Source organism: Podarcis vaucheri (genome assembly GCF_965113315.1).
Source record: "Podarcis vaucheri genome assembly, chromosome: 13".
In the NCBI taxonomy this organism is placed as follows: domain Eukaryota; kingdom Metazoa; phylum Chordata; class Lepidosauria; order Squamata; family Lacertidae; genus Podarcis; species Podarcis vaucheri.
The window spans coordinates 9,757,974-9,828,622 of record NC_138751.1 but is presented as its reverse complement, the minus strand read 5'-3'; the positions used below and the strand labels follow the sequence as shown (position 1 = coordinate 9,828,622).

At 44.0% G+C, this 70,649-nt stretch overlaps 6 protein-coding genes across 6 annotated transcripts; all 6 read right to left on the bottom strand.

Moving 5' to 3' along the window:
* Positions 1-14,645: 14,645 nt before the first annotated feature.
* LOC309517562 (olfactory receptor 6X1-like) lies at positions 14,646-17,461 on the bottom strand (the record flags this gene model as incomplete). The annotated part of the gene is made up of 2 exons (XM_082196779.1): positions 14,646-15,598; positions 17,389-17,461. 2 exons carry the CDS (start codon positions 17,459-17,461, stop codon positions 14,646-14,648), a joined length of 1,026 nt encoding a protein of 341 aa, XP_082052905.1.
* Positions 17,462-22,358: 4,897 nt separating this feature from the next.
* LOC309516898 (olfactory receptor 6X1-like) lies at positions 22,359-23,276 on the bottom strand (the record flags this gene model as incomplete). Its single annotated transcript, XM_082195856.1, has 1 exon — positions 22,359-23,276. One exon carries the CDS (start codon positions 23,274-23,276, stop codon positions 22,359-22,361), a length of 918 nt encoding a protein of 305 aa, XP_082051982.1.
* A 9,596-nt stretch (positions 23,277-32,872) lies between these two features.
* LOC309516886 (olfactory receptor 6X1-like) lies at positions 32,873-33,933 on the bottom strand (the record flags this gene model as incomplete). The annotated part of the gene is made up of 1 exon (XM_082195842.1): positions 32,873-33,933. One exon carries the CDS (start codon positions 33,931-33,933, stop codon positions 32,992-32,994), a length of 942 nt encoding a protein of 313 aa, XP_082051968.1. The 3' UTR covers positions 32,873-32,991.
* A 10,675-nt stretch (positions 33,934-44,608) lies between these two features.
* Positions 44,609-45,803, bottom strand: LOC309516885 (olfactory receptor 6X1-like). The gene has a single exon (XM_082195841.1). The coding sequence runs from the start codon at positions 45,743-45,745 to the stop codon at positions 44,801-44,803; it is 945 nt and encodes a 314-aa protein (XP_082051967.1). The 5' UTR covers positions 45,746-45,803; the 3' UTR covers positions 44,609-44,800.
* A 15,745-nt stretch (positions 45,804-61,548) lies between these two features.
* Positions 61,549-62,505, bottom strand: LOC309517561 (olfactory receptor 6X1-like; the record flags this gene model as incomplete). Its single annotated transcript, XM_082196778.1, has 1 exon — positions 61,549-62,505. The coding sequence occupies one exon, from the start codon at positions 62,503-62,505 to the stop codon at positions 61,549-61,551; it is 957 nt and encodes a 318-aa protein (XP_082052904.1).
* Positions 62,506-66,622: 4,117 nt separating this feature from the next.
* On the bottom strand, positions 66,623-67,567 carry LOC309517560 (olfactory receptor 6X1-like; the record flags this gene model as incomplete). The annotated part of the gene is made up of 1 exon (XM_082196777.1): positions 66,623-67,567. The coding sequence occupies one exon, from the start codon at positions 67,565-67,567 to the stop codon at positions 66,623-66,625; it is 945 nt and encodes a 314-aa protein (XP_082052903.1).
* Positions 67,568-70,649: the final 3,082 nt, after the last annotated feature.

Here is a 70,649-nt window from a genome sequence, read left to right as displayed (position 1 = left end):
GGGCCGTGCTGCAGATGGGCGTGGTGGGGCCGAGGAGGGGTGCCTTCGCCCTCGGAGCCCGACGCCCGGGAAGGCCCGCCGAGAGCGGGAGGCAGCGGAGGCGCAGGTGGCGCGGCGAAAAGGAGGAAGGCGGAGGGGAAGGCAGGCCAGCGGCCTTGCTCCGCCGGAGGCGCCCCGACGCCGTGTTTCCCTCATGAGGAGACGGGCAAGGAGGTCGCTGAGCAGCCGCCGCCGCCTCGCCTGGGCCAAAGGGATGGCGCACTGCCTGCGAGGTGAGTCGCCGCCCGGCCGGGCCCTTCTGTCGCCCTTCCCGGCTCGCATCTCTCCTTATTACTTTTATGTTACTCGCGAAGACAGATGCAAGTAATCCGTTCAGCTCCTCTGCAATCTCCTTTTCCACCTTTAGCACACCTTTGATTCCCTTGTTGGCCAAAGGCTCTACCATAGACATGTCCAAAGTCCATTTCGGGGGCCTAATCCGGCCCCTTCAGCAGTTTATGGGGTAAAATCCTCAAAAAACCCCTCAACAACTTCAACCCTAAAAAAACAAAAAAGCTCAACAATTTCAATCCTAAAAAAAGCGCAACAACTTTGGTTGGCCCTCACAGCCCTTCACTTCATCAAATCTGGCCCTCCTTGAAAAAAGTTTGGGCACCCCTGATCTAGATGCTATACTCCTATTGATGCATCCCAGAATTGCATTGGCTTTTTTAGCTGCCGCGTCACACTGTTGGCTCATGTCAAGTTTGTGGTCAACCAAGACTCCTAGATCCTTTTCACATGTACTGCTCTCAAGCCAGGTGTCCCCCATCTTGTATTTGTGCCTCTCATTTTTTTGCCCAAGTGCAATACCTTACATTTTTCCCTGTTAAAATTCATCTTGTTTGTTTTGGCCCAGTTCTCTAATTTGTCAAGGTCATTTTGAAGTGTGATCCTGTCCTCTGGGGTGTTAGCCACCCCTCCCAGTTTGGTGTCATCTGCAAATTTGATCAGGATGCCCTTGAGTCCATCATCCAAGTCGTTGATAAAGATGTTGAATAAGACCGGGCCCAAGACAGAACCCTGTGGCACCCCACTAGTCACTCTTCTCCAGGATGAAGAGGAACCATTGATGAGCACCCTTTGGGTTCGGTCAGTCAGCCAGTTACAAATCCACTGAGTGGTAGCATAGTCAAGACCACATTTTACCAGCTTCTTTACAAGAATATCATGGGGCACCTTGTCAAATGCCTTGCTGAAATCAAGGTAGGCTACATCCACTGCATTCCCTTCATCTACCAGGCTTGTAATTCTGTCAAAAAACGAGATCAGGTTAGTCTGACATGACTTATTTTTCAGAAATCCATGCTGACTATTGGTGATCACAGCATTCCTTTCTAGGTGCTCACAAACTGTTTGCTTAATGATCTGCTCCAGAATCTTCCCTGGTATTGATGTCAGACTGACTGGGCGGTAATTATTTGGGTCCTCTCTTTTCCCCTTTTTGAAAATAGGGACAACATTTGCCCTCCTCCAGTCTGCCGGGACTTCGCCTGTTCTCCAGGAATTCTCAAAGATGACTGCCAGTGGTTCTGAGATCACATCTGCCAGTTCTTTTAATACTCTTGGATGCAGTTCATCTGGCCCTGGAGACTTGAATACATCTAAACTAGCCAAATATTCTTGTACTATCTCCTTAGTTATTCTGGGCTGTTTCCTTTGCTGAATCATTTGCTCCAAATTCTTCAGGTCGGGCATTGTTTTCTTTATCAGAGAAGACTGAGGCAAAGAAGGCATTGAGGAGTTCAGCCCTTTCTGTGTCCCCTGTTTGCATTTCACCATCTTCTCCTCTGAGTGACCCCACTGTTTCTTTGTTCTTCCTTTTGCTACGAACATACCCATAAAAGCCTTTTTTGTTGCTATTAACCTCTCTAGCAAGCCTGAGTTCATTCTGTGCTTTAGCTTTTCTGACTTTGTGTCTACACGTGCTGGCTATTTGTTTGAATTCCTCTTTGGTGGTTTCCCCCCTTTTCCATTTTTTGTACACATCCTTTTTTAATCTTAATTCAGTTAAAAGTTCTTTAGATAGCCACCCTGGCTTCTTTAGGCACCTTCCATGTTTCCGTCTCATTGGTATTGCCTGACATTGTGCTTTTACTATCTCCCTCTTAACAAACTCCCAGCCATCATGAACTCCCTTTCCTTTTAGTATTGCTGTCCATGGGATCTCACCCAGCACTTCCCTAAGTTTTATGAAGTCGGCTTTCTTAAAGTCAAGAAATTGAGTCCTAGTATGCTTGGCTGCTCCTTTCCGCTGTATAGTAAACTTCAGAAGAGCATGATCACTCGCGCCTAATGATCCTTCCACTTCTACCCCACTAACCAGATCAACAACATTGGTTAGGACCAGATCTAAAATGGCTGTTCCTCTTGTTGCTTCTCCCACTTTCTGGACAATGAAGTTGTCTGCAAGGCCAGTGAGGAATCTGTTTGACCTTATGCTCTTGGCTGAGTTTGACGTCCAACAAATATCCGGGTAATTGAAGTCCCCCATTACTACTATCTCCCTTCCTTTTGCATGCTTGGCCATCTGTTCCAGGAAGGCATCATCTATGTCCTCCGTTTGGCTTGGGGATCTATAGTAAACTCCCACAATGAGGTCTCTGTTATTCTTCTCCCCCTTAATTTTGACCCAAATGCTCTCACTTTGGCTTTGAGGTTCTAAATCTTGGATCTCTTCACAGGTATACACATCCCTGACATATAACGCCACTCCTCCTCCTTTCTTGTCTGGTCTGTTTCTCTGAAATAGATTGTATCCCCCCATTATTACATTCCAATCGTGGGACTTATCCCACCAGGTTTCAGTGATGCCTATTATGTCATATTTAGTTTGCTGTACCAAGAGCTCAAGCTCATCTTGTTTATTTCCCATGCTTTGCGCATTAGTGTACAGACATTGAAGTCCATTAATCATTCCCCCGTGTCTCTTATTTAAGGATTTTTTCCTCCCACCACTAGGTCCGCGTGCTGTTTGCTCCATTTGGTCTATGACATCTGGATGATCATCTTCATTAATTGATAAACTCCTACCTTCAGGAGCACTGTCTCCCTCCCCCACATTAGTCAGTTTAAAGCCCTCCTGATGAGGTTTCTGAGAAGAGTCCTACTGGCTCAAACCCAAAACCCACCTAGTCAAGGGTTCTGTTCTCACAATGGCCATTCAGATGTGACCAGGAAACAGAGCAAAATGATCTTCCTTTGTAACTAAGGCAGCAACCCTATGCACAAGAAGCTGGCATAAAGGTACACCAGATCCAAATCCTGTTCACAGTGGGGTTATAGCCACTTTCCTCTTAAGGCCGGCAAAGGAAAAACAAGCATTTAAAATAGTGTTCTATGCCAAGTTGCCAAGTCATGTGGCTGAGTTGAACTGGCTTAAGGTTCAGCCTAACTCCCCACCACCAAAAAAAAATAATATTCTGATACTACCATGCCCCTGGAAAGCTGGTGTATCTTCAACAAGGTATCCTTTTGTATCTTCAGCTGAACTAGGGTTGGGGACTTAATGCTGTCTGAGCCAAGATGAACAAAGAACCAGCCATCTGAGTGGGAGATCTGCTGCATCCAATGAATCTTGCCATAGGATTGCACTTTAAGGAGCCATAAAAACAGTCCACAAGGAAGGGTTTTTCCATTGGCTCAGGGATTTTGCAGAGCTGCCCTGCTTTCCCAACGGTACACAGCATTGTCCCCCTCTCTCTACACACACACACACCAGTGGCTGATGGAATGTGCAATATGGTTGTGATGATGTACAGGTGAAAACCAAAGTTATCAGGAGAGAACCCAGTACTGTAACTGCAGTTGACATGAAGCTCAAGGAAAGTAGTGTCTTTACAGGCTAGATTCAGCACTACGATGATATCACAGAAGTAGTGGTCAATTACATTTGGACCACAGAATGGGAGTTGAGAAAGGATCATTATTGATGGAAGAACAGATGGAAGAGCTCCAAGCCAAGCTGGAACTACAAGCTGGAATGTCAACCAAGCACTCATGACGATGGATTAACTCAATATGGCTCCCGGCTTCTAGAGTGAGATGAGCGCACAACCCTAGAGTCTGTCAAGACTGGCCCGTATGGGCAGAGGTACATTTAACACCCTAGAAAAGAAACTGGTTACCAGCTGCTGTTAGTGGAAGAATATGTGTAGCTGTACAGAGATGATGTCAGGGAATAAATGAAGGAGCACTTTTGAAATGCAAACTAGCTTTGTTTCCTCTGGAATATATAAAAACACATTGATGATGATGCCTAGTATACCCAGGGCAAATAGATGACACAAGGCTGCTGAACCCAAGGCAAGGATTACTCTGGTGTGATGAAGTTCTTTAGTTGCATTTGCTCTGCCCTGTGGCTTTTCTTGGCTGGTGAGTAGCAGTGGCAAAACCTTTGTTAAACCTTTGTTCTCTAATTGCCATTATTCCCATTATCTCATACCTGTATGTCAATGTTCAGGGTTTTATTTCACCATTTCCTATGCTGTGCTTCATTTGTAGAATCTTCTGGATCTGTCACTTTGACACAACCCAGATCAGTAATGGCATCCCCTGGGGGCTCCGTAATGCTGGACTGTGTAGTATCTGGATACAATATTGATGATCACCACATGTATTGGTTCCATCAACCCCCTGGGAAAGGCCTCGTCATCATAGCAGGCTTCCGAACTGGATATACTGCAGACATTGCCAATGAATTTAAAGGACGTGTGACACCTTCCACCAGTGGTTCAACAGCAAAGCTAGCGATGAGTGCCCTGACCATTTCAGATGCTTGTGTCTACTATTGTGCCAGATCAGCCACACTAATGTAGGTCAGGCTTGTCATTGTACAATATCCTCTAGAGGAGCCCAAACATATTGCTCAGTGCATCTTTTTGATTGGTTTCCATTCCTTGTTTCAATGAGCAAAGATTTAAGAGAAAGCAGTTTTACTTATTCCTATGGGAGTCAGAAAGAGGAAGTTTGTTAGTCTAACTATTTAGCTGATACATATGTTTCCTGCCATCCTAATATATAAAAAGAAGCAAAACAAAAACAAAAACCAACCAACACCACTCAGGCTGTTTTACAATAACGTACCACAGCGCATACCATCGCAATTCAATATAACAATATAAAAGAACTGAGTGGTGGTGACAGAAGATGGGGTCAGCACTTAAAAATCATAAATCATTTTCAAAACGAGTCAACATACAACAACCATGGTTCTCAAATAGATCCACAACCGAAGTGATAGATATCCTTGGTGGGGGGGCATTTTTTGTGATTTTGGGAATGTAGCCTTTCTTGAGGCTCTGGAAAATAATCAGCTGCCCTTACCCACCCCTGAACAAGGAAAACACAGAGTTTAAACTAAATCTAAACAAAACATTGTCTGCCTCATGAAATTAAAGTTTGCCAGAAGGTCCTCATCAACCGGGAAGGTCGTCACCAGTGCTAGCTCTACTCACAGCAGACCTGTTGAAATGAATGGATCCTCTTCTTCTTCTTCCTCTGCACCTTACCTCCATCCTTGGATATACACCTCTTCAGGTTCTCTGCAGCGTTCTCTGCTGTCTGCTCTCACATAAGCCCTGCTGTTAGTTTTAGACCATCTATCCACCACATAAATTGTTGTCCCCTGGGCCTTTTAAAATTATTACTTCCTTAGCCACATTTACTATCCTAACTATTCTGATTCTTTTACAAAAATAAAAATAAAAATCCACATATTATAATGTTGCCTGAGAACTGTCTTTATCCCCCTGCTCTACAGCTTTTAGCCTCTTGGAGTAGTTTAATGTATACTATATAGCAATTGCTGTATAATTGTCCATTGGAGCAGTTAACCCCCTGGGAAGATAGGAGCTGATATGCCAACCATCCCTCCCTTGAACTTTCCATGCACAATGTCCCTGTACATTGGTTGCCTCCATGTACCCGTGAATTTTATCCACAGGCATTCAAGACTGGTTGGGCTGATAATGGACTAGGAAGCCATCATGTCAAACCATTCAACCAAGAATATTTGGAACAGGAGAATTTGGAACAAGCAGGCCACAGGAGGAAACAAACTCCATGGTGCCAGTGCCTGCCGATCTGTACAACAAAAATGATTGTAGGCATATATTTACTACTTCCCTTTAGAGCTGGGCTGAGCAGCTAATTCCACCCTATTTCAGTCTCACTGGCACACAATTGCAGCTCTGTTCTCTTCCATTCTGTTCTGTTGCATCCTGTTGGATCCTGTTCCATTGTGTGCATTTTGTACGCATTTTGTGCACTTCCAATGTAAAATACACAGTTTTCAATGCATTCACCAGTAAAATAAACATGTGCGGGGAGGAAGTACTTCCGTCTGTACTTTTTGTGCATCTGGTGAAATGTTGAACCCAACTAGGAGTTTCATTCTGATCCTCAAACTATTTGGGGGAGCGACAGGTTGCTGTGCAGTGAAAGGCAGACCAACTCTTGCCCCATCTCTACTTTTCTTTTCCAAGTAGACATATAAGCTTTGCAGTGTCTTTCATTACCTCCTTCACCTTCTCATTTCAGAGTGCATATATGAATGGATTAAATAAAGGAGTCACCACAGTATGAAGAATAGCCACAGTTTTGTAAAGACCTGATGTCAGGGAACTGACATCGGAGCTAGAAGAGGAGGGAAGGCTCTCAAATGATGCTGGAGAAGGGCCCAGCAGGGAGAGAGGCAGCTCCGCAGATGGGGAAGCAAATCAGCGCAACACCAGGGATATAGAGGGGCTGATGGGGGAATCAACGAGAGGGCTCCAGGACTCTTCACTGGACACCAGCGGGGAGAGCACGGGTCCTCCGCTACCCATGCCCACCCTGCGCAGAAGACTTCCGCGCAGAGAGAGTAGGAGGAGACTGGGTGTCAAACAACTTTTATGTTGGAAAAGATTTAAGAAACGCCCACTAACGGATTCTGCTAGCGACTGAGGCAGCCACGAAGTGAAGCGCTGCCCAGACTGAAAGGTTTAGCAAGGCAACAAAGCCTGGAGAGGCGGCAACTTACGCATGAGCAACCCATACACATTACACTCCGGCAGCAACTACATGAAAATGGAGCATCCATAGAAGACAGACACCAATGTGATGTGAGCCGTACAGGTGGAAAAAGCCTTCTGCCTTCCAGTGGCGGATGGGATGCGCACTATGGTGGTGGTGATGCACAGGTAGGACACCGAAGTTAACAGCAGTGGACTCAACACTACCATGGCAGTTGACACATAGCTCAGCCACTCAAGTGCAGTTGTGTCCCTATAAGCTAACCTCAACACTGGGATATCACAGAAGCAGTGGTCAATGACTTTTGGACCACAGAATGGGAGCTGGAAGAAGACAATAGTTGATGAAAGAACAGACAGAAAGGTTCCAGCCAAGTCCCAACAGCAAGCTGGAATGTGAACCACTCATGATGATGGGATAACACAATGGGTTGATCGAAGGCCATCACAGCCACTAGAATGTATTCACAAGTTCCCAACAAGAAATAGAAGTACATTTGGATCATGCAGCCCATGAAGGAGATTACTTTAGTATCTGTGATCATGTTCATCAGCATTTTTGGGACAATGGCAGAGGTGAAGCAGACTCCTGAGAAGGAGAGGTTACAAAGGAGCCAGTACATGGGGGTGTGAAGACGGTAATCTTTCCACACTGGGAATATGATCATGAAGTTCCCAACTAATATTAATGTATAGGTCACCACCATGGTCAGGAACACAAGAACCTTCACTTTCTGGGTGCCAAGAAAACCCACTAAGAAGAATTATTTCACCACAGTGTGATTTTCACATCTCATGGCTTCTTCTGTTTTAAAATGTTTGCAGGAATACAGAAAGTTTCATGAGTTTGAGGCAGATGGAAATCAGGAGCAAAATGAGGACAATTCAACCCATTGTAAAGGTGAAGGACCTCTGGATAGTTAAGTCCAGTCAAATTCGACTATGTGTGAGGCTCTCATCTCCACTTTCAGGATGAGGGAGCTGGCATTTGTCCACAGATAGCTTTCTGGGTCATGGGGCCAGCATGACTAAACTGCTTCTGGAGCAACAGGACACTGTGATGAGTGCCAGAGTGCACAGAAACACCATTTGCCTTCCTGCCACAGAGCTACTCATTTATCTACTTGTGATGGTGTGCTTTCAAACCGCTAGGCTGGCAGGAGCTGGGACAAAGCAACGGGAGCTCACCCCATCACATGGATTCGAACTGATGACCTTGTGATCGACAAGCCCAAGAGGTTCGGTGGTTTAGTTCACAGTGCCACTCCCATCCCCATAGTGATAGTGCATGGCTATATAAAATTACAATGTTCCTTTGGATGAATATGAATATGTAATAGCAAGCCGGTCAGAGATGGAAGAAATCCTTCTCCTTTCTGTTTTAAATATTTACAGATTTCTTATATCTTTCTTGTTTTGCAAATTATTATAACATGATCCAATCCGTTGAAATCATTTGTGCATCCTAATCATCATAACTGGGGATAGCTAAGTATATTGCTTGATATTTCCTATGAAATGATGCAATGGGTAATGTATAATGGAAAGCAAAGGCTGTAGGCAGAACAGTTTGGCTCCTCCCCCCACCCCCAAAGAGCACCCCAGGAGCGTGGGGCAACAGCGATTTGGCTCCAGGGACCACACATTTGCTCCATAAGACGCACAGACATTTCCCCTTACTTTTTAGGAGGGAAAAAGAATGTCCTATGGAGCGAAAAATACGGTATGTTAAGATAACTTAATTGGAAAAGCTTGCAAATAAATAGATAGGCTTAGGATTTAAATATGTAAGGGTAAGATTTAAGATGTTTAAAGTCATACTAGAAAAAATGAAAGCTGTTAAGTGACCATGTTAATTTTTGAGAAAATCAATTTTGGAAAACTCTTAAAATGAGATATAATGAATGTCAACCAAGGAGATTTGAGGAAGTCACTTAATAATGTTGCCAAGACTTAAACAGGATGTTTGTTTGTGCGTCTGTTTTGAATTAGTGAAAACATTTTTTTTTGAAAAAAAAGAAGAAATAAGGAATTGGTGGTAGAGAGCCCATCAGAAGCCCCCAAGAACCTTGAAGAAAAGGTAGGATACAAATGTGGTAGAACCCAAAGGTCATATGGCTACCTATAATTTTTAAATGTGATGCACAGCTTTATGGATATGTAATATTTGCACAGTCATTTCAAGCAAGGCCAACTCCAACTTTATTTTCTTAATATAAATTTCATAGGAACCTGGCTACTGATTAGGCCAAAGCCCTTCTAGTCCAGCATTCAGCTCTCACAGTGACCATCCCAGATGGCCTTGGGAAGCCCACAAGAAATACACGAGCTCAGTAGCAGCAGCTGTGACTCAGTGGCATTTTGCCTCCGACACTGCAGGTAGTACACAGCCGTTATGACTAGTGGTCATCAGTAGACCTGTCCTCCAAAGGTAGCTCTCTGCCATCACGTACCTTAAGAAATATCCCCCAACAATATTTGAAACTTGAGTGGCGATGGATGAAAGGATTCCTCCATGAAAAGGGTTTGTTGTTAATTGCTATGGAGGAGCGCAGGAGAACTGTCTCAATGAAAAGAACTCGGAGATAATGATAATAAATGCCTTCACCTGGAGTCCAGTTCTTTTGTCTATCACATTAGAATGTCTCTTATTAAAACTATCCTCTGCAATCCCATTTTGCTGAAACTCAAGCTGAGCCAAAAGTTGCCAGTGGAAAATGTAAATGTACAGTACTAACGAGTGGTTGTTTTTCTCACGGGAGGTGCAGTAAACTCGGAAATTCCATGATAATTGTTGTTGATTATGCAAATTCTTCAAAGTATGCAAATGGAAGAATACATCAAGCAATAACTGGAACAAATCAATAAGAAGCATGCAGTGATACAGGCCCAACAGAGACAAGTCTCTGTGGCATCCCTTAAACTGTGGAACTCCCTCCCTACAAATAGTTGTCTTGCACCTTTATTATACAATTTTTGTCATATGAACCCCAGGGTACTCAATATGTACTTCTGTTATCCTGGCATTTTTTTTTTTAAAAAAAGTTTTTATTAAAGATTTTCTTGAGTTAAAAAAGTATGTACAACGTCTGTTTTCTGGTCCTAAAGCCTGTTTACAGATCAATTATATCCAAAGTGAGACTTTAATGGTTTATACAGTATAAGATTGGGGGAGGGGAGAGAAATGGTGAGAGAGAGAAAGGGGGAATAGAATGGGGGAGAAGGGGATAGAAAAGTTTAATTTTTTTACCAGAAAGAGGGAGACCCTCGGCCACGCCAGACCTTGGTAGGCGAGGCCATGCCCCGCCCCCCGAGCCAGCCAATCGCGAGTGTGGGGAGGGGCGTGAAGCCCGCAACCCCACCTGCTCTCTAGCTCGGAAGTGGCTTTCTTTTACAAGACATGGCAAGGGAATGGCATCCACAATATAAAAAAATACTGCTCCATAATCCCACAAGCTCCTCTCTCTATCATTAATAACAGAAAACTTATTCTGCCCTGGAGGCCTGAGTCTCTCAATAGTGGTAGAGTTGGGTAATATGGTGTCCTGGTGTGAGGCCAAAATTTGGCGCCCCACGCACAGTCCTTGCACTAACTCCCACCTCTTTCCCAAAGCTGGAAAAGTGCTAAGGTTTGGGAAGGAGGCTAGAGGGCTCTAAGACCTTGTCATAGCCTCACACCTGCTTTCCATAGCCTAATGCCTCTCTTCCCTGGTTCTGGGATGGTGCCCCCTTGATTCCAGTGTGCACCTCTTGGACAGCCCTAAATTTCTGCATACCCCCAGAAAAAAAGCACTGTCAATTGCTATAAATGTATTAGGGGGAAAACAGCTTAAATTATATTTTTATCTACAGTGGTACCTCTGGCTGCGAACAAAATCCATTTTGGAGGTCCGTTCATAACCGGAAACCACTCTTAACATGAAGCACACTTTCGCTAATGGCACCTCCTGCTGCGATTTCCGCTCGGAACCCTGGGCAAAGTTCGCAACCAGGAACAGCTCTTAACCCGGAGCGTGTGCTATCAGAGGCGTTTGCAACCAGAGGTACCACTCTATCATTCATCTATCTATTTATCATCTATATCTATCTATCTATCTATCTATCTATCTATCTATCTATCTATCTATCTATCTATCATCTATCTATATCTATCTATCTATCATCTATCTATCTATCTATCTATCTATCTATCTATCTATCTATCTATCTATCATCTATCATCTATCATCTATCTATCACCTATCTATCATCTATCTATCTCTCTGTCTGTCTATCATCTATCTATCTATCTATCTATCTATCTATCTATCTATCATCTATCTATCATCTATCTATCTATCTATCTATCTATCTATCTATCTATCCATCCATCCATCCTATATCACTCATTATGTCCATGGCTTTAGGTGCATTGCCCTACATGTTGCAGACTTTAACATGAAAACTGAACAGAAAATAATCAGGAAGAACTTTCTGATGGTGAGAGCTGTTCAACAGTGGAACAGACTACATCAGCAGGTGATGAGCTCCCCTTCACTGGAGTTTTTTAAGCAGAGGTTGGATGGCCGTCTGTCAGGGATACTTTAGCTGAGGTTCCTGCATTGCAGGGCATTGGACTAGTCCTTTCCAAATCTAAGATTCTATGATTCTATATGGGTCTACGATTCTACAACTGTACCCATCTTTTCATTGCAATATAGGAAGTACTCTCACATACCTTCTTAGTAGTATTCCACGTGTTCCAGAAACAGCATTGGCTGTGAAAGACCCAAAAGTTCTGGTGCATTTGATTTTGTAAGCTTTTTTTTAATTTTCTTCCTTGGAACGTGCTCACACCCTAAGGCTTTCAAAATAAGGAAAAGCCTTTGGAGACTTCAGAGATATCCCATGCCGATTAAGCGGCTAATTACTATCAAGGCACCTTTTCCGAAGAACAAGATTAAACTATTCAACAACATTAATTGATTCACTTGTACACATTTTAGCAGCATTTTAACATTAAGACTATTTTCATATTTTAATTTATTTTTAATTATTTTAACCCTTTTATCAATATTCTTCCACTATCTCTTCATTGTTTGACTTAAACAATTTGGCAAAAATCCAACAGTCAACTTTTCTATATTTGAATATAAAGTGCATTTTTGAATATCTCTCTTACATTCATAAACATAAAATATCATTTTTGTAAAAAAAAGAACCCATCAAAAATAATAAAATAAGAGAAAAGAGACAAAACAACAACAGCAACAAATGACTTCCTGAATGAGATAGGTTTGTGATAACTCTCTCTTCATATTGATGAAATTACAGTTCACTCATAACCCATGTTAGGATTTGTTGCAGTCAGCCAAGTAAGCTAAAAAAGAAAGATGGTCCTCACACAAGAAAACAAATTCAGTATTGTTCTACTGTGTATGAAATAGGGAATAATATTGATGTTCGTGTATTGTCACAATTCCCTTGGCATTAAACCCAAAGACTTGTAGCTGAACATCTAATAATTTATATATAAAAAATATTTTTGACACAGAGCCCAGATGTCTTGGGAATATGCCTAGAAGAGGGAAATGAGAAAAAGCTGGAGGTGAAGAAGAAGAAAAAGTAGATATTCTTTCAATACTGGACAAGATCAGAACATGGTATATTGATATTTATTTATGTCGGAAATCAAGCCTTTAACGGGAGTAACTGGCAACACTCCCAGGCACCCGGCTTGGTCTCCTTTTGACCTCCCTGGCTGCATTCCCAGCAAGATCCAGGATAGGTCACAATAGGCAATTCTTCTCAATGTGAGAAGAACACACCCCCTCCCTCCTGAACTCCTGTTTTATTGGGTTGGATCCTGGAAAAAGGTTTTAGATGCACCAGTATGGTTGCATGGCTTATTACAAGTAGTATTAGTGTTAGTATTAGCCCAGGGTAGCAAACAAGAAAACATGTAATTAAAGAAATGCTAAATATCAAAAGCCATTAAAACTTAATTCAAATTTATCTGAATATTCAGCCCCCTCAAGCTGTCAGACATAAAGTTTAAAAGGAAGAACATCCTAAATCTGCCACATGTTCCATATAATGCATCTCAGTTAATATAATGACAACAATTAATGTGGGTCACCCACAAAACAGGAGAGAATACTCACATCCCTTTTGTACTTAGCATTTCTTCTTCTTTAAGAATCTTTCAGATGTCCAAGGCAAAGAAAACTTGTGTAAGACCTCAGAAGAAGAACCCATCAAGTGATTCGCAATGTTTTAAGTAACTGATCAAGCAATATAGTTATTAAAGCTGATTCTATGTTTTACTTAACCCAGGGGATTATAATGTTACAAGATAAAGCACAATTAGCTACTGCTTCACTGGGTTGGTTTTTTTAATAATAATTAAAACACCAAGTGAGTGTAAGTTCCAACCCAGGTCAATGTGTAGGTTTTCCAGGGTTGCACACAGTGTAATCAGGAGCAGACATGCAGTATATAAAAAGGAAATGGTTCCATTCAGTTTTATGAATGACAAACGCCCTCATGGCTAGCAAAAAGGCTCACAACCAATGTTGTGAAGACTGCCAAAGAAATTCAACACTCCCAGGCACCCAGCTTGGTCTCCTTTTGACCTCCCTGGCTGCATTCCCAGCAAGATCCAGACTAGGTCACGATAGGCGATTCTTCTCAATGTGAGAAGAACACCCCCCTCCCTCCTGCACTCTCGACAGGGAAAAGGAGATAGACAGAAATATATTTACATGCTTTTATTTCTGTCTTTGAAGCATAACAGAAAACATGACTGCTCTCTTCAAGCTCCAGCAGTTGAGTGACAAACACCACCTGTACTTCCTGTACAAGAGCAAGAGGAAGAGCTCATATTACACTTTGAGCTAATTCCGGTGCATTGCCCTGTGAGCTGACTGTCCCTCTGTTTCCCACGGACAGTCACAACATTCCCATCATGTTTACTTTTCAAGTTAGCAGTTCACAGCTGCATTGCTTCTATATCGTAACAATTTATTTATTCATTCATTCTTGCTATAAATCATTCACTATGATTTTATATATGCTGGAAGCTACCCAGAATGGCTGGGGCAACCCAGTCAGATGGACAGGCTACAAATTATTATTATTATTAGTAGTAGTAGTAGTAAGTCAGCAGGCTTCCTTCTTTCATTTGTCATGGCCAGCACAAAGATTATTTCAAGATTGTTAGGAGATTCAAATTAGTGAGTTTGATCCTTCACTTTAATACAAAAAGTTGCTGGAAAAGTCATGTAATAGTTTAACTCTGCACCCTGCACCCTATTCAGTCCATGAAATTCATTAAATCCCAGAAGAATAAACTTGGTGATGATTGTAGCATTTCCTATCTCCCTTTGTCCTGAAATAATAGCAAAATGTATGAAAACATCATAATTTGGTACATGAAAAAGGGCCAGCTTATCCTGGAAGCAAGATATAGTGTTATATTTGTGAGAACCATAAGGCAGTGGCAAGACTAACTGGGTTCCACTTCTTTATCTTAATTCCCTTTACTGGGCAGTGGAGCAGAACTCAGACATTGAGGGCATGAGGTCCATCTCCACAAAAGTATTCTGGGAATTGCTATAACACAATTTTCCTTCTCACAGATTTCCTTAGGGCTGCTTTGAAGTCTTTGTTCCGGATTGTGTAGATGAAAGGGTTCAACATGGGAATGAGACTTGTGCGCACAAGAGATACCACTTTGTTGACTTGGGTGTCACCTTGGGTTGTAGGTCTCAGGTACATAAACATATCTGCTGTGTAGAAGATGATAACAACAGTTAGATGAGAGGCACATGTGAAGAACGCCTTGGATCGGCCTGTGGCAGAAGACATCTGAATGATGGTGACTATGATGTATGTATAAGAAATTAATGAGATACCCAAGGAACCCCACATGAAAATAGCACCATAAATGAGACCTATCAGCTCCATCAAAGTTGTATCAGCACAGGCCAATTTCAAAACAGGCCCAACATCACAGAAATAATGATCAATTACATTTTGTCCACAATATGGGAAAGTCCACACTACAGCTGATTGAGGGAAAATGATAACAAATCCACTAACCCAAGCCAACAAAGTCAGGAAGAGGCAGAGGTTGTTGGTCATAATGGTTTTATAGAGCAAAGGTTTGCAAATGGCTACATAGCGGTCAAAAGACATGAGGGTAAGAGTGATGAATTCAACAGACCCCATTGTGAAGACAACAAAACCTTGTAACATGCAACATGCAAAGGAAATGTTGGTTTTGCCCGAGAAGGCATTGACCAGCATCTTTGGGATCTCTGCTGTGGTGGAGCAGATCTCAGCTGTGGAGAAGTTGACAAGGAAGAAGTACATTGGAGTATGGAGCATGGACTCCATGAAAACAACTAAGATGATTAAGCTGTGTCCCAATAAGGAGAGAAGATACATCAGTAGGAGAATGGTGTAAAATGCGATGTTCATTTCTTGAATTTCTCGAAATCCTAGAAGAATAAACTCAGTGACAAATGTTGCATTAGCCATCTCCACCGCTCCTTCCTTCTTTCCTGAAAGCATAGCAATAATATATGGGAACAGTATTATATTTAACTATTCATGGGAATAGTTGATATAAAAAGGGCAAACGACCCTGGTTAAGGGGGATGTATTTTATATTCTCCCCAGAAAGAAAATTCTGCAAAATTCACAGTATTGTCTGAACAGAAGCATATCGACTGGATTTGTAAAACTTCCAGATTTTTCAAGTAATAGTAAATACTTTGCCCTGCAATATATAATTAACAAACGGAATTCAGTTGACATTAAAGCAACCATTTATTATTATTATTATTATTATTATTATTATTATTATTATTACTACTACTACTACTACTACTACTACTTCAAAATTATGCTTCAGTATCATCATTAAATCACATTGGTATAATAGTGTCATCCAATCACAGCATTATAGCAGTCCTGATCTAATCAGAAAACTAATATATTGTTAAATAATCATGACCATATAAACAGGTATCATTAATCCACTTATTTTAAATCTATTAATAAAGGAAAAAGAAGAGCTTATAAAAATCAGCAAAAAAAAGGCAAAAAAGGAAAAGTGGAAAAATGCCAGCAAATATTCTTCTAATTCTTATTGGAGGATGGATGGCAGTTGACAGATTCAGGTTAAATTCTGACAAGACAGAAGTACTGTTTTGGGGGGACAGGGGGTCGGCGGGGATGGGGGGTCTCCCTCATCCTGAATGAAGTAATTCATCAGTGAAACCCAGATCTCATTTGCACCACACAGTTAAAGAAGCAAAACCTATCCTTTGAATTGTAGGTTTCTGGGTTTTTTAAGAGTTCTGGGAGTTGTTAGAAGACCCCGATGCCCCTCACAAAGCTATAGTGCTTAGAGTGGTTGAACTCACAATCCCTCTTCCTAAGGAACTCTAAAGTCCAGGTATTAAATTTCTGTTTGAGGGTGGAGAGAGAGCAGTAATAGAAACATCTTTAACAGCTCATACCATCCAACATTAGGAACAAAAGTGTGTTATACTACGACTACTTTTAAAATATGAGCGTGTTAGTGAGAACTGCATGTAAGAATGCGATGAATAGGTGAAACTGGGATGAAAAGTGAAATCTTTCATGGCAGTTTTAACCCACAAATTTCTGCAGAAGTGTTAAGAACTGAATTTCAGATTGGGGGGGGGAATGAGAGAGGAGGAATCCATCCCTACCCTCAGTGCTGAAATTGAAAAATCCTTCAAGCCCTACTGTGAACAATAACAGTAGACAATAGAAAAGAAAATCAAATTTCGTAAGAGACTTCCCTTGAAAAAGGAACTGTCTCCTCATCTTTGCAAATGAAAGGACTATTTTGCATGAACTGGAAAGTCCAGAATGACCTATCACATTTCACCAGGAAGTGGCTATGCAGTGGTACCTCGGGTTAAGTACTTAATTCGTTCCGGAGGTCTCTTCTTAACCTGAAACTGTTCTTAACCTGAAGCACCACTTTAGTTAATGGGGTCTCCTGCTGCCGCCACGCAGGAAGCAAAGTTCTTATCCTGAAGCAAAGTTCTTAACCCGAGGTACTATTTCTGGTTTAGCAGAGTTTGTAACCTGAAGCATATGTAACCTGAAGCGTATGTAACCCGAGGTACCACTGTACCTCAGTAGTGGAGCATCTCTTTACATGCAGTAAGTCTAAAGTCCAATCCCAAGCACTTTTCAGTAGAGCTGTCCCCTGTCTGAAATCCTGGAGAGCCACTGCTACTCAGTGAAGAGCTTGGAGTCAGTACAAGGCAGGTTCCTATTAGCAGACACCCCCTTTCTCTCTCTTACCTACCTGAAACCATCTCTGTAACAGAGAGCTTAGAGGGGGTCACCGCAGCCTTGAGGGCTGTGTATGCGGGGGACATAATGGACCACCTTTAAAATTGATCCATCAGTCAGCTGCATGTAGATAATTCACTTAAAGTGAAGGTGAGCTGAGAGAATTGTCCCCATGACATTCAACTGAAATTATTAAACACAGGACTATTCATTCACAAAACACCTCAGAAGCATACAGACAAAGGTAAAAAAAAAAGAGAGTAAAGGTAAAGAACCCCAAGACGGTTAAGTCCAGTCAAAGGTGACTATGTGGTTGTGGTGCTCATCTTGCTTTCAGGCCGAGGGAGCCAGTATTCCAGGTCATGAGGCCAGCATAACTAAACTGCTACTAGCACAATGGAACACCTTGACGGAAGCCATTGATGGAAGCCAGACTGCACAGAAATGCCGTCACAGCGGAACCTATTTATCTATTTGCACTAGTGTGCTTTTGAACTGCTAGGCTGACAGGAGCTGGGACAGAGCAACGGGAACTCACTCCGTCACAGGGATTTGAACCACCAACATTCAGATTGGCAAGCCCAAGAGGCTCAGTGGTTTAGACCACAGCACCACCCTTCTGACAAAAGTGCATTCTGAAAAGGCACAACCCAGGTGCCGCTTTACTGAGAATCAAGTCAAAGACATTCATATATCCACAGTTTATAAAGACACATTCCCCCAATACCCTTGTGCACCTTCACATGTAGTCAGGAAGCAATATCCACAAGGAACGGCCAAGATCTCAATTCCGTTCCTTAAGACTGTGTGAGCATATTCTCTCCCATCCCATATTTTGTATCTTCTTTGTCTCACAAGAGAAGGAGACTTCCCACATCTTCTCAAGCCAATTAAGAAAACTAATTAATGTTGAGTAAGTTTTCTTTTTTAAAAAAGATGAGATGAAACTTCAGGGTAATTCCATGAGTGACTAACTTAACACCTGTAAGATTATTTCCATAATAGTTTGTAGCTGGCATCTGTCTGTTTCAAGAGACAATGGAGGAGTGAGCCTTTAGGGGTGAGGCCAAGTTGCTGGAAGGTTACAGCGCCTGCTGTGGCTGTAGAGAGTGATATGGGAGAGACATGTTTTATTGCAGCTGGGACAGATGAAAGTGTCCGGTTGTGTTGCTGCAGGTTTTATTCTCTCTACACTTCTCCCAGCAGTCATTCCTCCTCTGGTCACTGCTATGGATGCACAACATGACTGGCAGGAATGAGCCACCTCCTAGTGGAACAGGAAGAGGATGAAGCTGATCAAAGAAGTCCAAAGAGTCAGCGAATGGGAAGGCTGCTAGACAGGAAGCAAAACAAGAGACGTAAAGGGTGACAGTTCAACATATTCTGTAGGAACCGGAAGAAGTCTTCAGAAGGGTCATCTTGAGTGATAATGCTGGCAGCTTTGTTGGAGCTGTCCAGAGCTGTTTGTTTTTGCAATAAATCCTCCTTTTAATTACCTACGCTTACTGTGTTATCAAGTTGGGATCCTAGACTCCTGACACTGATTGTCTGACTCCAGGCACTGTGGTTGTCTGCAAAAGATCACACATGGCAGGGTTGATGTTGTCAGCCTTCGTGTCACTTTTGCAGAGATCTTTGTAACACAGAGTTGGTCTGCCAATGGGCCTGGTGCCTGAAGCCAGCTCCCTGTGGAGCACATCCTTGGGGATCCTGACATCTTTCATTGTGTGGACATGTAGATGTCCCTAAGACATCTTTGGGGAAAATCTATGGGAGAAATGTTTTCTGGCAAGTGACATTTGGCCAATATAACATGGCCAACATAATGTGTGACAATTGATTGATAGACACCCAGAAATAAATGCTCCAGACCAAAACACTATGCACATGATGCTTTACTGTGCATTCACAAGTTTCAGGTACCCATACAATCTTTGTGGGAAGTTGTAATGCCCGTGGGAATTTACTCATAGCTGTGGCCATACCCTAATGATTTCTTTCGTTTCAAAAAAATATTTATCATCATTTGCAGGGAAGACAAATGTCACAGAATTCCATTTTTAAGAAGAGAATTCCATATTAATGACTATATTGCATGACCTATCCAAACGAAAATAATCTTGTGTGAGACCTCTGAAGAAGAACCCAACCATCCATTTCCAATGATAGACCAATACAATTAATTCAAGCAATTAGAGCCTAATACCCATTTTACTTGCCCAGGAGATTTAATGGCACAATATAATTGCAATTAAGTATTGCTTCATTGCTGCCAGGAGGAGAAAGAGAGGGAGAGGAATTGCAAACATTTCCATCTTAGTGCATAATTGTTTACAAGACATTGGGGGCGGGGGTCCTATAGTAAGAACTGGTTTGGTTGCAACAGATCTCCATCTTAGCTGGCTGCTTCTTGACTCAGCTGGCTTGAGCTGGTCTTAATTACCCAACCCAGGTTCAGGTGAAGGTTCAGTTGAAGATACACAGGTACAACTTGTCATCCTGACTACTTATAAATTCTGCAAAAGGGGTTTCTGGGGGTGTAGCAGAGACAGGACCAAAGGGGAGGTGGGTGGCTTAGGCTAGATCCCAACCTGTTTAGCTTGATCATGTGACCTGGCAACCTGGCATTGAACCTTATTTTAAAGGCTTGTTCTACCTTTGTCGGGTGGAGCAGCAGCAGCACCACCCTTGAGGCTGAACAGGTTGGGATTTGATGCAACTATACACCAGCTTAATTTACAACAGTTTGCTTTTCACCAACTTTTTCTGCATAGGATAGCTCCCTAAAACTTAATTCAGTGCAGATTGCAAGGTTATTGCTATTTATTTTAGGTCTCCCCAAGTTGAGAGGTTTGATTATGAGCCTGGGGTAATATATTCATTTATTTAAGTGAACTCTGCCCTTCCAACAAACACCAACTTATAAAAAGTACAATATCAAACAGCATGGAAATTTTATGAAATAAGTAAAATATTTCCATTACTCTATATACAAATCCTGCTTGCATCACCCTCCTGTGCATAAACAAAAGGGATAAAACTGCAAATAGTAAGTCACCATACATGTGATTTAGCAAACCAGCTTAATATGGAAACATACACAGTTTTTCTGTTTTTAGAACAAATTTTCATTCAGTTGCAATTCCTGGTGTCCAGGTACAAGTCTGTGAACATGAATGAACAAAGGGTGGGGTGGGGTGGGCAGCAGGGTGAAAAGGGGACAAGTCTTCTCCATCTTTGATCGTTCTTTTGGGAAGGGAATTTCAACAGATGTCATGTAATCTGCACTAATGCAAGTGTGGAGCTAGTGTTCCCAGGGAGAGCATTCCATTACTGAAGTGGCAATACAGCGGTACCTTGGTTCTCAAACTTAATCCATTCCAGACTTGAAAAAACAACTCATAAAAAGCAATTTAACATGAATTTTGCTATCTAGTGAGACCATTGATCCATAAAATGAAAGCAATTGTAGCAGGAAACCCCCGCCCCATCATTCAGTTTTTACAAACTTCACACACACACACACACACACACACACACACACACACACACACTACATACGCTACACTTCTGTTATAAATTCATAGAAAATCAACCATACATCAGATTTGCACTGTTCCACTTTTATTTTACTCCATGAAGGAAGGACTACAAAATGGGGAAGGTTTGATACAGGACAGCCATAATCCCTTGACCATACCAGCACATCCACAGGAGCCCTGCCCAGTTGCTATGCCAACCCTGATGGTCCCAGACAGAAGACCATCAAGATCACAAAGAACTTGCATATGGGAGTGGATTCAGCATGGACTGGAACAAAGGACAATAATCAGCTCTTCCCTCTGGGGGCAGGAAACTGCAAACTCCCCTCTGCCACCTGGAAAGTACTCATGGGGAGGGGGAAAGGGGGAACCAGCCAGGTGACAGGACACTCAGGTTACCACCACAACTCCTCCCTCAACCCCTCCTTTCTGTGATGTATGTATCTGAGGGGTGGTCTTAGGTTACACCCCTTCTGTGATGTTTGTATGATGTTTCTGGGGGTGGTCGTGATCTAGAGGGTGGCAATTTCAAAAGTCTTTATAATGTCTTGCACACCATTTTTCTTTGTCCCTCTCTCCTGCAAGTGAGGGGAGCACCCTGTTGCAACAGTTCAATAAAGGCCAAGCCTACAGGCTGCCGTTTTGCTCCAAGTAATCCTGGTTGGTGTCTTTGTTTTTGTCCAAGGGAGCCCTCAGATTTTTCCGTTAACACAATAAACAATGTCCTGCAGTCACACAATCAATCAATCAATCAATCAATCAATCAATCAATCAATCTGTAGCTGAACTAGGTTCTGCCCAGTCACAAAAACAAAACAAAAAAGCTGCAAAAAACAAAAACGCAAAATAAATAGCAAAAACAGAGAGACCTCAGCGTAACACTCAAAACGGAAGTGTGGCACTCAAAATGGAGCATGTTCAGCTTCCAAAAAAAGTTCGCAAACCGGAACACTTACTTCCAGGTTTGCAGTGTTGGGGTTCCAAGTTGTTTGAGAACCAAGGCGTTTGAGAACCAAGGTATCACTGTATTGAGACTACTCTCTTACCAAGAATATACACATATTTCCCCAATAACCAGCCACCCCACCCCTCATAAGTATATTGTGTGGTTACAAGATGATTCACATGATTCAGACCAGTCATCTCAAGCAAAGAGTCCATACAGAAAGTCCTAGAGTTCAATTTTTCCATCATCTCTTCTCTTGAAAAGGATGGTTGAGTAGAACAGTAATTTCAAAGTCAGTCCCATTTCAAGGAACGCAGACACAGTCTTATCTTGTGCTTGTGACCATATCAAGGGGCAGGCAAAGCTGTCCAATCCCCACTGAAAACACCAAGCAAACAGAAGTAAAATATGTTACTACTAAAATCATTCTGGAAATACAGAACCACAGCTGGAAAATATATCACAATACTGCCACCAGCTACTCCCTGCGGCACTTCACTTTGTTATAGCTTTCCACAAGGCAGATTTCACCTCTTTATTCCGTATGGTGTATATGAAAGGGTTCAGCAATGGGGTTAATACCGTGTTGAGAACAGAGACCACTTTGTTGCTGTGGATGGAGGAGTGTGCTGTGGGCCTCAAGTACATGAAGAGAACAGCTCCATAAAATATGGTGACCACCGTGAGATGGGAAGCACAAGTGGAGAAGGCTTTCTGTCGTCCCTTGCTGGAAGGAATCCTCAAAATGGTTGAGATGATGTAGATGTAGGAGACCACAGTGAAGAGAAAGGAACTTGGGATTATGCTGGCTGTCCCCAACAAACCAAGGAATTCAATGAGGCTGGTGTCTGCACAGGCCAATTTCAAAATGGGGCCAACGTCGCAGTAGTAATGGTCAATGGTGTTGCCAGCACAAAATGGCAATTTCAGTATCAAAGCTGCCTGACTGAAGATAACTACAAATCCCAGTGACCAGGAACCCAGTGTCAACAGTAAGCAGAGGTTTTTGGTCATAATTGTGGTGTAATGTAAAGGTTTGCATATGGCAATGTATCTATCAAAGGACATGATGGAGAGGATGAGAAATTCAGTGATGCCAAGGAAGAAGTGGAAGAAGGACTGTACCACGCAACAATGGAGGCAGATAGTGGTCCTGGCTATCAGGAAGGTCTCCAGCATTTTAGGGATGACAGTGGTTGTGTACCAGATTTCAAGGAAAGAAAGATTGCTCAGGAAGAAATACATTGGGGTCTGGAGCTGCTTGCTGACTCTCACGATGATGATGATGAGGCCGTTCCCTGCCAAGGTGAGAATGTATATGACAAGGATGAGTACAAACAGTGACAGGTGCCACTGCCGAAGAGTTGGGAAGCCCAGAAGAACGAACTCATGCACTGATGTGTCATTTGCCATATTTGACTCATGTCTTAGGAAGAAAAACGTGTGAATGAACAAATGAATGAGCAAAAGGATTAGGCAATTTTTAAAACTAACAAAAGCACTCCTACAAGAATGCAGAGGGAGAGCAAAAAGATGGACACAGGGTTCATTGACATGATTAAACTCAGTAGATTTTAGCAGGAGCAATCCATATTTATTAAATTTATATAGCACCTTTCATCACAAGATCTCAGAAGGTTGACAGAATAAGATACAAGATAAAACACATGTAAATAATTAAGAAAAAAACAACTAAATAGTAATCCAAGTTTGTTCCATGGTACAGTTTTTGAGCTTTCAATGGATGAATCTATGGCAGTCATATTCAAAAGAAGTAAATGTGCAGGGTGACATCAAAACATTAATGGTGGGATTCATCCAATGAATTTTGTGAGTGGGAGCCCAGCACAATAGGTTGTTTTCCCTTCCCCTCTCCTCACAAGTCCTCCCCACTATGCCTCAGTCTGAAACTGACTCTGGGAACAGTTCGGACACCCCCCCAGAACAGCACACAAGAGGAGCAGGGGTCATTTTATCTGGCAAACTTATATGCTTGTACAGACTGAACATTTGTAATAATGTGGAATGCCCTCCCATTGGATGTCAAGGTGATGGACAACTACCTGACATTCAGAAGACATCTTAAGGTGGCCCTATTCAGGGAAGCTTTTAATGTATGATATTTTAGTGTTTTTTGGTTTCTGTGGAAGCCGCCCAGAGTGGCTGGGGAAACGCAGCCAGATGGGCGGAGTACAAATAATAAATTATTATTATTATTATTATTATTATTATTATTATTATTATTATTACCCTACCTGCCATTTAAAAATGCCCATGGTGAGTAGAGTAAAAATAACCTGCATTTTGGATTCTTTGAGTTGAAAACCTTGTTGGGAATATGGAGAAGTTATGTATATTGAGGTGGGAGGGTGTGGGAGTTGTATCTTTTGGGAAACATTGAATGAAACATTTTGGGAAAATTGAAGTGCAATAAATATGGCAATATTTGGAGATGACTTGCCTGAAACCTTTTGCTAGGTGGAGTCATTTGCAATCTACTGTATGAACTATCCTAGCTGATAGTTTTTCATGTCATCTTGTGAAAGTAAATGACATTCCCCGAACGAGAAAATATCTGAAGTTTTATTGGGTTGGATCCTGGAAAAAGGTTTTAGATGCACCAGTATGGTTGCATGGCTTATTACAAGTAGTATTAGTGTTAATATTAGTATTAGCCCAGGGTAGCAAACAAGAAAACATGTAATTAAAGAAATGCTAAATATCTAAAACCATTAAAACTTAATCCAAATTTATCTGAATATTCAGCCCCCTCAAACTGTCAGACATAAAGTTTAAAAGGAAGAACATCCTAAATCTGCCACATGTTCCATATAATGCATTTCAGTTAATATAATGACAACAATTAATGTGGATCACCCACAAAACAGGAGAGAATACTCACATCCCTTTTTGTACTTAGCATTTCTTCTTCTTTAAGAATCTTTCAGATGTCCAAGGCAAAGAAAACTTGTGTAAGACCTCAGAAGAAGAACCCATCAAGTGATTCGCAATGTTTTAAGTAACTGATCAAGCAATATAGTTATTACTTCAGCTAATTAAAGCTGAATCTATGTTTTACTTAACCCAGGGGATTAAAATGTTACAAGATAAAGCACAATCAGCTACTGCTGCACTGGGTTGGCTTTTTTAATAATAATTAAAACACCAAGTGAGTGTAAGTTCCGACCCAGGTCAATGTGTAGGTTTTCCAGGGTTGCACACAGTGTAATCAGGAGCAGACATGCAGTATATAAAAAGGAAATGGTTCCATTCAGTTTTATGAATGACAAACGCCCTCATGGCTAGCAAAAAGGCTCACAACCAATGTTGTGAAGACTGCCAAAGAAATTCAAAATGAATGCCTGCTTGGCTTCAGCCACAATAGGGAATATAATGAATTACTAATCAACAATGGTTCACTGCAACCTAATGAGGCACAAAGGGACGCGGGTGGCACTGTGGGTTAAAGCCTCAGCGCCTAGGGCTTGCTGATCGAAAGGTCGGCGGTTCGAATCCCCGCAGCGGGGTGCGCTCCCGCTGCTCGGTCCCAGCGCCTGCCAACCTAGCAGTTCGAAAGCACCCCCGGGTTCAAGTAGATAAATAGGTACCGCTTACCAGCGGGAAGGTAAACGGCGTTCCGTGTGCTGCGCTGGCTCGCCAGATGCAGCTTTGTCACGCTGGCCACGTGACCCGGAAGTGTCTCCGGACAGCGCTGGCCCCCGGACTATAGATGTGAGATGGGCGCACAAACCCCAGAGTCTGTCAAGACTGGCCCGTTTGGGCAGGGGTACCTTTACCTTTACCTTTTTAATGAGGCACAAAGGAGTATGGCCAATCCTCCATTCTTTGGGCAGAAGCAAATTGTTGTTTTATGATTTGCGATGGGTTTTTTTTTTTTTGCATTGGCAATGCCATGCTTCTGATTGAAGGAAGAATCTTAAGTGTCTTCAGCCCTAGACGTGCCCTGACATCCCTCCCCATTTGAGAGTTGTAGCACATGAATATATGCAGGGATTCCCAAACTTTTTGGGACCCAGGGACATACTGGGAAAACTAAGAAACTGTCTTGGGTGCTACAAAATATCCCTTTCACAGAATAGAAAATAGTGATTCCAGGAATATCGTTCCCCCCCCCACACACACACACACAACAGGAAAAAAACCTATAAAGTCCCCACATCCATACCTAAACATACAAAAAATTAGGAACTCCCCCACCCCAAAAAATAATAATTGGATACCCACTCAACAAACAAAAAGGCATCAAAAGCAATGGAAATAACAGGAGGGGCAAGAGGCATCGGTGAGTTACAAGGAAGATGTCTCTGGGTGTTACGGTGTCCACGAGTGCCAGAGGGAATGTTGATTCCAATTTCCATATGCAGTCTTTTTCAGCAACCATTGACAAAGCATGATTAGCTACTTCATAGTAGAATCAGATACAAGCATACATAAATCAGCATTTATGATATGGCTGATAAGGCTACCCTTGCCTGAAACCCTGGATAGCTGCTGTCAATAAGCAATACTGAGCTCAATGGGAAGGTGGTCTGACAGGGTATGAGGAAGCTCTACAGAAATCATCTCCATGGGAAATAAGCTTGCAGTGTGTGGTTGATTTTTGTTGTTTCTTTTTTAAATCAACCTAGTGAGAAATGCAAATGTTCATTAGTTGGGAGGAAGTTAGTTGGTCATCCTTCAAAGCAGCACTAGGGAACCTCCTGGGTCCAGAAGCTGTCCTTCTTCCTCAGACCACAAGCACTTCCCCACACCATCAGGTTGCAGAGAAGTAAAGGTGTGGCTGAGGAAGGAGGAACAAGTTGTGATGGCTTATCTTGGGCTGAGCTAAGGTTGGGAGCTGAATGCTGGTTGAGTGCAGCTGATCTGGGAATAAACTTTCTGAGCCAGAGAGCCACTGCATCCTAAGATGCTCATCTTGGTAGATTGTGCCATAGGACTACACCCTAAGATTCACTGGGATAAGCAGAGGTTGGTCTCTGGTTGAGTTTGAGCTCAGCCATGGCTACACTGACTGAAGTTCCTCAGCTCAGCCTGAGATACACCACCGTAAGTCCTCTATTTTGTCTCAGCTGGGTCTCAAATTAGGTGTGAATGCTCCTTCCATTGGTCAGGATATTCTTCCTTCTGTTATCTAAAATCACACTGCTGAAAATAATGACAGATGTTACTGAGGGCAGCTGGCGACTTTCACTTCGGAAAAACGTATGGTGGAATCATTTTTTAAGCATAAATGGGAGGGATAAGGAGGCCACTGGAGAACATGACTATCTATTCTGTGCTAATCAGAAGACTCCATTCAGAAGCCATTTTGAAGATTGGTAGAATAGCTCAATCAGCTTGGGCTAATTTGGAGGCTACCCAGTTTGGCTCAAGGGTCTTGGACTGCTTCACTCCCCCTAAGACACACTTGCATCAGAATAAGTTAAATTGGAAACAATGGTTCTTAGTTTTGAGTTGACATATGTAGCATTGTACTATTAAATTGTCTTATTTTTGCACAAGATAAATGAGTCAAAAACAGAACTTTGCTTTAAAGAAGAGTGACTACCTAGTGAGTATTGCTACTGTAACTCTCCAATCTTATTACAAGGTGCAAAAGAGTAACTACAGCAGATATTAAACGGTAGGTGAGTTTTTGGGGGGGATGGGGGTTACAATCAAATCTTGAATATATGCTCAGAGTGCCTTGCTGAGAATTTTGTAAGTGGACATAAAAATAGCTTTGCCCCAATCCACCCAAAACCTGAAATGATGGCTCTGCATAATTGTGTCTCAGTGTTTGAAATCTCACATCAGGAAAGTTGCCTACCAACCTTGTATTTTGTTGATTTATTAATAATAGGCTTTATATAGACACAAAATTAAAAAGCAAGCATAAATCTGCAATCACCACACCATAAATGTGCATAGTTTGGAATATATATTTTTAAAAGTCGCACTTGAGAAATCCTCTTCTCTTGTGGATTGCGCTCCGGACTGCCTCTTTGACCTCTGTGTTCCTGATTGTGTATATGAAAGGGTTCAGCATTGGAATGAGGGTAGTGTTCAGTACCGCCACTACCCTTGATAGACGAGATGAGGAATGAATGTTGGGTCTCACGTACATGAAGACAAGGGCTCCATACAACATGGACACTACAATCAGGTGAGACGTGCAAGTGGAGAACGTCTTCTTACGCCCTGTGGCTGAAGGTATGCGGAGGATGGTGGAGATGATGAAGATGTAAGACACTGCAGTGAGGATCAAGGTCATGATGACAATCAGGATGGAGGTCAACAGTCCCAGAGATTCAATCAAGTGGGTATCTGTACAGGCTAGGCTTAAGATGGGACCAATATCACAGTAGAAATGGTCAACAATGTTGGACCCACAGAAAGGCAGCCTCCACACAATGATGGACTGAAGAAACATAATTATGAATGCTACATACCAGGTGGCAAAAGACATCTGAATGCAAACATGCTTTGTCATAATCACTGGGTACTGAAGTGGCCTGCATATGGCCAAATAGCGGTCAAAAGCCATAGCTGTGAGGATGAAAAGCTCTGTGCTACCCAGGATGAAGTGGAAAAATCCCTGGGCCATACAGCAAGCAAAACTAATGGCAGTCTTTTTCTGCAAAAGTGTTTGCAGCATTTTTGGTACAACGGTTGTTGTGTAGCAGATTTCCAGAAATGCAAGATTGCACAGGAAAATGTACATTGGGGTTTGAAGTCTTGGCTCAATGGTTACAATGATGAGGATGAACCCATTGCCTACAATGGCTATGATGTACATGAATAAACCAATTACAAAAAACACTCCATGTAATTCATGCAGAAAAGGGATCCCCAGCAGAATAAATTCAGTCACTGTCGATGCATTCATCACCTCCATGTTAGCAAACACACAAATGCACACAGCCCAAATAATCCACTAGTATGGCTCTGAAGATATCCAATATTTTTAAAATCCACAAGAAAGCCTTCTTCAGAACAACTGGCATGGAAACTGGGGGTGTAGGAAAAAACAAAGAAATACGTATTCAGATATTTTGGAGTGAACGTCTATTTATCAGGATGTCCTCGCTTTTTTACAGTGAAAGATAAATGTTGTTGTATCAACTGGAGCTTTTCAGTTAACGTATAATCAAATTTAGGAATGGCCAAAATACGCCCCAGCCCACAATAAAGTATTTAAATCAATCAGATTTGTTCATGACTGCTTTAAAAGTAATATTAGGGAGGTAGTTGTTGGAAACAGTGCCAGTGGAAATGCAAAGCCTGAATGTCACCCCCAACCCATTACTGTATTGTTGCATCTTTAAGATTGCTAATTCAATTCACCCCTTTATCTATCTCCCTGCACTCCTCCCCTTCCTTCCTTCTACTGTAATTTTGGTTTAGAGTAAACCTCACTGAACTATGTGGGTCTTAAGAGAAAATTTGCATATTATTATTCTGCATATCCTACTCTCTCTCTTCCTCTCTCACATATACCTTGCAATCTGCCTATATCAGCTTGGTTGGAGGCAAAACCAACAGGAATTTGAGACTATTGATCAGAATGGAAGGAAGGAAATGAGAAGATCACAACAAAATAGGGGGAAGAGAGAGGAGGTAGAAAGAGGGGAGAAGATCAAAAAGGGGAAGAAAGGGGGGAAATGGAAAAAATGGAAAAGGGAGCAAGAAATGGGAGAGGCAAATAAATAAGGAGGAAGCAATGTGAAAGGAAAGCACCTGCTAGAAAGCTGAACAGAAAGGGACAGCATTAAAAAGACAGACAGCATGCTTGGCAGCCAGCATCCTGCTTGAAAAGGATATAGTCTTACCTTTTGCTAAAATTCTGTAGTGAAAATGACAACACAGTGAAGATGCTTTGCCTTAATCCACAATATCCCAGAGGTCAAAAGCTTGTTCAATCTCATTCAACTACAAAAGAAATCTGGTGTCTATTCTGCTCTGTCTCTTAGCTGGATGCAGAATCATCTTGATAAACATGACTTCTGGAGGGATCGTTATTGTATTCAGTATTCCAAATGCCCTATTTGTTCACTTTCCAAGAATTTCTCATGGGATATTACACCCCCAATAACCTATTGATTGCTTAAGGCCATAGGCATTAATATCGCTATAGTGTGATATTTCTGCCCTTTCCATTCACCTCCATTCCCTTCTCCCCACAGAAATCTTGGTATAGTTATACATTAATTCCAGTGAGAATTAATTAAAGGTAAACAACCTTTCTTCTAGGACAGTGATCCCCAAATGGATGTCCTTCAGATGTTTTGGATTATTATTCAGCAGAGCCCTTCTGCAAATGGAAGGAGCCATTTTCTATTCGTTTTCTTGTATTTTTTCCCCTTAGGTTTGTACAAATTTCTCTTTTATGTTCTCCTGCCACACATATGCTCTATTGTGTGTGTGTTGTGTTTTTGTTTGTGTGTGTTGCTTTCTCGTCTCTTTGAGAAGATATCTGAAGGCAGCCCTGTTTAGGGAAGCTTTTAATGTTGAATAGATTATTGTATTTTAATATTTTGTTGGAAGCCTCCCAGAGTGGCTGGGGAAACCCAGCCAGATGGGCTGGGTATAAATATTATTATTATTATTATTATTATTATTATTATTATTATTATTTATTCCAAGCTCCAGCTTTAATTCACTTGGTTAAAGCTTCATGCTCCTTTCTTCAGCATCAGGGTACCTGTGATTCATTCTGTGAATTCTTGCTCTCTTGCATTATTAATATTTTTATAAAGGTTTTCTCCCTTCCCTCTATACATCTGGTACCCCCCCTCCACTCAACCGAACCTGCCTATCAACCAAGGAAGCTCTCAGCTGTGATGCTCATTGGCAGCCTATTATTACTCCTTTCCCCTGGGGTATCTCTTTACAGTGGTGCCTTGCAAGACGAAATTAATCCGTTCCGCGAGTCTCTTCTTCTTGCGGTTTTTTCGTCTTGCGAAGCACGGCTATTAGCGGCTTAGCGGCTTAGCGGCTATTAGCGGCTTAGTGGCTATTAACGGCTTAGCGGCTTAGCAGCTATTAACGGCTTAGCAGCTATTAACGGCTTAGCGGCTTTAAGAAAAAGGAAACAAACTTGCAAGAACTTGCGAAGCAAGCCCATAGGGAAATTTGTCTTGCGGAACGACTCAAAAAACGGAAAACTCTTCCGTCTAGCGAGTTTTTCGTCTTGCGAGGCATTCGTCTTGCGGGGCACCACTGTACACATCACCAGTTTTCGGAATGATTCCCAAAAAACTCTAGGTTAACCCAGTTGGGGCTGGGAGGATGACCCTTTTCTGAACCCTGGAGAGCTGCTGCCAGTGTAGACAGTTCTGAGCTAGATGGCCTGACTTAGTGTAAGGCACCTTCCTCCTTTCCATAGGGTTCTGTTTCTAGTCTCCCTATTCCCTCCCTCTCCCACAGTAGTTCTAATGTTAGGGCTTATCTACTCTTCTTTTTTGTTGGGCCTTGTACAAGCAGTTTGCCTCTTTCTAGGCATGGGTCTGAACAGTTTTGCCTTTGTCCCAATTGATCTTCCCTGGAAAAATCTGTTCTTTAGTGCTATACCAGAACAAACTGCAATCTGCAGAAAACCCTATTGTTCTTTGTTCCGATTCAGCACTAAAAAAGTTGGGTTTCCCCAGGGGGAAGGTGGCAAAGCAAAAGGAGGTGTGTATAAGCCAGTAGTCTGCTTCTTTCTCAATTTGCATAAGAGTGGAGGCAAATCTATTCAAAATGAATTTACTCATGGCACTCGGTGGTTCCGACTCTATCAAGTTTTGCTTGTCTTGGACCACCTCTTAATATCAAGTGTCCACTTGCACCCAAAATACTTCTGCATTGTCATTTTTAAATACCCACCCACCCTTTAGACTAATTATATGGCAAGGTATACACAAAAATCAATACATTACACACATAATACAAATAATATGCTGTGCTATATTTATTATTCATAACTGAATAAACATATTGATGCCTAATTTTTTCATATAGCTATAGACATTGTTGTATATAATTTTTGTGCTGTTTTTATAGTGTGTGTGTGTGTGTAATATACAGTATACATAATGTCATTCATATAAAAATATTTGTAACAACGCATATACTTTTCAGGATTTGTTTGTATTTTTAGCAGAGCTAGGAGGAAAAACCTCACTTGCTTTCCCTTCTGCAGTGACCAAAGGCAGATTATCACATACTCCATATCAAGCCCGTCGGTGTGCCTGCAACCAAGAAGCACCTGATTCAGCAGGACATATTCTCTTATATTGCTCTCTACACAGTAGACCTCGCCAACTGATGCTGAGCAAAATGTTGGCGCTCCGGCCTATAACTCCAAGAAGAAGCCAAACGAGGTTTTTCCTGGCAGATCAGGACAAAGATACCACTGCTTTAGTAGCTTCCTTTTTAGCCATAATTTTACCTGAAAGGGTTCCTAACGAACCATCCTTTCAGGGAACAGACAGGGTGAAGCAGAATGTCTAAGTGCACACGATCACAGTGTCACCTTATGATCTTCGATTCAGGTAGGTAGTCATGTTGGTCTGAGGCAGCCAATATAGATACCTGAAGAAGTTTGCATGCACACGAAAGCTTATACCAAGAACAAATTTAAGAGCCAGTGTGGTGTAGTGGTTAAGAGCGGTAGTCTCGTAATCTGGGGAACAGGGTTCGCGTCTCCGCTCCTCCACATGCAGCTGCTGGGTGACCTTGGGCCAGTCACACTTCTTTGAAGTCTCTCAGCCCCACTCACCTCACAGAGTGTTTGTTGTGGGGGAGGAAGGGAAAGGAGAATGTTAGCCGCTTTGAGACTCCTGAAGGGGAGTGAAAGGTGGGATATCAAATCCAAACTCTTCTTCTCTACTTCTTCTTCTCTAAGGTGCTACTGGACATTTTTTTTAAAAAAAATATATTTCTTATGCACTTCAACAGCTTCACCCTTGTCCTTTTAATTATCCCAGTGATTTTAAATGTTTTATACTGTGATGCCAAAAAAGGTATTTGATTTGAACCTCACTTCTCATTGAGATTAATGGGAGAAATAGGAATGAGGAGTAATCCATATGCATAATTCCATCAGTAATCTGAACTTCACCAATTCTTCCCTTTGGAATGCATTTTAAATGCCTTCTTTCAGGGTCCACCTCTTTTTATGGATTGCACTCCTGACAGCCTCTTTCACTTCTGTGTTCCTTATGGTATATATGAAAGGATTCAACATTGGGGTGAGGATAGTGTTCAAGACTGCTACAACCCTAGTTCCTGGGGATGGGTGCAGGACGCTGGGCCTCACATACACAAAGATGAGAGCACCGTACAAAATAGACACCACAATCAGATGAGACACACAGGTGGAGAATGCCTTCTTGCGCCCTAAAGCAGAGGGTATGCGAAGTATGGTTGAGATAATAAAGACATAAGACAGAATGTTTAAAGAGAAGGTTGAGAGAATAAATAGGATGGAGCTCAACAGTTCCAGCAACTGACTGGGGGTGGTATCAGCACAAGCTATGCTTAGCATGGGGCCAAAATCACAGTAGAAGTGGTCAATGACATTAGAACTGCAGAACGGCAACGTCCACAAGATGGGTAGCTGAAAAATCATAATAATAAATCCCCCATACCAGGTGGCCAGGGACATTTGAATACAAACATTGTTGGTCATAATCATTGGGTACCGAAGTGGCTTGCATATGGCTAAATAGCGGTCAAATGACATGGCCGTGATGATAAAAAGCTCCGTAGTTCCCAGCGTGAAGTGGAAGAAGTTCTGGGCCATACAACAATAGAAGCAAATAGTGGTCCGTGTTTCTAAAAGGGCCTGCAGCAACTTAGGTACAACTGTAGTGGTGTAGCACATCTCCAGAAAGGCAAGGTTGCTCAAGAAGATGTACATTGGTGTCTGAAGCCTTGGTATGAAGGCCACAATGATGGGGATGCAGCCATTCCCAATGATGGCTACGATATACATGAATAAGCCCACAACGAAGAAGATTCTGTGAAGATCAGGTAGTAAAGGAAACCCCAGAAGGATAAATTCAGTCACTGTTGATGTATTCATCACTGGAAATTACCATCAAATAATCCTCAGATGTGTCTTGGAGGACATCCCAAATGTCCATGTATAAGAAGGACCCTGAATTCCCATCTAGGAGAAGGACAACTCTGATCCTAAACCCCCTTTGCCTTGCAGGATATCTTCAGGAGCAGAAAATACTAAGGAGAAAACACCACACAAACCCAGAGTGGAGTCCCTAAAATGGTTGGGTGGCACCTTGTACATCATCTTCTGGCAACTTGTGCAGGCATCTGGTGCCAAACGTATCACTCTGCTTTCCTTTGGACCACATCAGTGAGGCTGAGAAGGGGGTCTTGTCATCTGGGCAGTCCAGGACCTCCATACACACTGCCTAAACGTGTGCTCCATGGAGGTCACTTCGATGCTGCTAACACAGTGATAGATGGATGCAAGCAACAAGCTTATATAGAATTAGACTGCCTAGGGATGTTGGGTGGTGGGTGGGTGGGAATGGCATTTCTGTAGTGGAAGTTTATTATTATTATAAAAAAAATAACCTAACTATGTACCACCAGTTAAAAGTCATTTAAACGGAGGATGATCAAAATAGCAGTAGAACTTCTAAAATAGATTCAATGTGATTCATTTTAATTAAATCTCGAAAGGAGCATTAGAAAGAAGGGAAAGAATGAACAAACGAACTCATGAAGGAAAGCTTCCTTGGAAGTACCAGCAGTATATATCAAGCAAAATTGTAGATTTATTGGACTTTCAAAGATGCAGCAGCTTGAGATGTTATTGTTTTCATATTTAGACAGCAGACTTTTTGACTAGGGAAACATAGAAGAGAAAGAAAGAAAGAAAGAAAGAAAGAAAGAAAGAAAGAGAAAAAGACTGTTAACCAAATAATTAAGAACATTTTAAGCAAATTTGTTGCTTATGGATACCTTATGGTTTGCTTTGGAAGTACAGGATATAAATTTAGTAAACACACAAATAATAAATATCCTGTTATATAATTTACAACGCCTTAAAACAGTGGTGGGGAATGTCCCTTTTACAACCATATTTGATGTTTATGGTCTATAGACCAAATAAAGTGACAACTTCTGTCATCCCTGGCTATTGGTAATGCTGGTTGGTGGAGAGTAACCTGAGTCCAGGTTACTTGCTAAAAACACTTGTAGACACAAGGGAAGTTAAAAAGACATTTTCAACAATTAAGGAGATATTTGGGGTTAAGGCCACGGCATTGAATTTACACCAAAAGTTTTGAAGTTCTCTGACACTTTTCGTGTTAGTGAAATATTCACATGATTTGCATACACTGAAAATATCACTACTTACTGTTAGGTGGATTATTTTAATAATGGGAAATTCCTCATGTTTTTGAATGAGGAGAAGAAATGTGCTGCAAAAGAAGGAAAAATACAATGCAACCAGCCATTAACAAATAAATAAATGGAAAAAGAATTGATAACCAAAACACTAAAAGGCAACCTTCAGCAAATTTCAAATGGGCTTCCACACTGACATTTTGTAAAATTAGCCACACTTAAATAATTGTGATTCCACTCACCCCTAAGTGTTTTTGCTATACATCTTCCATTTTCTGTTTTTAGAGACGTTTTGGTTGGGGATAAATGATTCAAATGCAGGTTTTTCCTAAAATGTTTGAATGTTACCGTTTGTACAGTCAGTTTGTAACAAGCTGTCCTTCTTGACAACTTATCCCGAATATACATTCTCTTCTATCAAGGACAGCTTTGGTTGGGGGTTATTTGCTCACTTTTGTCTTCCAAGCAATTGATTGTTCCATTTGTCCACTTTCTAACAAGAAGCACTTGTCCAAATCTCTGAACATGGGACTTAAAATACATTTTATTAAGTATGTCTTGGAACACAGGAGTCTTCATGTTTCTCAAGGGACATGGCAAACTTCCAATAATGCAGGGTTCTCCAATGGCTATTAACAAGATTCATTAACAGGTAGAAAGTTTTCTGCAGATTGAACTTTGCAAACTCACATGAGAAAGGCAGATGGGAAGGGGGCTTACTCATCTGCTGAATACCCATTTGGGGAATTTCAAGACTTCCTTAATAAAGGCCAACTAATACTTTAGAACAGCTTTCCCAGATCTGGTCCCCTTGGCTATGTCTCCCATTATCCCTGATCATCAGCCATGCTGACTGGGGCTGTTGAAAGTTGTAGTGCAAAACATCTGGAAAGCACCTGTTTGTTGAGTGAGATGATTTAGATGAAGAAAGAACAAACAATAGAAAAATATTTACCTATGGTAATTTCCACCTGGATAAAATAGAAGACTTATGGAAGCAGTGTTCGGTCACAAATCGCTGCAGTGAATTTGTGTCCAGATTTTCACTTTTTGAAATATGGCAACCCTAATGAAAGGGGGCATTTTAGGGGCATGGTGGCACCAGAGAGAAGGGGAGGTTTTCCACCAATGCTATTTCCACCCACCAGCCTCTGAGTTAATTAGTAGCAATAAGGTTTAGTTTTCAGAGCTGTTGTTTCTTTTTATAAAAACAATCCATAGGTCATGACTAAATAAAAGTTCACCTTCATGATTTAATAAGGATCTTTCAACAAATTATGTTGTCCCATAATTCTATCCAACAACAAGCAACAATTGAATAATTTGGGTCGCACAAACACACACATTCTTTAATCAGTTTACATACATTTGCACTGCACTGTTCAAGTCTAAAAGGTTTTTCAGATCATACAAAAATATAAAAACAGATTTAAAATATATGTCATCACTTTAGAGCATGAAACAATAGAAGATTAGTAACTCTCAGTGTTAAAACTACTTGAAGACTTCACTTGGTAACATGAACCAAACATCAGAATATTGGTGTGGGATTGAAATTCTAAGGAGATGTTGATTGATGTTTTAAGTGTTTGTTTGTTTGTTTGTTTGTTTGTTTGTTTAGGGCAGCCTTCTTCTTGCCCTAGTGAGCAACCTGGCTGCTAAATTCTGTACCAGCTGAAGTTTCTGAGCTATCTTCAGAGGCAGTTGCGTGTTGAGTCCCACAATGCCACCCACCAAATAATTCACACATCACTCCATTAATTTTGTTTAAGGTTTTTGGCATAAATTTTGGCCACAACTTTCTTTGAATACAAAATGTGAGTGGTTGCTTAGGCATTGGTTATGACTATCTGCCCTTGCCCTCAAGGACAGTGCTGGCCCTTCCGTACACCAACGGAAGCCAGCGTGGGAAACAAGTATTGGGTGAGAAAGGAAGCTGGGAATCAGTCCCTCCCTTCTCACCCTCATGTTCCGGTGGGGCTTGCACGGCCGCAGGTCCGACTCCGGGGACAAGGACAAATTGTATGGCAAGCCCCTGGATTCCTTTAACGGAATTCCCTTTCGCATCATTTGGAGGGGTAGGCACTTACCCCTCCAAGCACCAATTTAACCAATGCCTAACCGCCAACCTTACAAGTTGTGACGATTTGCTACGTAGTAGGCAAAAACCAAATGGCACCAGCCAATCAGCCAAATGGCAAAATTCCTACTAGGCCCCCGCACTAAGGCGGACGACCCCATGACAGGCAATAGCAAGGTCAAGCGAACAAAACAAAAAACCACCCTATAAAAGGGCGGGAGGGCGGGTGATCCGATGCAAACAGCCAAGAGAACGTTCTAGCCTCTGGCCCCTATATTTAAAACCTCTGACCCCTCCTCCAAAATTGGTAACAATCAAATTCCCCAGTAACCCGATTAACCCTTAAGGGCTCGGGTCCTTTGCCAAATCTGCCTAGTCACTTCCAGGTGGCCTGTTTCCCCAACCGCAACACGTGCTCTCTGTTTAATGGAGAACACGCTTTGCGTGTTGAGTCCCACAATGCCACCCACCAAATAATTCACACATCACTCCATTAATTTTGTTTAAGGTTTTTGGCATAAATTTTGGCCACAACTTTCTTTGAATACAAAATGTGAGTGGTTGCTTAGGCATTGGTTATGACTATCTGCCCTTGCCCTCAAGGACAGTGCTGGCCCTTCCGTACACCAACGGAAGCCAGCGTGGGAAACAAGTATTGGGTGAGAAAGGAAGCTGGGAATCAGTCCCTCCCTTCTCACCCTCATGTTCCGGTGGGGCTTGCACGGCCGCAGGTCCGACTCCGGGGACAAGGACAAATTGTATGGCAAGCCCCTGGATTCCTTTAACGGAATTCCCTTTCGCATCATTTGGAGGGGTAGGCACTTACCCCTCCAAGCACCAATTTAACCAATGCCTAACCGCCATGGAGCCCTCAGCTCACCGCCAAACCACTCACAGCCCCAGCCAAGCCTTCAGCTTGGCGGCCACCGCACCTAACCAAGCCTCATTCCCTGAAGCAGAAAGGTGCACTCCATCATCCCTGAAAAAAGATTGTGTCTGGAAAAGAATCGTGGGGTGGGAAATCACGTCTCCCCCCAGGTCAAAAATCTTCTTAGCCACAGCAGCATTAATGCGCTTTCTGGCTCTTTCAGTGGCCACTGGGCAACGACTGCCCCTCCAAATGCGTCGCTGCAACAGCTTTGACCAAAAGATTTTTGCTGTTGGCACCATTGCCTGCAGCGTCTCCAGGTCCCCCAAGATTGCAGCACGCAGCGTAAAACAGCCCATGTCCACCAAATCGTTCTCGCCCAACTGTACCACAATAGCCGCTGGCGGCCCTTCCAGTAGCAACTGCTTCCGGATTTTCGGCAGGAACTCTGGCCAACGCATTCCCCGTCTGGACAGCCAGGACACACGTATATGAGGAGGAAGGCCGAGATCTGGACCAGTTCCAGATTGCCGAGCAGCGACGCCAGCCCAATGGATGATGCTGTGCCCCACCATCCAAATGCGGACCATTGATACGCCTAAATAAAATAAACAAACAGTGTAAGAGACCCAAAATCAGCGAACGTAACCTCTGAAAGCATTTGACTTCCAACGGCCCAAATCCCTTATCCTGGCGGCTGACAGTCCCCAGTGGGCCGCTGTCATGGCAGCCCCTATCCGAAATGAATGGGGGGCGAACTCACGGGCCGTGTCACCACAAGCCAAGATTGCCTTACGCATAACCTTCGCAAACTGGTGTCTCGATAGGGGCGACCCATTCTCATGCCGAAGCAGAGGCCCATCCCCATGGGCGCGCACAGCCAGATACTTGCTGACATCCTTTACCGGGCAGGGGCCCACTTCCCCCGTGGCCGGAAGACGAACCAAGGCACCCCTGCCCCTCTGATCCGTTTTAGAATGCCTAATTGTGATTCTCAACTCTGCAGGGAGTAACTGGATATCATGGAGCAAGAGGCCCCTGGAACGACCATCCCCAAGATCCTCCACTACAAGCTCCCCTACTCTCAGTGCTCCGAAAAAGGCAATGGAGAAGGCCGCCGAAAAGAGGCGAGCCTCATACCTTGACCAACACACCACCCGTAACTTACTTCGCATCCTGCACAACAATTCAAATGAAATGGGGCGCCGGTTTACCGGCTGTGAAGGGCAAAGTCTACCCCAACCTTCCAGGGCCTTGCGAACAATAAACTTCGCACATGGATCTACATCAAAGAAAGTCTTACAGAAGAATGCTATGGCTGCCGCCTGCATTCTAATTGTTTTAGCTGCTCGCCCCAATTGAAATAAGTGTGCCAGATATTTTAAAACCTGCGAAGGAGTGGGAGGGTCCCTTTTTATCTCACAGGCTGCCTGGCGCATAAATGCCAAGAAATCGTCCCAGGCTTTCGTATAGGATCGCAGGGTGGAAGGGGAAACCGAAGCCGCTACTCCCTGAAAAACTAATTGCTGCCAAGGTTCCAGAGATGATCCGGGAAATACTCCGGACGTATCCGCGCCTCTGGAACCAGTAGTCTGAACCGCTCCATCTGAAAACGGGACAGAGCATCAGCAATTTCGTTAGACACCCCAGGAATAAAGCGTGCTGAGAAAACTATATTACAGCGCAAACAATGCAACACGAAGTCCCGCAACAGGGCAGACACCCTGGGGGAGCGTGATGATAGTTTGGCCAGCACATTCGCCACCGCTTGATTATCAGTCCAGAAGCAGACACGCCGATTCCTGAACTCCTCGACCCACAAATGCACTGCCACTGCAATTGGAAAAAACTCGAGAAAAGTTAGGTCCCGCGTAATCTCTCCTCCCTGCCATTTTGCTGGCCAACGTTGGGCACACCATCGGCCTCCCCAATAGAGACCAAACCCCATAGAACCAGCCGCATCTGAATGTACCTGGAAGTCATTATGCAGGTTCAGTGTGTCCTGCCATAATGAAACCCCATTAAATCCATCCAGGAATTCCAACCACATGCCCAGATCGGCCTTCACCTCATTAGAAAGGCGCACCCGATGATGCGGGGCCTTCAACCCTGCCGTGAGTCTAGCCAAGCGTGAACAGAAGGGGCGCCCGGGGGCTACCACTCTGCACGTGAAATTCAGGTGTCCCAACAGCGACTGAAGTTGCCTGAGGGACACTTTCTTCAGAGGAAGCATTTCCTCTATTACCTTCCTTAACGCTACCAGCTTGTCCCTAGGCAAGCTAGAGGTTTGGGAAACTGTATCCAAGAGGATACCCAGGTAGGTAAGACAGGTCGAAGGACCCTCCGTCTTGTCTGCAGCGAGCGGAACCCCTAATTCCTGCGTAAGGTCGGCAAATGCCTGCAGCAGCACCGAGCAATCGCCGGTATCGCAGGCCGAGGCCAATAAAAAATCATCCAAATAATGCGTGACTCCGCCCATCCCTGTTTTAAACTTGAGGGCCCACTCCAAAAAAGTGCTAAATGATTCAAAAGCGGCACACGCTATTGAACAGCCCATAGGCATCGCTTTGTCAAAGTAATAACTGCCCTCAAATTGAAAACCTAGGAGCCAAAAATCCTCTGGGTGAATTGGCAGAAGGCGAAAAGCCGATTCAATGTCGCATTTTGCCAATAACGCAGCATGGCCAAATTTTCTAATCATCTTGATCGCTTGATCAAGAGAAGCATACTTCACGGAGCAGAGCTCCGGAGGTATAACGTCATTGACCGACGTTCCCCTGGGATGTGACAGATTATGAATTAAACGGAATTCACCCGGGGCCTTTTTTGGCACTATACCCAATGGGGATATGTGCAAATTATGGAAGGGGGGGTCGCCAAAGGGACCAGCCATACGTTGCATAGCCACTTCCTTTGCAATCTTTTTACAAGCAACCTGTGGCAGCTCTCGCACTGATTTTTGGTTAAGAGGATTCCGTGCCACGGGAGGCATGGCTACCGGAATCCGAAATCCAACAGTGAAACCATCTCTCAAATAACCTGCCGCCTCCCTATTAGGGTAAAACTGCAACCAATTGTGCAGGGCTGCCAGGCGAACAGGAGTAAAAGCCAGGGAGGTCAGCACGCTATTTTCCCGCTCCTGAAGTCGAGGGGAGGGGGGCTGGCCTGGGGGGTTGCTGAGCACCCCCCCTTCCCCCACGAAAGGGCCGCCGACTTCCAAAACAAGAAGAAGCGGGGTGCGAACCATTGCACTTTTCGCATGAATGAGCGTACTTACACCCCTGACGTTGACAAGAACCCTTGTTAAAGTCCCAGCACAACAAGCGACGACCAGGTCTAAATGCGGCGGTCTTTAGTTTAGGCTGATCTGGCCCTTTTTTATCGATGAGTGGGGCGACATGGGTGGTCCACACATCGAGATCCTTACGATCCCAGCGGGCCGAGGGGATCCTGGCTGCACGGCGCCTGAAGTTCTCATCATATTTGATCGCAGCTTTTTCACCAGCATTGGTGAAAGCAGAGCGAACAATAGATAGATAAACTATCAAATGAAGAGATCTCCGAGGGTAAGCCGCCGTAACCACGCCAGCGAAGACCTGGAAACAGTCAAGCCAGTGTTCAAACGTCCTGTCTATAGTGGAGGCACCAGGGCGCTTTTTGGAAGGATTCCCTTTCTCCTGATCCTCCGAGAGTGGGGCCAACTTAAACATGTCCACATAACGGCCGTTTAATATCCTAGCCCGTAGTTTTGAAGCCAAATGCGCACCTGGAATGATGTCTCTGGCCGAGTTGGTAGAGACCTTAACGTCAGGAACCAACACGCCATCCAAACACTCTTGAACGGCCCCATACCTTGCCCGATGCGAGTTGGCCCTCCGCTCCCAAGCCCACCGTGGGAGCCCCGTCATTTCACCAAAACCCCAATAAAGTTCCCTAGAGGTACCAGCCTCCTCATCAGAAGACGAAGATGACGTACCAGAATAAGAGGAAGACGTGTCACCCCTCCTCCGCTTAGCGCGCTTCCGCGAAGACCTCCTGTGGCGACGTTTTCCGCCTGAAGACCTCCTGGCAGGAACCGGTAAACTATCTTCAATAGAAGACTCAGTATCAAGGTTTGGCTGTTCTACACCTGAAACTGCTGGAGAAGAGACAATACGTGAGAAGCCAGAACCTGACGCCACCTCAGCAGGAGGCCGTGCTGCTCTGCCCCGGATGCTAGCAGATGCAGAAGGGTTTCCCCTCCCAGAGGCCCTCCCAGCAGAATGCCGTGGCCTCTGCAAACGGCCACGAGCCACAGGTAAGTGAAGGGGTTGGTTTGGCTGGGAAATTGTTCCAACGCCCTCAGCCGATAACCCTGCTCCCCCATCTTCGCTGTCTGCCGATGAAACCGGTGACGACGCCCTCACTGGAAGAGGCGGCCTTGCAGACGTGGAGGGTTGACTGGAGCGTTGTTGAAGAAAACCGTCCAAATCCCTCGCAAATCGGGACAATGCTTCTGGGTCACCAGCCATGCTTGCCACCAAAGACTGGACCCGCCCTACTGGCTGACCTGGCGCCGCCGAGCGCCATGCCTGGGATGGGCCTCTAATAGGCCGTTTCGCGGTGACAGATGTGCCAGTGCGGGTTGCAGCTTTCTTTGGAGCCATACCTGCTAGTGTAGAGACAAAAAAAAAAAAAGTGCCTTAAAAAACCAGAAAGACTATCAACTTGAAGAGGCGTGAAGGGAATAACTACTAAAATTAATTCACGGAACAATCCTATGCAATTCCTTTTCTCAGCAAGATGAGGTGCAATACCAGGATAAACCAGTACCAAATTGCTAACTGCAATGCATAGGACAACCAGCAGGTGGCTCTCGATGGCCTATTCAATTAACAGCACAGCTGCAATGCAGCCCTGGGCCACTGGGGGAGCTCGCGAGCAGGCAGCCGCAATAGCTCCGAATGGCCACAAGAGGGCCAGCAGGGAGTCAAGCGGCAAACGCCCGCGAACGAATTGGAGGCCTCCTGAGTCAGGCAGGCCCTCCTAGGACGGATTACAGGCCGCGCCAAGGCTTCGGGCCTGCGCGAGCCTCACGAGCGCTGGCTGGTTAGTGGGCAGCCCGGCCTGGCCGCCGACGCTCCCCAGGGCCGGGCGAGAGCGGGTGCTCCGCCGCGCTGCAAATTAGGCCCACAGCCTCCTTTTTTTTCTTTCTTTTCAGGAGCGCCAGGAGGTGGGGCGCCGCAGCCGCGCCGACGACGCCGGGGCCGGGACCGCTCGCCGTCCACCCACCCAGGTAAGCCGCTAGGGCGCAGGCGGGGGTGGGGGAAGGGGAAGTCCGGTCGCGCTCCGCTTGCGGAGCCCCGATCCCGGCCAATGAAGGAGAGGCGCGGCGCGCTCGCGCCGAAAAAAGGAGGAGGGCAACGGCCCCGAAGCTCTCCCCCAAGGAATGACCGGGGCCTCCGGATCAAAGAAACCGGGCCCTCGGCTGTCGGCACAGGCAGGAACCAAGAGGTGAGGGGGGGAGGGGAGGCCAACGACCACGATCCTCGGCTGCGGATCCGCCGCGAAACCGGGGGGGATGGGGGGAGGCGGCGCTACCGGAGCGCTGGCAAGCAGCCGCGACTTTCCCGTAAGGCCTCCCCAGGCCGGGGGGGGGGGTCCCCACCCTCAGCCTTTGCAACCACACCAATCCCACTCAAACTTCAGCTAACCAACCAAACACCAGAAGAAAATAAGAAGGAAGGAGGGCGAAGGGAGAAGGAGGAAAGAAGGGGTATAAGAAAATGAGGAGGCAAAGAAAGATAAGAGGGGTTAAGCGGTAGGAGGTTAGGATTTTTATCCAGGCCCAAATACAACCGTCTCAGGCAGCTCCTCAGGCTCCTTGATCCGATGCAAACAGCCAAGAGAACGTTCTAGCCTCTGGCCCCTATATTTAAAACCTCTGACCCCTCCTCCAAAATTGGTAACAATCAAATTCCCCAGTAACCCGATTAACCCTTAAGGGCTCGGGTCCTTTGCCAAATCTGCCTAGTCACTTCCTGGTGGCCTGTTTCCCCAACCGCAACACGTGCTCTCTGTTTAATGGAGAACACGCTTTGCGCATATAATGTATAGCAGTAATGTAACCTAGAGGCTTCCAGAGCAGACAACAGAAGTTAGGCTGGGCCAGCCGAAGCTGATGGAAGGCACTCCGAGCCACTGAGGCTACCTGAGTTTCAAGCAACAGCAATGGATCCAGGAGTACAGCCAAGCAGAATGCTAGCTCTGCTTAGAGTACACCCACTGAAGTTAATGAATCTAAGTTAGTCATGTTCATTAACCTTAATGGGTCTCCTCTTAGTAGAACTAGCCTTGGATACAACCCAATAATAACAACGACATAATAGCACAACCATTGGCAATCATAGTTAGTAATAACTGTAATATGGCTGGCATTAGTGAAAGATCTATACTGCAGCAAATTCTATTATAATATTACCATTATTGTGCATTATATTTTTGAACATACCCTACAGTGTGCCTTTAATACTAAGCTAAGATTTTCTTTGCCCCTAGCATTGCACTCATCATCCATGTCAAATACTAATGTCTCAATCTTCAGGATTCTCACAAGACAACTTTTACCAGCCAGTTTTTTGAAGCTCATTTTTTGAGGGCCGCACTCTTTTTATGGATAGCACTCCTGACAGCAGCTTTCACGTCTGCATTCCTTATTGTATATATGAAAGGATTTAGCATTGGAATGAGGACAGTGTTCAAAACTGCTACTACTCTGCTCAGGCGAGATTGGGCAAGGACATTGGACCTGACATAAATGAAGATCAAGGCTCCATACAGTATAGAAACAACAATCAGGTGAGATGTACAGGTGGAGAATGCCTTCTTGCGACCCCTGACTGAAGGTATCCGAAGGATAGAGGAAATGATGAAGATGTAGGACACTGTGTTGAAGATCAAGGTCATGATGACAAACACAATGGAACTGATAAATCCCAGTAACTGACTGACGCTGGTGTCAGAACAGGCTAGTTTTAACAACGGGCCAAAATCACAGTAGAAGTGGTCAATGATATTGGACTTACAGTATGGCAACGTCCACATAATAGCACACTGAAGAAACATAATGATGAATGATCCATACCAGGTAGCCAAGGACATCTGAATACAAACATTCTTGGTCATAATCATGGGGTACTGAAGAGGCTTGCATATGGCCAAATAGCGGTCAAATGACATCACCGTGAGGATTAAAAGCTCTGTCCCGCCAAAAATAAAATGGAACAGATTCTGAGTCATGCAGCAATAGAAACAAATAGTGGTTTGTGCTTTTATTAGTGTTTGTAGTAACTTAGGGACAACTGTTGTGGAGTAGCAGATCTCCAGAAAAGCAAGATTGCTCAGGAATTTGTACATCGGTGTCTGAAGCTTTTGTTCAATGACTACAATGATGGGGATGAACCCATTTCCTAGGATAGTTATAATGTACATACATAAACCTACTGCAAAGAAGATACTGTGTAGCTCATGGAAGAAAGGAATTCCCAGTAGAATAAATTCATCTACCCTTGAGGTATTTGATATGGTCATCACAGCAGAACAACAACAATAATCCTCTGAGGTGGTTCAAAGTATGTCCAAAACTTCACACACATAATGATTTTTTCCAGATTGACAGAATTAAACTGGCCTAGGCTGCAAAAGAAGACAAATGGAAAGCCACGAGAAGAGTCAAAAATAGTAAACTATGGAGAAAATAGCAATTCATCCTGAATATAATAGGCAGAAACACTGAAGGAAAATAAGCTTACCATCAATGAAGATAGATCCTTATGGAACTTTGTTTTAAAGTTCTGTCATCACTTTTACGCCATCAGCTAAGAAATCCTCTATCATTTTTCCTGGTTATTCAACGATAGCTCATGGTAGCTCCTTTTTCATGGTGTTGGAAGTCTTGGCAGGTATTTCCCTACAATCCCCAACAAAAATGCCTCAGGTTTTTTAACAAATGTTAAAAACAAAAGTTGAAAAACATCTTCATGTATGCGACAATGGCCGCGAGAGTTCTGGTAGCACAAGGATGGAAGACTGAAGAAACTCCGATTAAAGAATCATGGCAAGAAAAATTGATGGACTATGCAGAACTGGCAAAACTGACATATAAACTACAAAATAAGGATAACTGTGACTTTAAGGATGAATGGGAACCTTTCACAACGTATTTGAAGATGCAACAAAGCGAACTGGACTCCTTGGCAGGTTTTGAATAAACATTCACAATTTTTTTACTGATAATAATAAGCTAAACAGTTGGAGGATCTATACAACTCTGTAACATGCAGAAAATAGCATTATTGGAGAAACCAAAGACTGGAACTGAGGGAAGTCGGGGGGTGGGGGTGGGGGATGGGTTTTATGGGGGGAGGAAAAATGGGGGGGATAAGGATATGTTTTTGGAAAATATGTTTTGTTATAATTTTGGCTAAAATTTATTTTTTAAAAAAGGAAGTCTTTAGTAGTGCATAACACTTTATGAATAACCAGGACAGTATATGCAATATATTAGAAATGTCACTACTCTACTTATTTTTAAAAGATTTATTACATGTCTACTCCAATTGTGGGAAAGAATGTCTCATGATTCTGGAGATGAAAGCAATTGAGAGATACAAAATAAAGGAAAGTCTTCAACACATTCAACAGGCTGAAACTCTGTAAGAATAACACCCGCTGCAATGCCTCTTGGATTTTTTAGACCCCATCTTGCACCTATTTTCACCATCACATGACAAAGTTGTGTTCTACATGAATGCTTCAACTTGATTAAATTGCTATGATAACACAATGCTTATCCTTACTACAGTTCCACAGGAATAGAGAATCTTCATTAGAAAGGACGGCTTTTGAGCAGGTCATTTATTTTCTTTGATCTTCCAAGCAACCAGTTTGTCCACGTGCCAAGTATTTCTCATGAGAGACTATTTCGTCAAGTCTCTCAACATAATATAACACATGGTTTTGTTGGATATGCATGATTTCTCATGAGAATGATGTCCAAGAGGGAAGGGTTGTCTCATGAGTATTCTCACTATTTATGAATCTAGATCAAACTAGAGTTATATAGAGTTTTCTCTAGGTAAAATATGTCAGGCAGAAGCCTGGTGAAGCTGGATTGTGTGTGCATGTGTGTATTTCTGTATTCTTCAGATGAGCAAATATCCATATTTAGAATCTCAGCTGGCTTAATAAACAACCATCTACAGTTTGACATAATATTCAGAATGCCTAAAATGTGAAGTTGGTCATGTTGGTTCATAAGAGTGTGTGGAGGAGAAGAGAGTCCACAGCTGGTCACTATCTTTAGTAGACACAAGCAAAATGTCACCAAGCTGTGAGAAGCGTTTGAGATCTCAGCATATTTTCATCAGACAAGATGTTGCGTGTTCAGACCTTTAAACCTCCCCCTTAAATAAATTCAGACAAGACTCAAATTTTGGTTTGGTTTTTGGCAGAATTTAGGCCACACTTTATTGATTACAGCAAGTGAGTGGTTGCATAGGCTCTGGTTTGACTAGCTCTCTGCACCGTTGCAGATAGCGCTGACCCAGGGCACAAGCATAGGTGAGTCTAGGGTGAAAACCCGGATAGGCAGAAAGCCGGGAACAGGCTATGTCCACCACCCAGATGTCCGCCTGGACTCTGGCACAGGCACAACCCCCTCACAGGGTTGACCAAACCACTGAGTCCCTGGATTCCTTTAATGAAATAACCTTCACATAGGGATGGTGGAAGCGTTCCCCCATCCCTATCACCTGAACCAGAGCCTTTCCACAACCTTACAAGCTGTGACGATTTGCTACGTGGCAGGCGAAACCCAAATGGCACCAGCCAATCAGCCAAGTGGGGAAATTCCTGCAGTGCCCCTGTCCCAACGATAGAAGAAGAAGAAGAGTTTGGATTTGATATGCCGCCTTTCACTCCCTGTTAAGGAGTCTCAAAGCGGCTCACATTCTCCTTTCCCTTCCTCCCCCACAACAAACACTCTGTGAGGTGAGTGAGGCTGAGAGACTTCAGAGAAGTGTGACTGGCCCAAGGTCACCCAGCAGTTGCATGTGGAGGAGCGGAGACGCGAACCCAGTTCCCCAGATTACGAGTCCACCGCTCTTAACCACTACACCACGGCATAACAAGGTCAAGCACACAGCCATGGAAAATAGGGAGAGGTGTGCGGGTGTTCTGATGCACGCACCGAAAGAGGAAGCTCTGGGTCATGTGCATAGGTATATATATATAGGTCCCTTGATCCGTTTTGGCTGCCTCCCATTGGCCTGATCAAACCCTGCATCAAGGGACCTACCAATCGGGTGTTGTGGCTATCCAATCGTACCCACCCACAACACAGGGTTTGGTTGCCAGGCCTCACTGCAACACGTGCCCTCTTTAAGGGAGGACCTGATTTACACAAAGTGTCTGTTAGGGGAATTAAAAGAAATGTGGCTCTGCCCCACCACACTGACTGCTACTGATAACCCCAGTCTGAAACCCTGGAGAGCTGCAGCCAGTGTAGACAATACTGATCTCAGTAGACCTGTGGTCTGACTCATTGTAAAGCATCTTCCAACATCCCTATCAAGTGTTTGATGGTTTAATAAGGGCCATTAGACAAATCATGAATACTGCCTTTTTCAGCTGATCCTTTCCCTCCCTCTTTTCGGCAAGACTGTATGCCTGTTAAATATTCGATCATATGAAATTCACCCTAGTGCACAACTTACAGAGGTGGGCTATATAAACATCAGAACAAGACTGCATCAGGTGTGTGTGTGTGTGGTTTTTCTTGTCTAAGATCTGGAAACACAGAATGATCCAAGGAAACCATTGTTCTCAGAAGTGTATATGGACAACATAAGGCCACACTTGGGCAAAACTAAACATTTCATTCGTTTAAATAGGAGGAATTCAATAAGGGGTTTAACTTCCCCATTTGCAAAAATCAATCAATCAATTTCCTATTTTTGCAATCCTAGTTTTGTACACATTATCACTTACTTCTTGTTCACATTGTACTTAAGTCAGGTCTGTTAATCTGAAACAGCTGTTGTGCATGCATAGGTGAGCATCTATGTGCAGAAGGCAGTTTCGTGAATAGGAGTTCCAGCATGGGAGTGTGTGTGTGTGTGTGTGTGTGGCAAAGATAGGGAAACCAAACAGGCAATGCATGTTGGATGAAGATATCTTCACTCCATCTTGGATGTGTACATGAAAATGCAGCTTGAAAGAGACCCCGCTGTATTTTATAATAATAATAAGCCTCTAATGTGTATATACTGAATTTTAATAATTTAATAATTTTAAGCCTCTAATGTGTATATACTGAATACAGAGGGTCTTAGAGTACACAAAGAGCAGCCACAGTGGCTTGCAGTAGTAACTGACAATTCCAATAGCAAAGCCACAAGTTTGAAGGAATTAAATGGTATTCACTGAATGACATGTACACAAAGGTGCAAATCATTCCACAAATGAAAGGAAACTGCTTGGCATTTGTGCATGATGTAAAAAACTGACCTTAATAAACAATTAACAACAACAACACACTGCCATTTTGAAAATTCACTGCAGCTCTAACCATGCCTACTCAGATATTATTCACATGGAATGTAGTGAGGCTTGCTCCCAGGTAAATGGGGTTGGGATTGCAGCTTTAATATTATATGTGCCCCAAATACATCATCCAAAAAATATTTCTCAGAATCCTCCTCTAAAAAGGTAACCCACATATCACCTTCTCTTTCACTGGAGAAGTTAGTAGTAGCACAAAGTAAGTTAAAAAGGTAAAGGAACCCTGGACAGTTAAGTTCAGTCAAAGGCGACTATGGGATGGGGTGCTCATCTTGTTTTCAGGCCGAGGGAGCTGGTGTTCGTAGTAGTACTATTTTTTAATTGAACTTATATACTGCCCTATACTCAGAAGGTCTCAGGGTGGTTCACAGAGCAAAATCAACATAAAAACCACCATATATATAATCAATATGAAAACAACAACCCAATAACCCCTCGACAAAAAAACAAACACATTTTAAAAGGGCATAGTCTGTCAGTCAGATCAACCAAAGGCTGATGAAAAAAGGAACATATTTGCCTGGCGCCTAAAGGTGTATAATGAAGGTTCCAGGTGAACTTCCCTGGGGAGAGTATTCCATAGATGGGGGGCCACTACAGAGAAGGCCCCACGTTCTTGTGCTACTAGTAGCAATAGGTAGGAAGCATCACACTTGCAGTTTTAAACACATTTTTTCAAGAACTTCTTTAAGGAACTCTGTCTTCTTCAATATCACACTCCTGGGAGCCTCTTTCACTTCCATGTTCAGTATTGGCATGAGGGCAATGTTTAAGACTGCCACTATCCAGCTTATGGCAGGACAAGGGATGAAAATTGGGTCTCACATACATGAAGAGACCAAATATCTCTCTCTCTCTCTCTCTCTCTCTCTCTCTCTCTCTCTCTCATCCTGGCTATTTTTCCTAGGAATAGCTGTACTGGCAAATCAGCTCTATAACATACTATATTTGATGGAAACCCTAACCTGCTTAATCTGAATTGTTAAAAGCTAGGCCAAACAAGAATTTGAGGGCTTCTGGAGTATTTTGATGTGTCTGTAGCAAAAGGGTGTTCTAGAGATGTGGAGCTGACAATGCAAAACCTTGCATTACATTGATTGTGAGTCAAACAGATAGCATAGTAAATGTTGGATGCTGCGTATACAGCATACTTAAAGCACATGGCATCTCCCCTCAAAATCCTGAGAACTGTAGTTTGTTAACGGTTCTGGGAATTATAGCTCTGTGAGGTGTAACACTTTAATGGAAGTCATGTGCTTTAAATGTATGGTATGTATTCAGCTATAGTCCTGTCTGATCTTAAATCTCATGGTATACTGTAACTCCCAAACTGTACAGTCCTATGCATGTCCAGTGAAATAAGTTCAATTGAGATCAGTTGTACATATTCCCAGGTAAATGTGTTTAAACTGATGCTCCAAAGGTGTTAACCTCCAAAGTCCAAAAGAGTATTCCCAGTCCTTAACTTCCTTACATGGGAAGAAATGGCACACAAGCCTGAATCAAGAAACCACCTCCTTAGAGCAAAATGTCCTGCTTAGGGCTTCCCTCAAAACTTCTTTGACCTTCTCATTCCTGAGGCTGTATATGAAAGGGTTCAAAAGAGGAGTCACCACTGTGGTCAGGATGGCAGCAACCTTATCAAAAGCCAGAGAGTAGCTTTGATTTGGACGGACATACATGAAGATGGAACTCCCGTAAGCGATGGTGACCACAGTGATGTGAGAGGCGCAGGTGGAGAAGGCCTTTTGCCTCCCTTGGACAGATGGGATTTTCAGGATGGTGGAGATGATATAGCTGTAAGAGACCACAGTGAGCACCAATGAGCTGAGGACCACCAAGGAAGACAGAAGGAAGTTAAGGAGCTCAATGAAGTGAGTGTCTACGCAGGCTACTTCCAGCAGAGGTGCAATGTCGCAAAAGAAGTGGTTGATGTTGTGGCGGCAGTATGGAAGTCTGGAGACAACAACTGTAGGGCAAAGAACTGAGAGGAAAGCCCCTACCCAACAGCCCAGAACCAGAAGGAAGCACACATGTCCATTCATAATGATGGTGTACCTTAATGGATGACATATGGCCACGTACCGATCAAAGGACATGACTGCTAAGAGGATAAACTCCACCGTTCCCAGGAAGAAATAAAAATATGTCTGAGTGATGCAGCCTGTGAACAAAATGGTTTTCTTTTCAGCCAGGAGGCTGGACAACATTTTGGGGGCAATCACGGTAGTGAATAGGATGTCCAGAAAAGACAAATTACTGAGGAAGAAGTACATAGGAGTTTGGAGTCGCAGGTCAGTCCATATAATGGAGAGGATGACCACATTTCCCATGAGGGTGAGCAGGTATGTGAAAAGCAGGACCACAAAGGAGAAGATCTGAACCTCACGGTGGGCTGGGAAAGACAGGAAAACAAATTCCTTCACTGATGACTGGTTGTTGGTCTCTGGATCCATTCTTTGCCCTCTGCAATGGAACATACTTTTTAAACAACAACAAACTGAACCTAAGCTCTTGCTGCATCATCAGAACCACATGTTATTCTAGCAAATATATTTTAAGACCTTCATTTGATGAACACAGCTGATAAAGGTAGTTGCCCCCAGGAATGCTCATGCACAAAAATTTTTTGTTAGTCTTCTAAGGCTGTTTAGCCTTTTCATAGAATCATAGAAACATAGAGATGGAAAGGACTCTGGTGGTCATCTAGTCCAAGCCCCTGTAATACAGGAATCCTGCTCACAGCCATTCCTGGATGGGCTCGAACCACCAACCTTCTGGTTAGCAGGCAGTTTTTACTGAATACTATTTAGAAAACAACTCACCTTCGTAGGACTGACTGACATCCTACTAAGCTGACGTGGCTCTCCTTGGCTTGTTGATTGATATGATCAACTTCAAACCTAGTAAGTCATGCTAGTAAATGAGTGGTGCTAACAAAAGAGTCAGAGAAGCTTCTTAGAGTCCCATAGATTCACAAACGGAAAAAGGATCGAGAAAAAAGGGAAGCAGAGAGATGAACATCTTCCACTTTGTTAGATATTTTAAATGCTGCTATTTCTAAATGGAATGAAACCCCCTTTTCTTTCGCATTTGTTTTGGACCCTCTCATGTGACTCAAGGAGACACTTCTCTCTCACACCCCAATATTTAATGGGAACTAGGTGTCCTTTTAATGGTATTTTCCATACTGCTCAAAACTGGATATTCAAATGCTTCCTTAATTTAACTTGAATTTAATTTATATATTGTATCGCTTTTTTCTGCTTTTTTCAAAAAGGGTTGTGAAGCCCCTCAGAAATTATGGTTAAAAGTCAGGTTATCAATGCATTGATAAATAAATAAATAAATAAATAAATAAATAAATAACTAATAGGCTGGAACAGCAGAGGCATAAACAATAGATATGAAGTATTTTTTGGGTTTGGTTTTACAATCAAATGGTAAATAAATTTTAAGAAATAAAATAATTAAGTAATACCAGGTTGCCTTAGATGTAGTTGGATCTACCAATTAAATCTGAAGCAAAACATCCAGATAACTTTGAGGGACAAGATCTTTCAATGCAAATAATTTCCACCCTAAAAGTAACTAAGGATCTTGATTTTTTTTTTTTTTTTGAAGTACGGATAAGTTATCTCCAGTTAGTCAGTAATTACAAAATGTTGAGTTTAGGAGTTGCTTTCTTGTCTAAGTCACTTCTCTCTCTTCAAATTGTCCATTCAGACACAAACATCCACGCTCAGTAGTTTTGGAACTGTCAAGTGCATCTTAGGGCAATTTCAGATTCTTGTCAAACCCAAGAGATTTAAAAACCTTAAGAGCTTTCATAATCATCAAGGGGCCAATTTGTGGAAGATTTCTAGCTCCCAGAGCTTTTTCAATAGCATAAGTCTTCAAGATGGAAATATAGTGAAGACTTTCTCTGTTCCACAAAGCAGAAAATTAATGCAGAAATTAATCAACAAGGGCATGTTATCTGTGAAGGATCAACTCTTTTGAAGAAGAAAACAAACTCATCCAAAGTACTCCAGACACAATTAACTCTTTTGATGATTTATTTTTTTTACCTTATTTATTTCATAAAAGAAAAACCCCCAAAGCAGCTAAAATACTTTAGAGGATTAGAGGACTTTCTTTGCAATCTCATTAGCTTCCAATTTTTGCTGATCTTTGCCTATGTGCTCTATTTACAGGATGAGGACTAAAAACCCATTCAGACGTTCCCATAATGTGAAGTATTTCATAAGTTAAGGCAGGCACCATCAAACACCTCTGATATAATTGTCTGACATCCTCATTGCTATTAGCTTTTAGGAATCACCTGGTGAATTCTGATCTGATCTTGTAGGCTTTTACTACTAATCAGGAAATACACAAATGCACACATTTTCTAGTTTTCTTGCTGCAATATACACATCATGAATTAGAGCAGCATCATTTAATACTTTGGAATTGACTTGTGGCAAACCTGCCCAAATATCCCATGACCACATTAGACTACACAAGTCATCATATCCAACACTGAAGCCTTGCCAGGGTCACCCTATGGATATGTTACAACTGTCACATTCACACAAGCACACCCTTAGTCAGCGGCGTAGCGTGAGCTGTCAGCACCCGGGGCAACGCAAGTAATTTGCGCCCCCTAACCCGGGGCAAGGCACGTAATTTGTGCCCCCCCTAACCCCTAACCTGCGAGTTGCCGCTGGCGCTGCTGCCCAAACGACGCCGCTTGCCCGGAGGAGGAGGGGGGCAGAGAGGCGAGGAAAATGCAACGGCCCAGCAGCTGCAGCAGCACCGGCGGAGGCGGGGCTGTGAGGAGGGGCTGCCTGGCGCATCCTCTGCGGCGAGCGCGGAGAGCCGCTGCCTGCCGGGCGCCTTCAGCCGGGCGCTGCGAGACATGCGACTCCGCTACAGCCTGCGCCCGAGGCTCTTCGGCGAATCCGGAGGCAGCAAGCGCGCCCCCCCAGAAGTTGCGCCCGGCACCCCTGGCACCCCCCACGCTACGCCACTGCCCTTAGTGCAGGGGGGAAACTGCAACATTCTATAAAAGATTTTCATTTTTTATTTTATTCATTTACAGCATTTACACCCTACCCTTTAGTTTTAAAAAAATGTTTTCAGAGCAGGTTACAGAGTAAGTTCTAAGATGGTTCCTCCATTGGGTTCACAAACTAAAAAGACATGACACATAAGGAAACAGGAAAGGGGAGGGAGGAGAGAGAATCTAGCTCAAGCTCAATTCCTTAAAGTTATAGTCCTTAATGTTACATCTGGTGTTCGTGATCATTCCAGTTGTCTTTCCCTTGATAAAGAGCAATCCATCTCTGGAAGCATATATACCTCTCCTTCTAGATAAGATTTAGGAGGTGACAACGTCCAGGCATCTCCTGTCACACAGATCTTCCCTTATTCATGTCATTTTATGGAAAAGAATTCAACCTAATATGTTCTATTTTATTTATTTCACTTTTAAAAAAAGTTGTAAAAAATGCATGAAAACAACCATAGCACAAAAGTAAATAATCATTCACAATAAGAAAGCCAAAGTTGAATTTGCCCACAGTCATATATGTTTTGTGTGTGACATGATCTATCAATAAAGAAGTAAAAATGCTTTATGTGATCTTTGTAGGCCATTATTTCCATTCATCTTCCAAAGAATGCAACAATAATTTGACAATCCAACACAATTTGATTATTTCTTTTTTTAAAAAAATATATCCAACTGTACATGAAAATTCGAACTATTCTGTCAGGGGATGATTAGCTGCTTGTGCTTAAAATTGTGCCCCTTCAGAGTTTGTGCGGCCCCACAAACCTCTGTGTGTGACAGAGCTCCTCAGACATGTCTGCTCTAGTCACTAGTAGAGTCTGACAGTGGCTGCCTGCGGAAGCGCTTCCAGCAAAGAAGTTCCTTAACGGAAACGCGTCTCCTGGACTCACGACGTGGCAGCTTCCGGCGAAGCATGGGTCTCCCTGCAGTTGCTTCTGACACCTCCCCGCTATTTTCGCTGGAAGTGTCTCTCACCCCTTTCTCTCCCCTGCTGTTTCCTGCCTGGGCTGCTGCGTCTCTCTCAGCATTACTGAGATCCTCCTCCAGAGACCCCTCGCTCCCCCTCCTTGTCCCTGCTTTAGCTGCTGACTCTCTCCCAGTCTCTGGGAGCCCTACCACCTCCCTTTCCTCTGATGTCAGTTCCCTGACATCCACCTCCCCTCCAGGGCCCCCTTCTCCCCCGCCCCTACTCTCTCCTCTGGGCGGTGAGGAGCTGAAACCCCGAAAAGAATCCTCTTCATCTTCAGACGTCTCGAACATTTCCCTCCATCGGTCTTCGTTCCGACTCGCTGAATCCTCCTCCACCTCGGAATCAGAGAACCCCTCCAACTCTTCTTCTTCGTCGGTGGTGGCGAAGTATTCCCTCCGGAACCTCGCCACTGGCTGGGGTTTACGAGGGAATCTCTGATGAAAAGTTTCAATCAAAACCTCGTCATCTACATCCTCTGCCCTTACCCAGGTGTTTTCCGACTCCGGCTCCCCTTCCCACATTACCAAATACTCTACTTGCTCTCCCTTCCACCTGGAATCGAGGATCTCCGCTACATGGTAGCTGTGTTCTTTTTCCTCCATAGCTGGTCCCCTATTGACCCTCCCCTCTCTGTCCCCTATATACGGTGACAGCAACGACCTGTGGAACACTGGGTGCAACTTCATGTGGTTCGGTAACCGGAGTCTGAAAGCCACTGGGTTGACCTGTTGCGTGACTTCAAATGGGCCCAGTCTTTTGGGTCTTAACTTCTTACAACCTCCTTTAAATGGTAACCCTTGGGTGGACAGCCACACCTGGTCCCCCACCCTAATGCTTTCCCCTTCCCTTCTGGTTTTGTCTGCCTGCCTCTTATATTCCTCCTTCGCCCTGTTTAAATTAAGTTGGAGCTGGCGATGGATCGCTTCCATTTCTTCAACGAACTGTTCTGCGGCTGGAACGCTCCAGTTCTCCCCTTCCCCCCCTGGGAAGGCTCGGGGATGACACCCGTGATTAGCCAAAAAAGGGCTCATCCCCGTGGACACGTTCTCTGCATTGTTGTAGGCAAATTCTGCCAACGCCAGCTTCTCCACCCAATCATTCTCTCTGTCATTCACATAACACCTCAAATATTGCTGGAGGACACCATTAGCTCTTTCCGCCTGCCCGTTGGTTTCTGGATGACGGGCAGTAGAGAAATTCACCTCTACATGCAATAAGCTCATGAGCTTCCTCCAGAACCTGGAAGTAAATTGTTTCCCTCGGTCAGAAACCACCCTCAAGGGGGCGCCATGCAGCCTAAACACATTTTCCACAAACAATTTAGCGGTTTCTTCCGCTGTGACCGCATGTGAGCAGGCTATAAAGTGGGCCATCTTGGTTAACAGGTCTACCACAACCATGATGGCTGTTTTCCCTTTGGACCTGGGCAGATCAGTCATGAAATCTATTGCCACTGCCTCCCATGGCCTTTCCGGCGTGGGTAGTGGTTCTAATAAACCTGCCGGTGCCCGCCTCTCCCCCTTGGCTCGTTGGCATCGGTCACACCCTCTCACATATTCCCGCACATCTTCCCTGACCTTGGGCCACCAGAATTCCCTGGTAACCAGCCACATGGTTTTGTGTTGCCCAAAATGCCCTGCTGTGGGGCTATCGTGCAGTTGCTTGAGTACCTTTTCCCTCAATTCCCCTTCAGGTATGTATAACGCTCCCTTGTAGTACAACGCCCCATCTCTCTCCTCAAAACCCCCGGGTTTGTCTCCCTCCCTCCTGAGACCCCTGAGTTTGTCCTGGGCGTATTCATCCTGCACCGTTCCCTCTACCAGTTCCCTTTGCCCCACCAATGCCGCCCCACACACCCAGCGGTCCTCGGGAATGACATGGGTCTCTTCGGGTGCACCCTCTCCCTCCAAATATTCAGGTTTGCGTGAGAGAGCGTCCGCCCTAACGTTCTCCGGGCCTGGTACGTAACAAATCTCAAAGTTAAATTTGGAGAACTCCTGGGCCCATCTCAACTGCCGTTGGTTGAGCACTCGCGCAGTTCTCCAATACTCTAGATTCTTATGGTCCGTGCACACTTGCACCTTCTGTTGTGCACCAATTAGCAGGTGCCTCCATCTCCGGAAGGCCTCATGAATCGCAAGAAGTTCCCGGTCGTACACCGTGTAGTTCCTCTCAGATTTGTTCAGCTTTCGCGAAAAGAAGGCACACAGTCGCCACTCTGACCCCTCCTTCCCCGGCTGCAGAAGAAGCACCGCCCCTATGGCTCTGTCAGAAGCGTCTGTTTCGACCCTCAGCTTTTTTTGTAAATCCACATGTAGAAGTTGTTCATCAGAGGCGAAGGCCCTTTTCAGTTCCTCAAACGCTCGCTCCGCCTCCGCCGTCCAAACAAACTTCTTTTTACTGCTGAGACAGTCCGTGATGGGCGCCGTCAGGTGGGCGAAGTTTCGGATGAACTTACGATAAAAGTTTCCAAACCCTAGGAACCTCTGCACATCCTTCTTGGTCTTGGGTGTTTTCCATTCCAGCACCGCTTGAACCTTGCCGGGGTCCATGGCCAACCCCTTGTCTGACAAGCGGTACCCCAGGAATTCCACCTCCTTGGTATGAAACTGACACTTCTCCAGTTTCACCCACAGTCTGTTGGCTTGCAGCCTGCTCAACACTTCTCTGACGTCTCTCACATGTTGCTCCTCATTCTCCGAATACACCAACACGTCATCTAAGAAGGCCACGCAATTCTTGTAGAGCAAAGGCCCCAGTACGTGGTTCATGAAGGCTTGAAAACACGCGGAGCCTGTTTGTAATCCAAAAGGCATAACGAGGTATTCAAATGCCTCCAAAGGGGTGAACATGGTGGTCTTCCATTCATCCCCTTTCCTTATACGTATCAGGTTGTACGCCCCCCTTAGGTCCAGCTTTGTAAAAATCTTTCCTTTTCGCACCCTGGTCAAAATATCATCAATCCTGGGCATAGGAAAAGCCGCCGGCTCTGTCACTGCATTTAGGCGCCGAAAGTCACATACCAGCCTCGGCTTGTCCGTGTTTTTTTTATCCACAAAAAACACTGGGCTACCCCCCGCTGCCTTGGACTCTCTGATGAAGCCTCTCTTCAGGTTCTTGTCAATGAACGCTCGCAACTCCTGCATTTCCCTGTCTGACATGGCATACAACTTGCCTACAGGAAGCTGTGCTCCAGGGAGTAAATTGATCTGGCAATCAAAGGGCCTATGTGGGGGTAGTTGGTCAGCTTCCTTCTCGCTGAACACGTCGCTGAGATCAGCATACTGTGGTGGCACCTTCCCCTTCCCCATTACTTCAGTCCCTGCTAGGGTGGCTTGGGCCCCTGCTGACCCCTTTTCCCCCCTGCAGTGTTCTAAGCAATGTGCTGAACCGAAGGAAACCACTCTTTGATGCCAGCCCACCAGCGGATCATGTAAGGCTAGCCAGCTCATTCCCAAAATAATGGGAGCGCCTCCCAAGGTGGCCACATTAAACGCTATCAGTTCTGTGTGCCTTGCCACCCTCATTATCATTGGGACGGTCTGCAAGCTAACTCCTCCTCCCAACAGTTCCCTGCCATCGATCGTGGTCACCTGCAGGGGGTTGCTTAAAGGGATAGTCTGTATCTGATGTTCAGCAGCAAACTCCTTGCTCATAAAATTGCAGGAGCTGCCTGAGTCCAACAGCGCCTTTATTTTTAGGGGGTGTCCATTTTGCAGCTCTAGCGACACTTCAATCACTAGAGCAGGTCGAGGAGCTTCTGGCACGGGCACTTTCACTGCTCTTTGGCCTGGCTGCAGTGCCCTGACGTTGGCAACCAGGCGTTGGCTTTTACCTGCTCCGTTTCTCCCTGCTCTTCCCCCTCAACTGCTCCCACCATCCCTTGCCATTCCTTCCTCTGGGGGCAGACTCTGGCAAAGTGGCCTGGCTGTTGGCAGAGATAGCATTTCCGGGCTCCCTTTCCCTCCTTCTTCGCCCCCTCACTGGGCTTTGAAACTGCGCGCGCGCGGGCTGTTCCGATTTCCATCGGCTCTGCCGGCGGGAAAGCTGGCTCAGGAATGTCTGGAATGCGTAACTCCTTCCAACGTTCCCCTCTCCCTTCCCGCCTCTCCAAGGCTCTTGCCTCCTGGCGCGCTCCAATGGTCAGCGCAGATTTGGTCAGCTGATCCATAGACACCGCCCTGGGGCTCCTGGCCAGCTCGTCTTTCACAGCCGAAGAAAGACCTTCTTCAAATAGCATCTGAATGGGTGCTGCCGATAAATCCCACCCCAATCTGTGAATCAGCATGGTAAATTCAGTCCAGTACTCACGGACAGATCTGCTTCCCTGCTTGCAAGCCATTAGCTGTCTGCGCACCACCCCTTCCTCAATATCGCTGGAAAACATGATATCCATTGCACGAAAGAATTTCATAGTGTCCTTTAGGATATCGTTGTGCGTTGCCATCAGGGGTCGAACCCAGTCCCGCGCCCCCTTCTCAAGATGCCCAATTACGAAAGCAACTCGCGATTCCTCATCAGGGAACTCATCAAACTGCACATTCAGGGCATATTGCATCTCGGTCCTAAAGGCATGGTAATCCTTGGGGTCCCCCCCAAACTTCTGCACCAATCCTGGTACCTTTCTGGGGAACTGAGTGGTTCTCCCCTTTTTGTCAGCATCCTGAGCCCTTCTCTCCTCGAGCCTCGCCGTCTGCAGCGCAAGTTGGACCTCCAGAGCTTGATACCTTTCTTCCAAGCTTGGACCAGCTCCAACCCCTGCCTCTCCGGTTCCGGCTGGGTTGCTCATGATGCTTTCTCCTGCACAGGCAGCGTACAGAGACTGTCAGACTGCTGTCAGGGGATGATTAGCTGCTTGTGCTTAAAATTGTGCCCCTTCAGAGTTTGTGCGGCCCCACAAACCTCTGTGTGTGACAGAGCTCCTCAGACATGTCTGCTCTAGTCACTAGTAGAGTCTGACAGTGGCTGCCTGCGGAAGCGCTTCCAGCAAAGAAGTTCCTTAACGGAAACGCGTCTCCTGGACTCACGACGTGGCAGCTTCCGGCGAAGCATGGGTCTCCCTGCAGTTGCTTCTGACACCTCCCCGCTATTTTCGCTGGAAGTGTCTCTCACCCCTTTCTCTCCCCTGCTGTTTCCTGCCTGGGCTGCTGCGTCTCTCTCAGCATTACTGAGATCCTCCTCCAGAGACCCCTCGCTCCCCCTCCTTGTCCCTGCTTTAGCTGCTGACTCTCTCCCAGTCTCTGGGAGCCCTACCACCTCCCTTTCCTCTGATGTCAGTTCCCTGACATATTCCTTACGCTTCTGCCACAAATTTATTCTGCCCACATTTTGTCAGCTCCCAACATCTTTAATTTCTCACCCAGTTTCGAAACATCTCTATAAAGTAAGTCCCCATTTCATGAAAAGGGACCATGCTGAGCTATGAGTGAGTTGCCCAATGCCACCTAACTGAGTTCATAGTCACAGTGGGTATGTATATGAAGGTGCTAAGATCTAATGTCCCATTTCTCAGGTATAGCACATGTGTATTCCCCCCCCCCAGTAATAGTATATTCCCTAAACCTCAGGTGCCTACTGTTCATTATCCATTTCTTGTCCATTATAAACTGACACCTCCATACCTGGGGAAAATAGCACAAGTATCTGGGTTGATCAGATGCGATTTCTGAGTTCTGTATATCTCCCAGTGAAAAGTTCCACTAGACCCAATCCCATCCACATTGTACATAATCCTCCTTTCATTTACCATTTGTTGTCCTCAAATACTTTATTCCTGGTGAATCCCTTTTTCAGGGCATCTTTCACTTCCTTGTTCCTGAGTGTATATATGAAAGGGTTCAGCAGTGGAGTGACTAGGGTGTTTAGGAGGGATACCAGCTTGTTCCAACCCAAAGAGGCATGTCCGCTTGGCCTGACGTATATAAAGATGATTGCCCCATACAGCATGATGACAACCATCAAGTGAGCAATGCAAGTGGAGAAAGCTTTCTGCCTCCCAGAGGCTGACGGGATTCTCATCACAGTGGAGATGATGAAGATGTACGAAACCACCGTCATCAGGGAATTGCAGAAGACCACAATGGTGGCCACGATGAAGACGATCCACTCTATGGGGCGAGTGTCGGTGCAAGCCAGCTTCAGCAATGGTCCAACGTCGCAGTAGAAGTGATTGATGATATTGGGGCCACAGAAAGGCAGGCGGAACACTAGAATCGTCTGCACCAAGACTGTCATCAAGCCACCAAGCCAAGAGCCACAAGCCAGCTGAACACAAACCTTACTGCTCATGATGGCATGGTAGTGGAGAGGGTGGCAAATAGCCATGTAGCGATCATACGCCATGGCAGTGAGAAGGAAGAATTCGGTGGCCCCCAGGAAAAAATGGGAGAATGCTTGAGCTTTGCAACCAGCTAGGCTGATTGATTTCTTGATTGAAAGTAAGTTGGCCAGCAGTTTGGGTATGGTCGTGGTCACATAGATGATTCCTAAGAATGAAAGGTTTCCAAGGAAGAAGTACATTGGCTTATGTAGAGTGGTGTCATGGACTACAGTGGCCACGATGACAATATTCCCAGTGACAGTCAAGGTGTAGATCACCAAGACACCCACAAACACTAGAATTCGCACCTTTTGGATGCTGGGGAAGCCCAGTAGAATAAATTCGACCACAACTGTTTGGTTTTCCATCATCACCTGCATTAAAACATAGGAAAGAGTTACAAAACCGGGTCAGAGAGATGCTCTATCTAGAAGGTGATTCTATTAGGGATGGGTGAATCTGTCAATTTCTGGTTCTCTCTGTTTCTCATTTATCTAGCCTCTTCACATTTCAAAACCAATTTTGCATGCTTTTTAAAGATATAAATTTTCATGCTCACTTCTCCCCACTATATGCATTATTGTATGTTTTACTTGACTGGAGAATGGCATTGCTAAATTGGGAGAAACACAGATTATGAAGGACGGCTGTGTTTTGGGTCATGTACTGTTTCAGAAAGTGTAGTAAGCTTGCATTTTAACATGCACTGAATTGGGTTGCTTCCCTATCCCTAGATTCTATCTATTGGCACATACCCAATTCACAGATCTTAAAGGCCAATAGAAATGCTCATAAGCAGATGCAATGGCAATATCCACCCATGCTATTAGTCTCCAAAGAAAAATTGTCCTCTGTAACTATCCATATATACAGCACAAAGAAATAATTACATTCTCTGGAAAAGAGTCAGGGTTCCTGCATTGCTGAGTGCTGGACTTATAACCCTTCTGGTTCCTTCCAACACTACAATTTTATGAATCTATGATCATAAGCCCTGTCTCGCTATACCACTTTAGCCTTCCTTCTAAGGAGAACAAAACTCATAATTCTCCATATATTCCTTACACCTCCACTCGTGTAGATAATTGAACTATATGATTTCACTTTAAAGTAAACTTTAGGGATTTTGAAATTATAATTTAAAATGTCAGATTTGGACTCAAGAAAAATAAAAGGTCAAATCCAGATTGCAAACTGCATTTCAGATTTAGTTTTGCAATTTGGGCAGAAAACCTTATATGGCTCTGTAAAAAATCATTTAATGATCTGGATTAAGTGTATACTTCATTATTATTATTTTTAAAGAAGGTGTGAGATTGTGGCTCTGAAGACATGGCGCTGTTTAGAACCTCAAAACATTCACACATAAAAGTTACAGCAATCGATGGAGATGAAGTAAAGCATATACTTAATTCCTTTTGTTTTCTGCTGTAAGATTTTCGAACATTGCCACTCAGTTCCTTTAGTGGCATGACTGGACTATCAATTGAGTAAAGCTTTTGCAGTTGACCAATAACTTTGCACAATCAATGAAAGTATGGGTCACTGGCTCACCACTCACCCCATTGTGCTGCAACCACCTTGTTGGTTCAATAGCAAATAGCACTTGATCGATGTAGAAAAATAAACCACACATCATCATATGATTGAAAAAGAAAGAGGGTACTCACAATTTTACACATCCTGACTGGTTCTCAGAGTAAACATTTTCTGTTTGTTTCCTGGAAAACATTGTCACATATTCTAGTATTTGTACAGTATCCACTATTTTCAAAGCACTTATAATAATGAGAAAAACAATATACGCAATATAGAGCATGATACTTAATAGCAGCTAAAGATGCTATCGAACTATAACACTGTCTGCCTCTTGCTCTGATGCCTGTATATGCGCAGATGAGCACAGAAATGAGAAAAAGAACAAATACTTCAGGCATATATCTTTTGCATTCTGCTTCCTGTAGAGCACAATGAAGTTATTTGGTGCAGGTTTACAAGAGCAGTTTAAATATATGGGAAAGAGTACTTCAGTCCTAACCATTCCCACTAGGGAAATTAAACCACCTGAGAGAGGCAGAGAAGCACTTTGGGGAACTTAAGATGTGTTTTCCTTGGCAAGTGCCTGGACAAAGACAGAGGGTTTGAATGCTGTGGAGCTGCTGCTGCTGGACTGCTAGCATCATATACTCAGAGAATGCATAACACATTATTAAAATATGGAACTTGCTTGCACAGGAAACAGGGGATGGCTTTACAAGGGGCTTAGGCATATTATTGGAGGAAAAGGCTATCAGCAGCTACTAGCCATGGTGGCTGAGTTCTGCCTCCACTGCCAGAGGCAGTAGGCCTGTGAATATCAGTTCTTGGGAAATGCAGGTGGGCAGAGTACTGTCTAGCTTGCAGGCTTCCCATGGGCATCTGTGAGAACAGAGTACTGGACTAGATGGGAGATGAGTAAAAGCTGGAAGACCACAAAATGCATCCCTAGATCAGAGCAGCAGAAAAGGGGGGCATCCCGCTTCCAAAAACTGCTAACCAGATGCTTCCTGCTTGATCATACATGCAAGGCTCTCCCTTGTGCTTTGCCCCCCCCCACATTAAAAACCCCCTTTGTTGTTGCCCAGAGAATGATAATGCCTATGAACACGGAAGATCTGTTTAAGTCTCATGGCAAATCACCATTGTTGGAATCATCCTTTAGGAATGTCTTCAATGCTTTCCTTAAAAACAAAGCAAAATACAAGTGGTTGTAACCAGTCAGTTGGTTAGAGCATGGTGTTGATAACACCAAGGTTGCAGGTTCGATCCCTGTATAGGACAGCTGCATATTCCTGCATTTCAGGGGTTTGGGCCAGATGATCCTCAGGGTCTCTTCCAATTCTACAATTCTATGATTCTAATAGTTTAGTGCCTTCAGGTGCCTTGTCAGAGTAGAAGTATAGAAATGTGAATAAGTGGCCATCTTTTAGGCAAAGACTAGTCAACACATTGTACCTGTGTATACAGTTAGTTCCTGGGTGTGGAGGAACTACTTGAAGAGGGAACTTTCTGTAGAGATGAATGAGAGTAGAAAGGCAATGTGGGCCTTGAGACTGAAGAGTAAATAGGACACCCTGTCTACTGTATTTAAATAATTAGTTTGTGTTGAGTTTACCTGCAGTGCCTGTTTGTGGATCGAGGGCCCCGACCCCGCTAAGTGAAATAAATACACATGGACACGTGGTATAAGGTTAATGGGCAAGAAAAGGCCACAACTTTATTGATTACAGCGGTGAAAAGGTATTGGCTTAGGCATTGGATGACTATAGGTGGTGGGTTTATTCAACAGTAGGTGGAGCCTGTTGATGCTCATCCAACTATAGGCTCACCCCCTGATGTCACCGAGGGTCGTGCCATGGCCTCCCGCCAAGCAGGCATCGGACGGAATACACGACCGCCAGATTCCTTTAACGGAATAACCCACGGTAGATAGCATAGGCGATGGCCACACCTAGCCCTTGACACAGCACAACACATGAATCCAATGCCTAACCGCCACCCGAGCCGCAAAGGGGCTAGCCGCCAATACCCTCACAGCTGCAACCAATCCCTAATGCTGCTAATGACACTGTCCAACCAAATATCATTCCCAATGTCTGTTAGATGAACTCCTGCAGGACGACGAGGACTGAGGGGGAGGAGAAGGTAAGGAGGGGCAGGGGCTAAGGCCCCTGCCAGGGCGGAGTCCGGGCTCCCGCCCACAACCACTCCCCTCTCTTGCAGGGAGGAGAGTCTTTCCAAGAAAGGCTGGGCCTTCCAGTTCCCTCTAGATGTGGTAGACTACAGACATCATTATCTATCAGAAGAAGTGTGCATACACACAAAAAGCTCATACCAAGAACAAACTTAGTTGGACATTTTTTTAAATATATATATATATTTCTATCATTATCTATGACCATTGGTTTGTCTGAGACCTGACACGGGAATCTTGTTATAATAATATTATAATCTCAAACAAAAAAAGCAGCTAGTCCCTTGTCCCCCACTCCTGGCCAGCTTAGTCCTCCAAGACCTGGGGCAAATGTACCTGGCTGCCTCCACCTCTGCAAGCACCTGCTGGACCCAGCTAGACTCTGCAAGGACCCAGCTCTTCAAAAGGAACATTAGCAGCGCTTAGGGCTTTAAAGGTCAGCACCAACATTTTGAATTGTGCTCAGAAATGTACTGGGAGCCAATATAGGTCTTTCAGGCCTGGTGTTATGTGGTCTCAGTGGCCACTCCCAGTCACCAGTCTAGCTGCTGCATTTTGGATGAGTTGTAAATTCCAAGTCACCTTTAAAGGTGACCACCATCCTCTGAGACCAAAAGATGCCTAGACCTTCTGAAAGTGTTGCTTACGATTGTGAATTTTTTATTTTTTATTTTTTGACACAGACAGAGGCAAGCAGTTTCCCAACTTTATATATTTTTAATCCTCTTTGGCAATAAATGGCAATCAAATCAAGTCACTCCGTATCAGTTCAGTGGAAATTTTTTTTTAATATTCACTGCCTTCCTCAAAGCTTCTTTGACGTCTTTGTTCCTCAGGGTGTAGATGAAAGGGTTGAGGAGCGGGGTTATAACTGTATTCAGCACAGATACCACTTTGTTTACCTCCAGAGAGGAGTTTGCTTCGGGCTTCACATACATGAACATCACTGTTCCATATAGTATGGACACCACCGTCAGGTGGGCGGCACAGGTTGAGAAAGCCTTCTGTCGCCCCGACGAAGAAGGGATGCGCAATATGGTGGAGATGATGAAGATGTAGGAGATGGCAGTGAGTAAGAAGGAGCTGAACAGGAGAAGGGCCGACCCCACTAACACTATCTGCTCAAGCAGGTGGGTATCAGAGCAAGCCAAGCTCAGCAATGGGGTCACATCACAATAGAAATGGTTGATCAGGTTGGGGCCACAAAATGGGAGTTGGCAGATCAAGATGGTCTGCACTATGACAGTGAAGAAACCTCCCAGCCAAGACCCCAAGGCTAACTGCAGGCAAAGCTTGCTGTTCATGATGATGCTGTAATGCAATGGGTTGCAGATGGCTATGTAGCGGTCAAAGGACATTGAGGCAAGCAGGCAGAATTCAGTAGCCCCAAGAAGGAAATGGAAAAAGGCTTGGGTGATGCAGCAGTAGAAGCAGATGGCCCTCCTCTCTGCCAAGAAATTGGCCAGCATCTTTGGCGACAGCGTGGTGACATAAAAGATCTCCAGGAAAGAGAAGTTCCCTAGGAAGAAGTACATGGGGTTGTGGAGATGGTGATCATGGATGATGATGAAAACAATTAGGATGTCTCCTGTGACAGTGAGGATGTACATAAGCAGAACGGGAACAAATAGATACTTCTGCAGCTCTGCGGAACCTGGAAACCCTTGGAGAATAAACTCAGTGAGGACAGTTTGATTTGTTTGAGGCATTTCTTGAAGAAGACTCATCTGCCCGACTCCTTTCCATACCTGCTAAGAGCATGGGGGAGAAGATCAACAAGACAGCAAACCTTTGCAGTGTGCAGCTTGAAGGGACTGAATGCATAAAAACTGACTCCTTCTGGAATTAAAGATTGCCCAGGCCCAAAAGTTTGATTCAAAGCTTTACCTGCATAACTTTCTTCAAAACAGAGCAAAAAACAAGTTATAAGTTATAAGTTCTACAACTTCCTCCCATAGTCATTAGAGGTCCCCAGACTCCAAGCAACACAAAGGACGTCTTGTCTCTGTTTCCACTTTGTTGATTTGGCTAGGTATCTATATGTGTGGAATGCCTAGTAAGCATATTTTAAAATTATTTGATGTTCAAAAAACAAAGCTCTTATTTTCCATTAAGTTACTTGTGCAACCACATACAGAAAATTAAAACAAACAAACAAACAAACAAACAAACAAACAAACAGTGTTCTTTTGCTCTTAGCTGTTTTTCATGCTTTCCAGATAGAAATTGTGTCCATGGTGTGCTTTGAGGTCCCTACAGTGGAAATCATCAAACAGTGTAGAACTACCTGATTCACACTTTCTGAAACAATAGTTGAATTAAAACAACTAGCCTTTGAATTTTGCAGTGCAGTTCTCCTCTTGTAATTGATTGTATGGAAGCTGCTCTGGGTAACATTTTGCCTAAAGAGCAGGGTACAAAAGCTTTTAAACTACACATACATGCATAATATGTACAGAAATGCACATATTAGTTAAAATAACATTACCAATGCATGATAGCACAGAAAACTGTGTTGCAAAGATATGAAGATTAGGCAAAATTGCATTTTAGGAGAAATTTGCACTAAAATGCTGATGAAATTTCACCAAAACAACCAAACCTGCCAACTGATGTTGAAATGTAGAGAATTGGACTTTGGATCGGGCAAATGAGAAACTTAAAATGATAGATTTGCCCATCCGTATCTGCTGCTGGGTTCTTATTTTTCACTGGTCTTCCATTCTCTACACAACTGCATATGAAACAGTGAACTGAATCTTCTTGTAGGCATCCCCATGCAAATGATACTTCCTCTAGTGTACTTTCCCCCCTGCTCAAATACCTTCTGGCACATTGTTCCTCCCAATACATAGCTTTCATCAATTGCTTATGCCCATAAACACATTATCATGCAGACTTTATTAACATCCTCTATATTCATAAGCTTGTTGTTTGGTGAGTATTTCTATACGCCAGATAGAATACAGAGATGGCAGAAACAGCATGGCACATTTCTTTTTGGGAAATGAGGTGTATAACTTGGTTGCCTTGGTGTTATTCAGAGTAGCCTTCTTATGCTTGTCTGTCCCTTTCTACCCAAACACCAGAAACTTTCTTTCCTCTCTCCACCATTCTGTTCCTTTATTTATGGAAATGTAAAATGCAGTCATATTCCAGCCATCAAGATATCAGCAGTCCATCAGATAAAGTGTTGGGAAGCTCAAACCAGACTTTGAGCACAATGGCCTTCTACGATTTGACAATGATTCGGACATAATCACTGGGCAAAAGACTCGATTAAAAATGTAAATTCTATGTGCACATATTTGATGCCAGTCTGATGATCAAAAATTGCTTCCACCCTTCTGATTCCAGCTACCCAGTCCCAGATTTCCCTGGTCCAGCCTGTTTCAGAAATCAAACGCCCAGAAGAGACCTTGACTCTGACTTGCAAAAGTTCCTCCTCTTTGGATCAGTACTGGATGCAATGGAGTCGGAAAACGGGGGACCAGGGAATTCAGTGGATTGGAGAGATCAGTCCAGATGGCAAAGCAACAGGTATGCACCAGCCTCTGAGGGGAAGATTTACCATCTCCCGGAATAACGCACTGAACACCGTTTACTTAGAAATAAGGAAGCTTGTGGTTGAAGACAGTCGTCTCTATTACTGCAGTGCCCACAGTGAAATGGAACCATACAGAAACCAGAAATTGCTATGTGCCATCACTCCATCTGCTGGTCAGGTGCTAAGGCTAGAATCTCACACCACTGATCTGGTGGGTGCACATGCATTTGAAAAGGATCCTGGACCTGTGCAAAAGCCTAGATACATGCAATCAAAAAGTCACAATGCTGCCCTTATCTTTGTGTGGGTAATCACTTGATCCACCCAGCAGAACATACACTTTTCTGTTTCTGTTTTGTGTTTTGGTCTGCACTTGTCAGACTGCTGGCCTTTAGCAAACTCTTGAACAGAAGAAGGAGCCCAGTCCAAATCTTTGCGTCTTGAGTTCATTGCATGGATGGGCAAATCTTGTATCCCATCTCCCTTTCCTCAGTGTATTCTCCTGGCTTGGGGACATGGGTGGCACTGTGGTCTAAACCACTGAGCCTCTTGGGCTTGCCGATCGGAAGGTCAGCGGTTCGAATCCGTGCGACGGGGTGGGCTCCTGTTGCTCAATCCCAGCTCGTGCCAACCTCGCAGTTCGAAAGCAGGCCAGTGCAAGTAAATAAGTAGGTACCGCTGCGGCAGGAAGGTAAACGGTACTTCCATGTGCTCTGGTTTCCGTCATGGTGTCCCATTGCATCAGAAGCAGTTTAGTCAAGCTGGCCACATGACTCGGAAAGCTGTCTGTGGACAAATGCTGGCTTCTTCAGCCTGAAAAGCGAGCTGAGTGCCGCAACCCCATAGTAGCCTTTGACTGGACTTAACCATCCAGGGGTCCTTTACCTTTTACCTTATATCTGGCTTGGTTGCCTCTTCTGTAAGGAGCTGACTGTTCTCAGTGTTTGGGGGACATTCTGAAAGATTAATTAGCATTATTAATTGGCGTGGGCAATCTCAGATAAAATTTGTAGTACTTAAAAAAACTTTTCTACAACCTCAGGTAGTCTATTAATTAGCATTTTTGTAACCAGGGATGCTTTCTTGGTCTGATTAAGCTTATGTTAATTTATTAAATACATATACAAAAAGCTCATGGCAAAGCTGAAACTGCTGTCTGTTAATCTTTCCTTTTTTTCACGAGGACAGAAGAGGAACTAGCTCTTCTGTCACTTTTGATGATTTCACTGCAATCCAACATAAAA

Coding starts and splice junctions, on each gene's coding strand:
- LOC309516885 (XM_082195841.1), bottom strand. CDS start 45,745: ATGACCATATCAAATACCTCAAGGGTAGATGAATTTATTCTACTGGGA.